A 72,089-nucleotide genomic window follows, 5' to 3' on the forward strand; every position below is an offset into this window, starting at 1 on the left:
TTAATCAATGGGGACAAAAAAATCTGGTCTCATTTAATGCTCAGAAAACTAAATACATTAATTTCTCCAATAGAAAGAATCCTTCAGACTCTCACATAATTTTATTTGATGTCAGTATTCCCATATCCACTACTATTGATATCCTATGTGTTACTCTAAACCCCAACCTAAGCTGGACAGCTTATGTTAAATCCCTTGCTAAAAATGCTTCTAAAAAACTGGGACTTATGTACAGAGTTCGTGAGTTCTTCACTGACGAGCAGATGGCCACAATATACGAAAGTCATGTGCGTTCTCAGATCGAATACTGTTCACCACTGTGGAGTGGATGTGGAGCGATTGCATTGAGGCAGATGGACAAAATTTAAAAGAAAGCCATTAGATTAATCAATAATCCTGCCATAACGCAGGACTTTCCTCCATTATCAGTACATAGAGTTGTTGCTTCTTTAGCACTATTTTATCGATATTTTTACCGTAAGTGCTCTAACGAACTGGCTTCAATTGTGCCTCTCCTTCACATTTTCTCCCGAAATACTCGGGCAGCTGGGAGCGCCCATGAACTCACACTCTCTCCCCCACAATGCAGAACCTCTGCTTATCAAAATTCATTTATCCCCAGAACTACTACTCTCTGGAATTCATTTCCTGGGAGTTGCTTCCAACATACATTTAATCCTCTCAATTTTAAATCCAATTGTTATAAATATTTTATGAATGGAGGATGCCTTTAGGCACATGGACTTATTTTTTTCCTTTGTTTTTCCTTCCTCCATTCATTATCAAAAACAAAAAAAATGGATCAGTGGGTATGTGGTAGTAGGTTGGGGGATATGTGGCTTCCCAGATGACAAGGCAGTAGAGGGATTTATACGTCTAGTAATCATATAACATGTCTCTCTTACTTGGATTTTAGTATATCGTTTAGAAGACGATGGATAAGCATTTGAAAATATACACTTGGGTCATTTTACAGAAACCTGCTAAAACTTCTAAACAATCTCTTCACATAGAACTGAAGGCGGATCTGTGCACGTAATAATACACCTGATAGGATAAATGAAACTGATATCTAATGCAGCATGAGAGAGAGAGAGAGAGAGAGAGAGAGAGAGAGAGAGAGAGAGAGAGAGAGATCTGATTCATCTACTTTGCAAATCAATGCTTTGGTGGGGATAAGGAGGGTGTTTGTGTGTCTTAAGGGGTGGGGTGGGGTGGACGTGTGCGATTAACCTGCCCCCTACTGGCAGACGATTGCAGTCTCCCCGTGCCTTTATTAGTATTCATGAGTGTACACTACAGATTTTAAGCTTACTGGACGGTCATTGTCCTTACTAGATGTGGGATTGTCTAATCATTCAATCACCACTAAGGATTTTTATACCCAAGATGATTCATTTCAACGAAGTCTCATATAGTACTTCATTTTAACAACTATGGATTTTCATACACAAGGAGATCTGCTTTATTAAGCCCCATGTAATGTTTTAGTGTACCTCCCTAAGGATGTATCACACAAGATTTTAACTTCTGAGAATCCCTACATAGTACTTGACTTTAGCAAAATCCCGTATAGTCCATACGTTTACTATATTTGTACTTGTCCAGTACTGTAGGTAAGTTTCCTCATGTTCGTCGTGAGGCACAGTGAAACTAGTTACTTCGAAGTCTAAGAGTTGAATTAAAGATTCTTAAGTGATTGATGAGTTTATCTGAACAATATACATGAAGTTAATACGAAGTTACTGAATGCCGTGAACAGTATGTATGAGGGGGCTAAAGCTGCAGTGTGTGTAGATAGTGAACTGGGTGAATTTTTCTATTTGAATATTGGACTGAAACAGGGATGTGTCATGTTTCCATGTTGTTGTATGGATGAGGTTATAAAACGGATACAAGGTAGGGCAGTGAATACTGGAGCGGCTTTAATGAGAGAGTGCAACGTTTGGACACTTCCAGTAATGTTGTTTGTAGGTGATACTGTATTAAATTAAGACGAAGGGGAACTGCAAGGCTTGGTGAATGAGTTTGGGAGAGTGCGTAACAAACGGAATCAAAATATGAATGTAGGGAAGCGTAAAATTATGGTCTTCGAGATAAATGAAGTCACTGAATATTCAGTGAGGTCGGATGATCAGGATATGGAAAATGTGAGTGCATTTAAATACTTGGGTATTGTGATGAGTAAGGATGGAAGTTTGGAGGGTGAAGTGCTTAAAAGGGTGCATAAAGAAAGAAAAGTTGCTGGTTCTTTGAAAGGAGTGCTAAACAGGGAAGTGAGCATGAAAGCAACAACGTTGTTGCATGACAGCATTGTGATACCAACTCTAACGAATGGATGTGTATCTTGGACCTTGTTGGAAGGACACAAGTCAACAGTGAGAGTAGTGGAAATGAGTTATTTGAAAGAGGCATGTGGAGTTACATGAAGAGTGAGACTGACAAATGAGGAAGTGAAGGAGCATTGTGGTGTAGATATGGATGTGATTGACAGTGTGATGAGAAATACACTGAGGTGGTTCGGCCATGTGGAGAGGATGGAGAAGAAAAGACTGATGATGAGAATGTATGTGAGTGAGGTGGAAGGGGGGAGAGGGATGGGGAGGCCAAGGATGAAGTCAAGGGATGGAGTAAAAAGGTATATGAGAGAAGGGGGTGTTAGTTGGGAGCAGGGCAGTGAAATGGCAGGGGACCGGGTGACATGGAGGCGTTTTTTTTTTTTTTTTGCCACCCCTTATGGGATTAATGCGCCTGGCAATAGATAGATAGATAGACTGGTCTAAGCCATGTGCTTCAGTACTACTGTTGTTCTTGTTGTTTTTTGGTGGTAGTGGTGGTTTGCGTTGATGGTGGTGGTGATGATTTTGATGCTGTTACTGTTTTTGTTGCCGCAGGTTCATGTGAATATGAACTCAGTAGACTACATTTTAACCCGCCGCGTGCTGGCTATTTTTAGCCCTATGGGTCACCCCAGTGCCGGCCATTTTTCGATCTTTTTTTTTTTTTGGCTAAAATGATAGAGTTTGATGTGGAAACAACGAATTTTGCCGTTAAAATGCTGACTGAGGCTCGGAAATGGGTTTTATTAAGTCCGGCACACTCGTCTACAGGTATAGCCACTCTGTCACGCTCACTACGTACGTAAGAGAAAGCCGTTTTGGTAAGGTATACTCAGGTATTTATGCTGGGAAGGAATAGCAATGTTCAGTACACTATTCTCATTACTTATTACTTCAGCACCTATCACAGTTTGCGTGTCTTTCTCACTGCGAATGCATTATCTTACACTTACTTGAAAATAGGTACAACCTGACTTCATTATGTACAGTCCTGGCACTTACAAGAAGATATTTACAACTTGACTTCACTATATAGTCCTTACACTTACAAGAAAATATTTACAACTTACACTTACATGAAAATATTTACAAAATGCCTTCACTATGTACAGAACTGGGTGAGGCACACAGGCAGAGTGAGGCAGAGCGAGCATGAGGGGGGGAGCAAGTGAGTGTATGGCCTTGACAGCCTGGTGGATGGTAGAGGAGCAGTTACCTTACATGCCTGCCAATTTTTACCTGCAAATCTTGAAAAACGTGGTCGTCAGGCATAAAATGATCCACAGGTGTACATGGCGAGTGATGAGAAGGGTGGGTGGTGAACTGAATGAAAGGAAGGCAATGATTGATTATGTGTGTGTGGATGAAAGGATGCGAAGATGTGTAATGGATGCAAGAGTGTATAGAGGTTGGGGGAGTGGACTTTCTGACCACTACTTGGTGGTGGCCAGAATTAGGATTCAAGTAAGATGGAGGAATAGAAGAAGGGAAAGACGAGAGGAAGGAGTAGCTGCAAGGAGAGTGGAAAGGTTACAAGAGGATGAGAAAAAGGCAGAGTATAAGAGAAAAGTGGAGGAACGATTGGGCAAATATGAATTGGAGCAGATGGGAGACGTGGAAGGTGTGTGTAGGATATTTACAGAAGAAGTGTGTGCAGCATGTGATGTGGTGTGTGGAAGGAAGAGAAGATGGAGAGGGGTGCAAGGAACAGCGTGGTGGACTGAAGAGGTGAGACAGGCTGTGGCACAAAAGAAGAAAGCATACAATGAATGGATGAGAAATAGGGGCGTGGAAAAAGTTGAGAGGCGGAAGAGAGAGTTATATGTAGAAAGAAAGAGAGGTGAAAAGATAGTAAGAGAGAGTAAGAAGAAAGTGGATGAGGAATTTGAAAGGAATTTGAGTGTAAAGTGGAGGGACTGTAAGAAAATGTTCTGGAAAGAGGTGAAAAGAGTAAGACAGGGAGGAAGTGAAGTTAGCAGGGAAGTGAAAGATAAAAATGGTAGATTACTAGTGGAGAAGGGAGAAAAAGTGAGCAGATGGAGAGAACACTTTAAGGAATTGTTGAACATAGAGGATGGAAGTAATGCGCGTATAAGTGGCTGGGGAATGGCTGTGAGAAGGAGGGAGGTGGGAAGCCCCAGGAATTGATGGAGTGCGTGATGAAATGCTGAAGCATGGGGGAGAGATAGTAGTAGAATGGATGTGCAAGATGTGCAGATTGGCCTGGGAGGAAGGTAGAGTCCTGGAGGATTGGAAGTCAGGTATAATTATTCCTTTGTACAAAGGAAAAGGGGAAAAAGAAGTGTGTGGTAATCATAGGGGCATTTGTCTTCCTAGTATAATAGGAAAAGTGTATGGTAGGATACTTATTGACAGAGTTAGAGAAAGAACAGAGAAATTAGTTGGAGAAGAACAGGGAGGCTTTAGGAAGGGAAGAGGTTGTGTAGATCAGATATTAATTTTTAGATCTTTAGTGGAAAAGTTTCTAGAGAAGGGAAAGAAGTTCTATGCGGCTTTCATGGATTTGGAGAAAGCATATGACAGGGTGGATAGACAAGGATTGTGGAAAGTGTTAAGAATATATGGAGTAGATGGGAAGTTGTTGAATGCTGTGAAGAGTATGTACGATGGTGCGAAGGCTGCAGTGCGTGTGGATGGTGAACTAAGTGAATTTTCCTCTTTGGAGGCTGGGTTGAAACAGGGATGTGTCATGTCTCCATGGTTGTTCAATCTGTACATGGATGGGGTAATAAAAGAGGTACAAGGTAGGGTAGTGGATGTTGGAGTGGCCCTGGTGAGAGAGGATAGTGTTTGGAAACTCCCTGTACTGTTGTTTGCAGATGATACTGTGTTGTTGAGTGAAGACGAAGGGGAGCTGCAAGGCTTGGTGGATGAGTTTGGGAGAGTGTGTAAGAAACGGAATCTAAAGGTGAATGTAGGGAAAAGTAAAGTGATGGTCTTTGGGAGGGGTGAAGTCTGTGAATGTACAGCGAGGTTCGATGGTGAGGAATTGGAAAATGTGAGTACTTTTAAGTACTTGGGTAGTGTGATGAGTAAGGATGGAGGTTTGGAGGGTGAAGTGCTTGAAAGGGTACAACAAGGAAGAAAGGTTGCTGGTTCTTTGAAAGCAGTGATAAGAAACAGGGAAGTGAGCATGGAAGTGAAAAAGTTACTACATGACGGTATTGTGATACCAACTCTAACGTATGGAAGTGAAGCTTGGACGTTGTTGGAAGGACACAAGTCAAGAGTGAGAGCAGTGGAAATGAGTTATTTAAGAGGAGCCTGTGGAGTCACATGGAGAGACAGGCTGACGAATGAGGATATAAAGGAGCGTTGTGGTGTGGATGTTGATGTGATAGGAAGCGTTATGAGGAACACACTGAGGTGGTTTGGCTATGTGGAGAGGATGGAGGGTGAAAGGCTGACGAAGAGAGTGTATGTGAGTGAGGTGGAGGGGGAAAGAGAGAGGGGGAGGCCGAGGATGAGATGGAGGGATGTGGTGGAGAGGTATATGAGAGAGGGAGGTGTGAGTTGGAAGCAGGGCAGTGAAATAGCGGGGGACAGGGTGACTTGGAGGCGATTTGTTTGTGGCCACCCCATGCGGGATTGAGGCGTCTGGCAATAGATAGATAGATAGACAGTGAAGTTTTATATTTTAGACCATTTTAAAACGGCACTGACACTGAGCACACAATTACATCAGACTATTTTAAAAAGGCACTGGCATGGGGCGGGTTAAAGCTGTCCTTTTCTTGAGATCCAGCATTGTCATTTCGGGGGACAGGGTGTTAAGGGACGTTTATAGGAAGGCAATGAAACTGCCCAATTATATCGATGCCACCTCTCTTGATAATTGGCTTGTGAAATGTCAACAACACATTTATTTCTTGCTGTACTGTCACAATTTCAATGCATGAAGGGTGAAGAAAAAAACGCATTTGTATTCTCTGCTATAAATATAATGGTAAAAAGTGCGTTATTGGGGCCATATAACTTTCACTTTATAGTACATATATTGCCGAAGAGTAGCAAGAATACTTAATGTTAACATTTTTTCTGTTAGAAACTGTTACAGACTTGAAAAAAAAAAAAATGTGATAAGGACTTGTGAACTAGTTTTTTTTTTTTTTTTTCTTAGCACCCAAAATACAGTATTATTACACTGTGTAGGCTACCCCTGGACGCCTTTTCTACATTATTCATGTTTCCTCCTGATGATTACTATTGTAGTATGAAGGCCACAGTTATGATGCCCTAAGGATGAGGTGGTCAGTTACTAAATTACGTTATGGGTCTGTTTTATATAATTTTTTTTTTTAATTTACTTCTGGGAATCGTATTGAAAATTAATCAATCTAATGTTAGTCTCGTAGGTCCTGGTGTAGGTGAAGGGTGAGGCTCCGACACCACCAGCCTCTCCACTACAAAGGCCACACTGCCCAGGGTGATGCCCACCAGGAGAAGCAGCAGAGGTCCCTGTATATGGATAATAGACAGATTCCTGAAATTAGTGTGGCTGTGTTCTGTGCCATCCTGTCCCTGCTGTTTTATTTCTTCCCTCTGTTTCTTTCGACTTTCACGTGCAGCGGCTTCCAGTTTTTCATTTTTCCACTGCTCATACAGACCAGCCTGAAACAGAAAGTTGTAGTGGTGAGTCATGGAAGAACCTAAAACAGACTTTGGCTGGTCCCAATGTAGTAAATGTTCTAGTTTTTATGTAAATTGTTTAGGAATCTGTTAACGAATAGTCTTGTAATATTTATATTTATTCTTTTGTCTTCTGATGCACTGGACATACTGAATTTAAGAGTAGTTACCCAATATACCCATAGTGCTACATGCAGTTTTTAATGACATTACAGTATGTTAAGAATAGATTTAACTATCCGTTCTACAACTCTTATAAAGCAATACATTAAGTATAATGCATCAGTCTATGCTGGTCACTCCTGTCTCTCATTCAGGCTAAAGTGTCTTGTTAGGCTATAGTTCATGCAACAGCTAAGAATGCTATACTGTCCTCTCATACTCAGTGTTGTGACTCTTTGGTCTTGTAATATGTAAGTCTTGAGTTTTGATTGAAGTTATTGTGCTAATCGAAGAGCAGGAGGAGTTAACCCACCCCATCCCAACCACTTTTCCACCACTGACTCCCCCCAATCCTGACCATTTTTGGATTTTTTTTTTTTTTGGCTCAAACCTCCACTTTTGGTGAGAAACATCGAAAAATCATAGAGAAATGGCTCACCTGAGGTTTAAAATACTCGATACAGGTAGCAGTACCTCCTCACCTTACTGTGTTTTCTATCAGGCTGGCTCCAAAGAAAACGAGTTCTACGAGAGGGTAACCATTCCACACCACTCATAAACGGTATTTATTTATCTATTTGGTATGAATTTATGTGTAGTATGAGAGAATATTGGTTTTCACACAGTAATATAAGCAATATAAGCATTGTTTCACTCATGAAACACATCAACATACCTGACCTTTTTTGGCGACATTACCTGATCATCATTTCTGACTGTTTCTTCCTCTAATGCTATGTAAAGTTTGTCCTCCACATTGTCCTCGATTGGGGAATCACTCTGGCCCTGAATTTCATACCGTGGCATGATATGGCTTTACTGGCCAGGTCACTGGTAACAGGTGAATTGCTGAGACAATGGCGTGCAAGGGGGGGGGAGGTCATGCTGGGTAAGGCATTGTCCCTGCCCGGCCTCTTGTAGAGGAAGGTGTCCCGTGTATAAGTACCAAAAAAACACTCGAGAAAATTGAAAATTGTGCAAATTAGGGACTTTGCAATTGATTCGCGTTTATGTACGTCGACGGGATTGGCAGTGACAAAACGTGTGGACGTTAATTCACGTCGACAGGATGCCGTGGGTTAAAGATGAATACAGAGAGTTGATCTTGATTTATTATCTTCAAAGAAAGTCTAAGTTCAGCAGAGTATGTAGTACACAGGGACGTAATTTATTAACTGTCGTCAGACCCCTCTTCTTATTTCTTCTCTCCACTACCTGTCGGTTATATGACTAGCCCCGTTCTCATCTCTGATTCCTACATTCTCGTTTAGCAGGAGTCGTGTCACATGGGCTATACTGTCGTGGAAGCTTTTAGAACTCTGTATGTCTGTGTGTATGTACTGCTTCCAGTGCATTTCTAGCATTCCTTCACTTAACCCTCTCAGTGTCAGTCACGCGATTCACGTTTCATGTGGATTGTTCAAAAGATGTTCAGTCACGCGAATGGCGTTTATAAGCACCAAAAAATTCGCCAAAAATTAAGTTTCTGGCGGATTTGTGTCAAATTTTGGCGCATCGTAGCGATTCCAGCGCTTCCCAATGGTAAGGCATTGGCAACACTGAGCTGCCTCATGGGGCCCAGCACATAGCGATAAACCTCAGTCTCTTCCAAGCAGCCAGGCAGTGAGATTGCGTCGCGTGTACTGTCCCTTTAAACTCCTACTAATTCTCCCCCTCCTGCTCGAGCCGAAGCCCCAGTGGATTCACTGTGATAATTCAATATTTGTAAGCATATTTGTATGTGATATTGTCGATGGAACATAGATATATGTCACGAAAAAGAATTGTTTCCATTATCAATCGTTAGACTTAGAGATGATATGCATGTTCACTGCTGTAGGGTTTCGCCTCTTGCCCTCCTCAAGGCCCTATGGCATGAATACAAATACATATATAATGAAGCCAATGCCTAAACTGTTTTATGTGTGAAAGATATTGTGGCTGGCTTGGTGAAATTATGGAACTAATTAGCATTGTGGACGCCATGAACCACAGTGTGGAATGGGGCAGGCATCACATACAGTTTTAAAGTAGGGAAGGGAGGATCAGAGGTGTTTAGGGATGGAATTATTGTGATTCTGATAGTGAAAATGCGTATGGAATTGTGTGAAATATACGTCTAACATGCTACGGGTGTTCGTGAAGGAGTGTGGTGTGTGCCAATACAATAGAGTTGCTCTGTATTCTCCCGGCGAAGGATGCTGCATCACAGTCACGTTGAACTGTAGTAAGGAAGGGAGTAATTGCGGAGGTTAGGGTGGAATCATTGTGGTAGTCATGTATTTGTGTGTGATATTGTGTCAAGTGTAAGTGAAATGTGCCATGTTTCCTCATGACGGCATAAATTATGGTGCGTACTGTAGCTGAGTGGTACCTTAGCAGCAGGTGTGCTGTGAAAGGTAACGATGGCAAAGAACGAGGGACGTCATTGAACAGGTACTGTACCTTGGTCAGACATTTAGTGATAAATTATACTTTATGTAAAATATACGTGACCTGTGCCGCGAGTTTTAGTTTAGGTGCGTGGCATAGGTGAGCGGTACTTTAGCAGCAGGTGTGCCGTGAAAGGTAACGATGCCAAGGAACGAGGGACATCATTGAACAGGTACTGTATCTTGCAATGCAGGGCAACCACGGACGTCAGTGGACAGGTAGTATACCTTTCAAAAACAATTGTTTAAATTTATGATTCTTATCTAAAATGTTTGTGATATGTGCCACGAGTCTTCGTGGAAAATATTGTATCATGTTTTGGGGGAACGTTTGGGGAAGGAGGGGAAAATGTGTCTGTATATATATATATATATATATATATATATATATATATATATATATATATATATATATATATATGTGTATATATATACATGTATATATGTATATATATACATGTATATATGTTTATATATACATGTATATATGTATATATATATACATATATATGTATATATGTATATATGCAAGGAACAGCATGGTGGACTGAAGAGGTGAGACAGGCTGTGGCACAAAACAAGAAAGCATACAATAAATGGATGAGAAATAGGGGCGTGGAAGAAGCTGAGAGGCAGAAGAGAGAGTTATATGTAGAAAGAAAGAGAGAGGTGAAAAGATTAGTAAGAGAGAGTAAGAAGAGAGTGGATAAGGAATTTGGAAGGAATTTGAGTGTAAAGTGGAGGAACTGTAAGAAAATGTTCTGGAAAGAGATGAAAAGAGAAAGACAGGGTGGAAGTGAAGTTAGCAGGGGAGTGAAAGATAAAAATGGTAGATTACTAGTGGAGAAGGGAGAAAAAGTGAGCAGATGGAAAGAACACTTTGAGGAATTGTTGAACATAGAGGATGGAAGTAATGCGAGTGTAAGTGGCTGGGGAATGGCTGTGAGAAGGAGGGTGGTGAGAAGACAGGAAGAAATCAGTAGGATAGAAGTTGTGGAAGCAATGAAGAAAGTTAAATCGGGGAAAGCTCCAGGAATTGACGGAGTGTGTGGTGAAATGCTGAAGCATGGAGGAAAGATAGTAGTAGAATGGATGTGGAAGATGTGCAGATTGGCCTGGGAGGAAGGTAGAGTCCCGGAGGATTGGAAATCAGGTATAATTATTCCCTTGTACAAAGGAAAAGGGGAAAAAGAAGTGTGTTGTAATCATAGGGGTATTTGTCTTCTTAGTATAATAGGAAAAGTGTATGATAGGATACTTATTGACAGAGTTAGAGAAAGAACAGAGAAATTAGTTGGAGAAGAACAGGGAGGCATTAGGAAGGGAAGAGGTTGTGTAGATCAGATATTAATTTTTAGATCTTTTGTGGAAAAGTTTCTAGAGAAGGGAAAGAAGTTGTATGCGGCTTTCATGGATTTGGAGAAAGCATATGACAGGGTGGATAGACAAGGATTGAGGAAAGTGTTAAGAATATATGGAGTAGATGGGAAGTTGTTGAATGCTGTGAAGAGTATGTACGATGGTGCGAAGGCTGCAGTGCGTGTGGATGGTGAACTAAGTGAATTTTTCTCTTTGAAAGTTGGGTTGAAACAGGGATGTGTCATGTCTCCATGGTTGTTCAATCTGTACATGGATGGGGTAATAAAAGAGGTACAAGGTAGTGTAGTGGATGTTGGAGTGGCCCTAGTGAGAGAGGATAGTGTTTGGAAACTCCCTGTACTGTTGTTTGCAGATGATACTGTGTTGTTGAGCGAAGACGAAGGGGAGCTGCAAGGCTTGGTGGATGAGTTTGGGAGTGTGTAAGAAACGGAATCTAAAGGTGAATGTAGGGAAGAGTAAAGTGATGGTCTTTGAGAGAGGTGAAGTCAGTGAATTTACAGTGAGGTTGGATGGTGAGGAATTGGAAAATGTGAGGACGTTTAAGTACTTGGGTAGTGTGATGAGTAAGGATGGAGGGTTGGAGGGTGAAGTGCTTGAAAGGGTACAGCAGGGAAGAAAGGTTGCTGGTTCTTTGAAAGTAGTGATAAGAAACAGGGAAGTGAGCATGGAAGTGAAAAGTTACTACATGACAGTATTGTGATACCAACTCTAACGTATGGAAGTGAAGCTTGGACGTTGTTGGAAGGACACAAGTCAAGAGTGAGAGCAGTGGAAATGAGTTATTTAAGAGGAGCCTGTGGAGTCACATGGAGAGACAGGCTGACAAATGAGGATATAAAGGAGCGTTGTGGTGTGGATGTTGATGTGATAGGAAGCGTTATGAGGAACACACTGAGGTGGTTCGGCCATGTGGAGAGGATGGAGGGTGAAAGACTGACGAAGAGAGTGTATGTGAGTGAGGTGGAGGGGGGAAGAGGGAGGGGGAGGCCGAGGATGAGATGGAGGGATGGGATGGAGACGTATATGAGAGAGGGGGGTGTGAGTTGGGAGCAGGGCAATGAAATGGCGGGAGACAGGGCCACTTGGAGGCGATTTGCTTGTGGCCACCCCATACGGGATTGAGGCGTCTGGCAATAGATAGATATATACAAATATATATATATATATATATATATATATATATATATATATATATATATATATATATATATATGAGGGATTATATCATGTGTGGGGGGAAACCTTCAGATATTGCGAGGGAGTATATGTGTCGTGAAACTTTGGGGAAGGAGGGCTGAAAAATATAAAATAAATTACACACACACACACACACACACACACACACAAATATATATATATATATATATATATATATATATAAATATATATATATATATATATATATATATATATATATATATATATATATATATATATGGCACACACCCACGGATGTCAGTGAACAGTTATGTGACCGTGAAAAAACGCTGAAAAGTTATCCTTTATGTGAACTGTTTGTAAAAGGTGCAGCGATTTCCTGTACAGAAAGATATAACATGACGTGTGTAGTGCTACTCTCAATGGAAGGGTTTTGCGTGACAGTGAATAATATCTCTTCCTTTTCAGCAGAGAACCTAAAAAGCTCAGACTTGACTTTCTGTATCAGTGATTGCCAGGATGGAGAAGAAACGTCTGTCTTCTGACCAGTGCCTAAAGGTTCTGTTTGAGGAGGAGACCGAAAGCAAAGTAAAGGACGAGCTGAGAGATGTTCCAAGTGAGGAGGAATGGGTCGAGGTCCAGGAGGATTCCCCTCGGGCGGCATTGCCTGTGCTACAAGAACGACAGGAGCAGACACCACCACCATCAGTGTCAGGACTATCGGCCCAATCATCGTCTTCACTTGGACGACAGACATCGCCTTTGCTTGGACCTCTCGCTCCTACAGCCATCATGGTCTCTCCACCTCAAGCCTCTAGTTCCCCTTGGCCGAGCCTATGTCACCGGAAGCTGGTCCAAGTTACACAACACCGGCACCTGCACGCCGTGCACTGTCTGTGGCGCAACTGGTGCAGGTAGTGACTGTGTCGTCATCCCCTGCCCGGTCGACAAGGGCGCTGTCTCCAACAGCGATCATCCCCCCCGACGTTTTCCAGCAGCAGGAGACAGTCTTGTCCTCCTTATTGTTGGAACCCTCACCACCTCGACGAGGCCGGCATGGTCCACGTCCCGGCTATGGGGGACGGCCAAGGGGTGTCAGAAGAGGAACAAGGGTGTCGGTACGCCGACCCACTGCAACCACTGCGGGAGGTGTTGCCGCAACGGATCAAGGATGGAGCAGGGGCCCTTTCACACCAGCTAGTGGGCCCTTAACAGGATCCCCAGGAATGAAGTGGATCCGCCAACAACTCCTCCAGTTCTTCCAGCTGTTCTTCACGAGGGAGTTGTTGACGTATTTAACCCACGAGACCAACAGCTACGTGTCATTCCTGGGGACTGCGTTGGATGCATGGTTCATCTGCAATGAAGAGGAGATGGCCAAGTTCCTGGGGCTTTACTTTTTCATGGGGGTGATGAATCTCCCAAGCATCCGGCACTACCGGATGAGATCCCGCCTCCACAACTACCCCCTTTTTATGCAAGTGATGAGTGGAAGGCGTTTCAGGGCGATCCTGAAACACTTCCATGCATTCAATTCGCTTGCGATACCCCAGGACAATGAAGACCGGCTCATCAGGGTTCGCACGGTGATGGAGTACCTCCTTCAGTGGTTCCAGAACACCTACTTACCCGAGGAGCACCCTGGAAGAGGGCTCACTGCCGTGGAAAGGGCGCATAAGCTTCCGCGTGTACAACCCGATGAAGCCCTCAAAGTATTCCATCAAGCTGTATATCCTGGCTGAGGCTTCCTCAGGTTATATCTGGAATTTTGAGGTGTATGCGGGGCAGAAGAGGATGTTGGAGACCACCGTGTGGAGCCTCGTAGAACCAGAGAAGGATCAGGGATACAGAGTTTACATGGACAACTATTATAACTCTGTATCCCTGTGCAAACGCCTCTTCAGTGCAGAAACCTACGTGTCTGGGACCGTACGCCTGGCAAGAGGAGCACCAAAGCAGCTGCAGGACATTGCCAGGACCACGAACTTGCCAGTTGGGGGCATGACAGCGATGCACAAGGACACCATGATGGTGTTGCTGTAGAGGGATAAGCGCATTGTCAACATGGTCTCCACCTTCCACAGCACAGGCACCATCCAGAAGCAGGTTCGAAGGAAGACAAGGGCTCCTGACAGGAGGACAACCTACGTCCAGAAGACCGTGGACAAGCCCGTCGTGGTGGATGACTATAATCGACACATGGGTGGGGTGGACCACTTCGACCAGATGGTCCCCTTCCAGCGGCGGACCGTGAAATGGACCAAGAAGATCGCCTTCTACTTCATTCACATGGCCATTATCAAAGTGTTCGCCCTGTACAAGAAGTGCTCAAGTGGGTCAGTCAGTCTGCTTGAATTCGTGGAGGAGATAGTGGACAAGTTCCTCTACTTTGATGAAGCAGAGTGGCCCACATCAGGGCACGTCATCCACCATGCCCCTGACCTTCCAACCCGACGGCCAGCAGGACATCCAGCACCTGTGGCACCTGCTGCAGCGCAAGCACAGGTGCCATCACCATCGTCTCCTGCACCAACACCACAATCTCCAGGAGGAGGGCCAGGACAGGAGTCAGCACCACCATCACCTGCAGGACCAGCACAGGTGCTGAGAGAACCTTCACCAGTTCCTGGTCCGTCGGGAGAACCTGCTGCCGCTGCCATGCCCGGGCCTGCAGCCACACCTCCAGGACAACAGGACCGGGGAAAGCCAGGAGGACATCCAGCCAAGCATCGTCGTTTCATCGATGACAGAGTGCAGCTGGATATGACACTGGGCCACCGACGGGAGAAGATCCCCAACCGGAGGAGGCTGTGGTGCACCCTGTGTTCCCTGGTGAAGATGAGGAGGGACACAAGTCACATGTGTCCTGTTTGTGATGTGGCACTGTGCGTGGTTTGATTGCTTCGAACGGTTCCATGCTGAGCAAAGTATTCCCTAGTGCAGTGTACACACACACACACACACACACACACACACACACACACACACACACACACACACACACACACACACACACTAACACAGACACTCACACACACACTACCACACTTACACACACACTAACACAGACACACACATGTAACTTGCAATACTTTTGTGATAGAAACTCCGTGTACAAACAGCTAGTTAAGGAGTTTATTACGAGCTCACAACAAAATAGTCTGCCCTTCTTGAGTGTCTGCTCTGAACTGACGCAGTAGCGCCTTCTCCCAGGCTTGGACTCTGGGAAAGAGTGCTAGGTCAGCAAGTTTAGTGGGGTCATGTATGCACTGGGGGGGATATATATACATCAGGGGTAGACATATTGTAGGGGGGGGTACACTACTTCCCCGGGTAGTTGAGATGGTGTCTCCTGACACCAGGAGTTATATGGTGTTTGATTATATTACTAAGGCAGGGTCGGGGAGGTTTGTACAAGGGATAAGTATGATACAGGGGCAGTAGGGGAGACATGGCCATGTTTAGGGGATGTAATTAGAAGGATATATATATATTTATATATATATATATATATATATATATATATATATATATATAAGATATACAAGGATTAATAGGTATGTGTCCAGTAAGGGTCGAAGGTATACATAGACATAATGGGGATTACACAATAATATCTTGATACATGATAAACAAGGAGTAGATATGAGAGTTCTTTTGTTGTTCTTCGTTCATTTTTTTTTTTTTTTTTTTTTTGCTAGTTGCTGTAGGATACACTGTCACTCAATAATGCTTTAAAGAAATACCATCATTTTCTAGTAGGAAGAGTTCTGTTCACACAGTTTGGTTAATTGTCAGATGGCATTGGTAGTCACGGAATGTGAGGGCAGTAAGTACGGGGAGTTTCTACGTCGTGTGTAGGGCGTACTATGCCTGTAGTGACTCTGATTTCTTGGAGTCGGCGTTCCATTTTCCTGACACAACAATGCACTACACATATGATGAGTAGAAAACCTATGAAAGCGATAACCACAGAGGGAAATACAACTGTTGGATGAAACCATGAACGGATGAAGGCCAGAGAAAATTGATCCATAATGAAGTCACTGTCATTGAGGAATGTTAGCACACGCAAGTTAGGGGAGGTGATGGTTATGTTGGCAGATGGTAGGGTTGAAGGCATGTCAATTGGTTGAATGATGTCACAGGAGTGTTTACGGACAGCTTGGTGATAGCGAGTGGTGTAAGTGATGACGGACTCTGATTTGATGGTACAATAGTCTGCTGCTTTGTAGAGACCACTAGCGGGGACGGATCGAACCGAATAACCAGGACACATGATTGTGACAGAGATGGGAACAGCAAAGGAAAAGTACTGGACATGGTCGAGGTGAGCATGGTGGACCGGGAGTTCAGGAGCTGGTACAAAGGAACAGGCTGAGTAGATGGAATGGTTGTGAACTAAAGCAGACTCACAGGGTGTAGCGCTGCTAGGGAAGATAGTGAAAAGGTGTCAGCACAGAGATGAGAGGTCGGAGTAAGAGAGGAACATTTCTGGAGGTCTGTGGAAGAAAGGAAGGCAACTGAAAGATGATCATGGGAGAGGAGGAAATATTCTGAAAGAACAGATACCTGTAACAAGTAGTCGTTGAGGCGGAAAGGGAATGGAATGATGTGGAAAAGGTTAAAGGTTATGGCAGAATGGAGAGGAATATGGACAAAGACGTATTTGGTGAGAAGAGTGGCTTCGAGAAGAGGATAATAATATTCGAGGGAGGAGTAGGGGAGGACCTGGGATTGACCGAAGGTGGAGTGAGCCCATTCCAGGACAGAACGGAGAGCTGAGACAGGTACTAAGTCGGCAGTGACACGTCCATTTATAGCATCGACCAGGATACGAACCAAGGTAGAGACTTGAGGCAGTAGAGAGTCAATGGCCAGTTGGAGATTATCCATGTTGAGTTTGAGGTAGAAGAACTGAGAGATAACATTGAGATCTGAAAAGTGTTGTCATAAGATATCGCTGAAGTTGTTTAGAGTGGACGTTACTTCATATAGGTGGGCCGTAATCTTCTGTAACATAGTGTGTTGGATTTTGATGATTCGGCGTTGGGATTCTAGGGCTGAAGCTAAATGAGCGAGATCAGATTTGAAGCCAGAAATGTCACGGGCTGTAGCAACGCCAAACAAGCCACTTAGAATCTCACCTCCGAAGTCGAAGAGACCTCGTTTCACATGTTACGACCAACGGGTGTCTGAATGGAAAATGTGTCACTGAGCTCAGTGAATTTGTTACTTCTGTATTGCCATTGCCAGGAGAGTGGTAGGAAAAGGTTATAGAGATACTGATTTGGGTTGTGTGTCCCCATGATGGCCGTGAGATGGGTCTTGATTCCGTGGAGCTGGTGCGCGTAGGCAAGTAGGGTAATGGCTATGTCAGCCAGGGGCGCAAGATCGTAGCGCAGGGAGACTACCTCGCCTCCTGAGCCGACCAAGACCCCGGGACGTACTCCACCATCGTCCTGACCCGACCCAGACCCCAGGAGGGTCAGCACTGCCAGCAGGGAGATCGCTAACATCGTACCTAGAAAATCAAGGTTGAGTTAATGGGAGAGGTCCTGAAGAGGTTGATGGGTAGAGTGCAGTTTGGACCGATATTGATTGGTTGATGAATGAGCAGGTGGAGGTGGAGAGGAAAGAGACTGAGGGATAGGTGGAGACAAGGTAGACTGAGGGATGTGAGGAGGGGAAGAGGGGGCAGGAGGTTGTGTAAGTGACTCTTCCAACACGAGGCCATGGGGTGCTCGCTTTAAGTCATCGATGTGGACCCATTTGGTGTCCTTAGTGGACAGGTCCTGGAGGTGAAATTTGTTGCCTTGTTGAGTGAGGACGCGGTGGGGCCTTGTAAATTTGTCATCCAACTTATAGGAACGCGTATGGGAATGAGCAAAGAGAAGATCGCCTACACTGATAGTGATAGAAGAGGCGAATTTATGTTGGCGCTGCAGCATGTCCTCCTGAGAGGAAGCCAAAGTGCGTTGGACATACTGGTGGATTGCCTGGAAGTTGGCCAATTTTAGTTTAACATAATCATCCATGTTGTAGATGGGTTCTGGCTTTGAGGATAAGAGAGAGTATGGGAGGTCCTTGTCAAAACCAAAGAGGACAAAGAAGGGAGATTCGGCAACGGATGCATTGATGGAGTTATTGATTGAAGATGCCACTTGGGGAATCCAGTCATCCCAGGATGAACTATGGGAGCCTAGATGTCTAAGGCACTCTAAGATTTTGCAATTGTGGCGTTCTACAAGGCCATTTGAAGCCGGATAGTTAGGCACGACATTGCACTTACTGATATGAAAGGGGCGACAGATCTCATCTAGAAGGCTATTGTTGAACTCTTACCGTTGTCAGTAAGAATGGTATGAGGGGTACTGAACGGGCAAATTACGTGATCTACAAAGGCACGTGCAACGCTCTTCGTGGTCTTGTCGGAGAGGGGTACAAGGACACAGTAGCGGGAGAAGTGGTCGACCGCTACAAACAAGTACTCAGCGCCAGATTCCATGAGAGGTAGTTTTAAGAGATCAATTGAGACAGTTTCCCATGGTCGTGACGGGATTGGGTATTGTAAGAGCGGTGCAGGTAAGCCGGTTGATCCTTTGTGGCGGTGGCAGGAGAGGCAAGAGTCACAGTGGGCATTGATATCACGGCGCATGGTTGGCCAATAGTATTTGAGATGTGCTTGGCGCAAGCATCGGTCTTTACCTGGATGGGAAGCTTGAGGGGTATTATGAACAATGTGAAGAACTATTGATATCAGGGCAGTAGGGACAACAAGTTGGCGTACTTCGTGATTGGGCATGTCTTTTCCTGTTAGTAGTGTTTTCCTGTACAAGAGATCATCATCTAGCATGGACTCATCTAGTGATACTGGCAGAGTAGGTAAGGTCGAGGCATCGCCAGATTCCAGGAAATAAATGACTTTGGACCATATTGGGTCTTGGCGCTGAAAGTTTTGAACAACTTCTGACGTTAGTGTAGTGTTTTCAGTTACTTCTGGCTGCAGTGATGTTGTAGCTGCTGATACGTGACGTGATAGTGCGTCTGCGACTACATTCAACTTGCCTGGTACATATTGAAAAGTGGGATTGAAGTCCTGGATGATGACGGACCATCTAGCTAGCCTACCTGTTAGGTTGCAGTTCTTGAACAAATCACATAGTGGAAGGTGGTCTGTTTGGATATGCACTGGATAACCATAGACTATATCTCTGAAATGTTTCAAAGACCAGACTACCGCTAGCACTTTGAGATCTGTGACACTGTAGTTACATTCAGCGGTTGTAAGGGTGTGACTAGCATACGCTATTACGCGCTTCCTTGATGCTTCATCCAGTTGCATCATAACGGCACCAAGTCCAGTGCCTGAGGCGTCTGTGCAGAGAAGGAAGGGTTTGGTATAATCAGGGAATGCTAGAACAAGGGCATATACAACAGCTGTCTTTAGCTTTTGGAAAGCCTGTGACTGGTCGTTAGTCCAAACAAAGGGCACAGTCTGCTTGAGTAAGTAGGTCAGAGGAGCGGCGATCTTTGCCTAGTCTTTAATGAATCTACGATAATAACCACTGAGGCCCATGAAACTTCATACAGCTTCGGTAATGGTAGATTCTGGGAAGTTAATAATCACTTTAGTTTTATCTTCATTAGTACGAATGCCTTGTGCATCTACGACATGGCTAGGGAATTTGATTTTCTTTCGCAGGAAGTCACATTTACTGAGATTGATTTTCAGGCCTGCAAGCTGGAGGCGTTCAAAGACTTGCTGGAGCTTGGTAAAATGGTCAGGGATGGATTTACTCACAACAATGATATCATCTAGGTAAGCAAAAAGAGAGTGTCCCATCATACCGCTGAAGACTGAATGGATAAGTCGCATGAACATGGAAGGAGCATTTCTCAGACCAAAAGGGAGTCTCTTAAACTGATAATGTCCGGAAAGGGTGCTGAAGGCTGTAACTGGGCGAGAGGACTCTTCCATTTCGACCTGCCAGTACCTGCTGAGGAGATCTAAAGATGAAAAGACTACGTTATTTTCACCAAGGGATTCTAGCAAATCAGTGAGGACGGGTAACGGGAAACGGTCTGGAACGGTGACAGAATTGACCTTACGATAGTCGACTACTGGTCTAAAGTTGCCGTCCTTCTTTGGTACTAAGAAAAGTGGGCTATTCCATGGACTGACGGAGGGTTCAATAATGTCCTGGTCTAACACGTTCTGCACCATTTGATCTGTTTGCTTTCTCTGGCTGTGAGGAAATCGATACGCTGGTATGTAAATCGGCTGAGTTCCTGGAAGTAGTTCAATCATATGTTTGACAAGGTCTGTTCTGCCCATCGGTTCACCGGGTAAGGCAACCACGTTTCGGTACGAGGTCAGAAGGTCGAGGAGTTGAGGCGTATTTTCTGGGAAATCCGTGCAAGTGATATGTGAGAGCATATCGGGTGAATATGTCGGCGCAGATCCCGTAGAGTTAATAGTACATACACCGATTGGCGTACTATCATCAGTCTGAATAGTAGGAATTGAGGAATCCTGGCACACCTTTATGGCCGCTGGGTATACTAGGAAGTCTCCAATCTTTACACCACTTTTAAGTTTTAGTGGAGCATTTGTGACATTGAGCAAGTACAGGTAGCATAAACTGTCCTCTAAGACTGTACACCACGCTGACTCATAAGTCAAGCCATTCACACAACACGTCTCAGGTAGTGTTAGTACATCCACTCCTTCTTTCGCACCGGTAACACAAACAGAGACTTTGGTGAACTCATGCAGTAACAAATTTGTGCACGTATTTGTTACTGCACGTTTCGTCTCTGCATGTTGGAGAAGATCATTCACACTGTGTGAGGTAGGTAACTGAGACATGTCTGAGTCAGTGATAGTGTTGTCGGGAGAGGAGGTAAGAGCCATTTCCGAAGGCTGAGAGGATGTACCATTAGACATTGAGGAATTTATGTCCTTGCTTGCAGTCAGTAAAGGAATGATCTCTGTATTCTCAGATGATGATAGTGGTGGTTTGGGCTGGTCTGGACTTTTTGGTAGTGATCGGGACAGAGGTAACTGAAGGACTGATTTGATCGTAAGAACAGGACGGGGACATTCCATACTGTATACTGGGAATCCAGAAATGTCTATACTACCACAGGCAGGTAATAATGCAATGGAGTGTTGTGCCATGGTAGAGAAACCAATAAGGGCATCTGCGGGATACTGCAAGTCATTAGTGACATGAAAGTCAATTTGGATAGGGGACAAATCTCTGTGTAGTTTGACTTCTAGGGTGACTCTTCCCTTAACCTTAAACTCTGAGCCTTCGACACCACATAGGCGAATGTCTGGTTGCTCTAGGAAACTGACGTGGTTGTGATGTCGTTGAATAAGATGTAAGGAATTGTCGGAGATCAGATTTACTATAGATCCTGTGTTGAAGAAGAATGACGTTGGTATGTCATGACTGCATCCGAGAATGACTAAACCCGAGGATGTTATGGGACCAACATGGCGGATGGGGAGTTGGGTTTCTGGTTCTACGTGATATTGGGCCGATACGGGTGAGGTGCTTCCCCCGACTGGTGGCGGTTGAGGTAACGACAATCCTCAGTGGTGTGAATCACGCTGGATTTGTGGTATTTGCATTTTGGATGATGGGAGCGGAAAGGCGTACACTGTCTGGTTTGGGAGTGAGAACGTCTGTATTTACGGTCGCAACTGGATTCTTGATGTCCAGGATGACCATAGTGCCAGCAAAGAATCGAAGATTGTCTGTTCCATCGGATGCTAGATTGATCACGAGCTGCAAGAGGAGAACGATGCGTGGCAGGTCTGCCGCGTGTGGTGGGACGGGAGCGAGAGTGGTCTGGGGAAGTGGAGGTGTGACAGACTGAGGAGGCCAAGGGTTGGGTGGTGCCCTGACGCGTGTAGTTCGAACCTGTTCTTTCATTAATGGCTTTAGTGACCTGAATAATTTTATCTCCTGGATTGAAACCTATTTCCAAGGCTAGCTCTTGCTGTGTAGGAGTAAGCCAGTGAAGGAATCTCAGGTAACCGATTAAGTCAGCAAAGTTGGTGAGTGAAACCACTGGAACGCCATTTTTGTGTTCTAACCATTTTGTGCTTACCAGTAATTGGAGCATCTCGCTACTAGTTGCTTTCATGGCGGTGGCAGCTTCGCGAAGCTTGGCATGTTGTGCTGGGAACCTCAAGTCCTCATCCATTTGGTTTAGGAGATTAATGAATCCCATGAGAGACGCGGTATTTGAATGCTGGCAACAAAGGCTGAGGAGTTTCATACGAAAATCAGCAAAGGTAGTAATGCTATCGAAATGGCCTGCACGGATCGTGGATCCGATGTCCGATTTGCCGTGGTGTAAGTGACCCATGAGGTAAGCTACTTTGAGCGATTCATCAATAATCTGCCGATTGCGGATGTCGGTTTCGATTTCTCTGAGGAAATCATAGACAGATCAAGTTGGGTCCTGGCCGGTAAATTTGGGACGATTGGCATCGTCGAGATAGATAGACTGTGGAGGGGTGGCCATGGCTAGAAGTGTGGAAGTGGCAGAAGGAGAGGAGTGGGAGAGAGAGAAGGCAGTGGCAGTTAAGCGAGAGCAAGACGGGGTATGAAGTGAGGCAGGAGAGTGAAACGATAGGGGAAGGAGTAGAGGAAGAAGAAGGGAGTGTAGAGGTAGGGGTAGAGGAAGAGGTATCTGGATTTACGAGTGTAGGATGGGTAGGAAGTGGTTCTGTGGGAAGTGAAACGGGAGTCTGAGGTACAGGCCGGTGGTACTCATTGCCACTTCTTAAGTGAGTGATCGTGTTAGAGTCGGCAGGTGATGTTTCCAGGTCGAGAGGGCTGGTGTTAAGTGGTTAAGTGGTTCATGACATTTAATGCGGCAATGGAAGATGAGATGAAGGATGAAGATGGATATGTAGGTGGAAATGTATAATATAAAGATGAGAGAATGTAATACATGAGTAGGCGTGAAAACGAATGAAGGTGAGGGGATGGAGGGTTTAAATAAAAGGCGAAGGATGAGATGGATAATAAGTAACGTAGGTGAAGACGAAAACGGGGTAATGGAAGTGAGCTGGAATATTTACAAAATATCCAATCTGTAGAGAAAATCGAGGATAATCTCTATAGAAAGGTAAGGTATACTATAGTTACACAGTAGAGACGGGATTGACAAGATGTATGACGTGCAGGTGTGGCTGGGCGTAGCGGGGCTGGGGCGGGGCGGGGCGGGGGCGGTGGTGGAGGGACAGCTGGTCGGAGATGAGAGTGGCTGGGGATGAGACTGGAGCGATATGTTGGATGAGTCTTAGAAGAGGCGGAACTTCTCACTGGGCTTAAGTCGAGACGGGAAGAGACGCTCCGATGAGTCACCGGCAGGGAGTTGCGGTCCTAGGAGGCTCACTTAATGCAGATTACATGTGAGGGCAGGGTGTCGGGGCCGGTGGTGGGGGTGAGGACAGATGTTGGTACAGTGCAGGTGTAGAGCTGTTGAGTCACAAATTCAGAGAATGGCGGTGGGCAGACAGTGATAAGTGGCACCGTGTGGGCAGGATTTATGATGAGTTCGGAAGAGGTGCTGGGAACAGGTGAAACAGGTGCGTAGGTCGGCGATGGTGACACTTGCGGTCAGGAACAAGGTGTGTGGGTGGGGTTGTTTGAGAGGTGAGCACTGGCGAGAGAAATTGTACACCGGAAGCACAGCCGGTTACTCGTATTACACCACGAGAGGCACTGAGGAGGGGTGAGGCTGTGAGATGTGAGACGTCGTGTATCTGTTGGTGGCACTAAATAGTGTAGGAGGCGGTCAGAATCTGATGGTCCGAAACACCGCTGTTACCAAATGTAACTTGCAATACTTTGGTGATAGAAACTCCATGTACAAACAGCTAGTTAAGGAGTTTATTACGAGCTCACAACAAAATAGTCTGCCCTTCTTGAATGTCTGCTCTGAACTGACGCAGTAGCGCCTTCTCCCAGGCTTGGACTCTGGGAAAGCGTGCTAGGTCAGCAAGTTTAGTGGGGGCATGTATGCATTGGGGTGGGGGCATATATACATCGGGGGTAGACATATTGTAGGGGGGGTACACACACACACTCACACATACACTAACACACTTACACACACACTAACAGACACACACACACACACACACACACACACACACACACTACATATCTCCTCATCTTCCAATCCCACAAGGTCCTACAACTCAAGCAACACCCCTGGAGGAAGTGAGTTCTCCAAATTTTGTTGATATGTATATTGACCAATTATCATTATCCCTATAATCTTCAGGCAAATAACCGTCTTCTCCTACACATTACACATATGACAGAAAGTAAAGCTTCATTAGCAGTAACATGGAAAAACTAGTGTTCATGTGTAGTAGGTTACAACCATAAAAAAACAACCTTGGAAGATTTTACAGTCTGTACATTAAAAAAAAAAAAAAAAAAAAAAAAAAAATGGGAGCATAGTCTTTAGGCAAAGGAGGAGAAAACATTTTTTTTTTTTTTCGCTTGCGGTAAAAGTAAGTAACGACCGGAAGAGTATTCTACCTTTGTCGTCCTATTACTCGAAAACTATTGGGCGTATCGACTTCCTGTAAGAACCATGATAAAGAGCAGTAAATTCTACGTATGTTCATTTGCAGAATATAAGTCTTTGGGAGCATTTTCTGTTGGAAAAGTTGAGTGAACAGCTTTGTTTTTTTTCCTCGCTAGTGGTAAACTCGGAAGCGCTCAGAAGAGTAATCGCACTTTGTTGGCCAATTACGCAAAAACTATTGGACATATCGATTTCCTGTACGAACCATGATAAAGAGCAGTAAATTCTACGTATGTTCCTTTGCAGAATATAAGCCTTTGGGAGCATTTTCTGTTGGAAAAGTTTGGGGAACAGCCTTTGTTTTTTTTCCTCGCTAGCGGTAAACTCGGAAGAGCTCGGAAGAATAATCTCACTTTGTCGGCCAATACTCGAAAACTATTGGACGTATCTATTTTCTGTACGAACCATAATAAAGAGCAGTAAATTCTACGTATATTCAAGACAACAATGTAATATGTATGATAAGAATTTGTTGTTACGTAAGTGGGAATACTGCATATGCAATGCGCACATCACGAAAGTGACGTCCGGACGTGAGTTCCCAGTTGTTTTGGGCGATTTACTTGAAAACTATGAGGCATATCGAAATAATTTTTAGGTCATTAGAAAGCTGATGAAACTCTGCATAATATTATGAAATAAAAACATAATATGTGCAAGAAATTTTCAGAGTTTGAACTCCTTGATTTTTTTCAAAGAATGGCTTAAAATTTTTGGCTATTTTCTCGAAAACTACAAATCATATCACAACTGGATTTGTCTCTTTAGAAAGCTGATGAAATTCTCTATAATAACTCTTAATAACATTTTCCTGTGTGATGGAAAATATTCGAATGGTGATGTTGGGAAGTGAACATGACATAGCAAAATGTTTATTCACAGCTGCCTAATGTTGTTTTATTTGGGTTTTCCTGTTTTTTTTTTTTTTTTTTTGTGGTGCTTATCAGGTAGAACAAAAATCGACGAATAAGATGATATAGGTTTCATGGCAGTATATTGATGTTTGGGTGGTGAGAATAAGGAGAGAATACGTGTTATTTGCCGCACATGGGCAGCTGGGCCGGGCGGCTTCGCAGACAAAGTCCTGCGCCGAAACACTTACTGAAACTTACCATGCGCAAGAGGGTTAAGAGTTGCAAGCTAATTTCCTTTTGGTTGATTCTCGCTGACATACTTCCATCTCACACCCTGGCTTGGTGCTTCTCTCTCTCTCTCTCTATCTATCTATTTATCTGAGTTGTATTATTATAATATGAAGTCCTGACATCGCTCGGTCACGCAAGCTGGCGGTCCTCCAACGGCAGTCATCATTGACATATGCTAATCTATTAATACATAACATTGATTATAATACTGCACAGATATACTATTCATGTTAATATTGCAATGATCCAGTAATATTACATTTTAAACAAGTTGCACGCATAATTGAACAAATGCAATATGGTTAAATTGGTTATTGTATGACATATTGTAAGATGTGTATGTATAACAGTCATATGCATATATGCAAAAAATATATAGTTCAAAGTTAAGATTATGGTATGAGCTGTTAATATTTCATATAAAGATGATGATACTGGTATACTTCCATATCATGTGTCATTCTTTCTATTTTTTGGTAAAATTGATACTATATTCATAATATGGTCAGTTCGTTCAGGGGGGTTTACTTGAATTCGCACTTTACCCCCACTAAATACTGACTCCAAGTTTGCAGTTCTTGAATGCATTCCGTGCATTGCAAACAGCACTACTGCAAATACAATACACATAATATGGGTTGAACATACTCAAACTCAAATCTTCCAAGGGCTTCATTGTTTCACTGATCAGTTGCATAGTTTCGAACTGAGGTGAAGTCAACTTAATACCTGTGCTCATGTTTAAGTCCATATTAGGTAATGGGTGGAAATGTTTGTGTGTATGATTGAGGATGGTGTAGTGATTGATGGTGGATAAAGCGGACATGAATGGTGTAGATACCGCACAGTAGTGTGGTGCTATGTATAATCCTGATGCTGAAGTATGAAATGGTGATCTGGACAGACTATGTAAACTGATGTGTTATGAGTGAAATAAAAAAAAAAACTGTGAGTGTCCGATGCGTTGATGGTGTACAAGCTTATTTGGGACAAAAGTGAAGTTGCAGTGATTATGAATGTCGTTATTTCTTATGATAGCCATTTCACAAGAAACTGTTTCAGTAGGCTGAAGCGTGAAAATTTACGCAGGACAAAGGTGAACAGCATGTAAGGATGTACTGAACTTTCGTTCAATCGTTGATTCACTGGCGAAAGTGACAGTGTTCCGTCTCTTGGAGACCATGATGAGTTCGGTGTCTGTGTTGATGTTGATGAAGACCAAAGTGTTATTATTCCTAGAAGGGAAGAGGTGTATTTGGTATACTGTGAACAGGTCATCAGTTATGAATGGTACAACTACTACTACTGATAGTGTAAGTGTTGCTTCTAAATATGGATAATATTGCATGAAATCCCTACTTTGGAATAAAGACTTCAATTTATGTTTATGTATGGCTTGACTAATTATCTGATGTAGCTCTTGCCATTACCGGGGTTCGAAATTCCTTGCATAAGTGCCCTGTAACGAAATCTAGTGTTGTCTAATTGGAGTAGAATTGTGTCAATGTGTTCCGTGATGATGGAGAAGTGTTGGAAAAGTGTTATGTTCCCTTCCATGGCAGTAACATATGAGCTTTAATTGCTAAGTTTTCAACGATTTAAACAAATGCAGAGACTGGTCTTGTAGTCTCTGTGATGTTTAACATATAGAGTTCTAGAAGCTTCCACGACAGTATAGCCTATGTGACACGACTCCTGCAAAATGAGAATGTAGGAATCAGAGATGAGAAAGGGGCTAGCCATAGAACCGACAGGTAGTGAAGAGAGGAAATAAGAAGAGTGGTCCGACGACACTTAGTTAATAAATTACGTCCCTGTGTACTACATACTCTGCTCAACTTAGATTTTCTTTGAAGATCAACTCTCTGTATTCATCTTTAAATCCTCCTGCTCTTTGATTAGCGCATTAACTTTAACCAAAACTCAAGACTTACATATTGCAAGACCAAAGAGTCACATATAATAAATAGTCGCAGTAACGATCGATCTAAGCCTACGAACCATCATTTCTGCAATCAATGAAACACAATCAAGCATATAGTAGCAAACGACGAGTTATGAGTGAAGATCAACAAGCTCTATGATTAATTACGAATAACAAGTCTACAAGCCAACTCTATAATCTTCATCACACAACTTCAAGTATCAGCAAGAAAAATAAAAAACAAAACAAGTAAACAAAGAGCAAGAACAAAGCAACAAGCACTAGATCCCCAATGCTCTCTCCTACCGCCCCTGTACCTCCACCACTGACGCAGGTTCACAAAGGTCAAACCGATGCAGCAAATACCAGAGCTACATTTATAACGCATCCTACTCACCTTTCCTCACTTAGGTTACTCATCGATACTAATTTACTCACCACAGCTACCAGTGTGGAAAGCCGACGTCACCATGTGTATCTGCTGAAACGACGTCACCATGCATGTTTGCTGAGACAACGCCACACCAATCAACGTGGACTGACACCAGGCACTTTGCACCCACTGCTCGTTACTCATTCTTATTCACATAGCTCCTACTCATGCTCATTTGTTTCGAACAGTACTGAGTGGGAATTCGACGTTCTATAGTGAGGTTCGCCTATGCCTACAGCTGTTAACCACTACAATCAACACTAAAATCATCAGGTCATGGAATTTCCGGAGTAATATCGTCCATCAACACAGCCCTAGAATTATTGAGAGGGGGATTTTCCATAAACTCTGAATTTATCTTCTGAGATCGACATCTGCTGTCAACAGACCTCCGTATCAAGTGGGTGTAATTATACTTACTCATTTCTTTAAATTAGGTACAATCACTTCCTTTACTTATTTTTATATATACACTTATATACTCACTATCTGTCATTCATTACAACTCATTTAGTCATCTATTTAGTTAGGACATAAACAAAAGATGTATTTCATAACACCATACTTTAGCAACATGAATTCTTTCTAGCTGAGTGATATGACGAATATTTTCACATCCACCTCTGTTAGTAACACATGATACACAGTTAGCGTCCACTGCAGATACACAAATAGGAGAGCACAATGGCAACACATCCACCCTACAAAATTCACTGCAAACTAAAGACAAAGAAACAAATACCTCAATTCTAGATAATAATGATGATGATTGGCAAACCTCCTCTGATGTAGCAAGTGAAGACTTTGTCTCTGCCTTGCATACCTATGAAAATATACTTAACAGAGTTCATCGTTCAGGAAAACCTATTCCACTATTACCTCACACAACGATAAACAAGTTCAAGTAACATTAACTGTTAAGATGTGTATTAAACTGTATTAGTAAACTCAAGTAAGCTACGGGTTATTATTATTTAGGTATTACAGGATTATTGAATATGAAATTTAGTATTATTATTATAATTGTTTCTTAGGACTTTGGTAAAGAAATAAGTCATTATTGAGTGATATAAATTTAAGTTTAACCCATGTCTCTCTTAATATTTTTGTTTGTGTTGCCGCCTGCCCCCTGTCGGTATTCGTGTGTACTTGTAGCTTGCTGAATAAACGGTTGACGGAGGAAGACCACGTTTTTCCCTCTTCCCCGCACCTTGTACTTGTTATCCACCATTATGACGGACCTCGACTCAACAGGTTATGGGCCCAGGAATCGCCTACTCTTCGATGGTGATGAGGAAAAGTACGAGTTGTGGGAAGTTAAGTTTATGGGCCACCTAAGGTTACGGAAGCTCCACGATGTCCTGACGGCCACAACTCCAGACGCCGAGAAAAACGCCAGAGTGTACGCTGAATTAGTTCAACTCCTAGATGACACAAGCCTTTCTTTGGTAATGAGAGAAGCCAAGGATAATGGGAAGAAGGCGATGAAGATCCTTCGTGAGTATTACATGGGGACAAGCAAGCCTAGGATAAAATCTTTGTACACTGAACTGACGTCACTGAAGATGGAAGGAAACGAGAGTGTGACTGACTACCTAATTAGGGCAGAGAAAGCAGCGACCTCCCTGAAGAATGCTAATGAGGTTATTAGTGACAGTTTACTTGTGGCAATGGTACTAAAAGGTCTACCCCCTAGTTATAAGACGTTTGCAACAGTTGTTACACAAAGGGATAAAGAGTGGACTTTTGTGGATTTCAAGGTGCAACTGAGAAGCTTTGAGGAATCAGAAAAAGCCTGTAGGCCACATAAGACAAGTGAAAATAATGATCATACTGTCAAGAAAGCAAATTTTAGGGAGAGCACCAGTAACCTAAAATGTTTTGTGTGTGGAAGACCAGGTCATAAAGCTTTCCAGTGTAATGAGAAGAAGAAGAAAGACAGTGAACCTAAATTTAGTAGAAAACGAAGACCTAACCGTTGGTGTGATATTTGTAGATCCCATACACATGACACTAATAGTTGTAGGAAGAAAAATCATGCAAAAGTTGTGAGTCAGTCAGATGAAGCAGTAACAGAGGATGTAAATTTTAATCATAGTTTTGCATTTAAGGTAACTTGCACTAAGCCTAACCTAGGTATTAATGATGACTGTGGTAAGTTATTGGTTGACTGTGGTGCAACATCCCACATTATCATTGACAAATCCAAATTTGTAAAATTTGATGAGGAATTTGAAGCTATGAACCATACTATTGAACTTGCTGATGGTAGTAGAACTTCAGGTGTAGTGTTAGGCAGAGGTGTAGCAAGTGTTAAGCTATGTGACACTAATGGCAATGATCATAATGTTGAGGAATGCATTATACATACCTACATATAAACAGGATATTTTTTCTGTCAAAGCAGCTACAAAGAGGGGTGCATCTGTCACATTTACCCCAAAGAATGCAGAGTTGTTATCCCCAGATGGTACAAAATTTGATATCGAGACACATCAGAAGTTATATTTCCTAAATAATGTAAATGTGAAAGGTAATACAGGTACCCACAATGTTGAGGAATGGCATAAGATTCTAGGTCATTGTAACTTAAAGGATGTCATTAGGTTGGAGAATGTTGTAGAAGGGATGAAAATTTCTGGTAGAAAGACATTTGATTGTGAAGCATGCACAATGGGGAAGATGACACAATGCAGGAACAGAGAGCCAGATAAGAAAGCAACTATGAAACTTGAATTACGGTAATTCATTGTGATTTAGCTGGCCCCATTGACCCCCCTGCCAAAGAAGGATTTAAGTACGCAATCTCTTTTGTAGATGACTGCTCAGGTGTTATTATGGTGTATTTTTTGAAGCATAAGAGTGACACAGTAGCGGCCACTGAGAGATTTTTGGCTGACAGCGCCCCGTATGGTCGTGTTGAGAAAATGAGAACTGACAATGGTACAGAATTTACCTCAGCTGAGTTTAGGTCTCTTTTGGTGAAGAACAGTATCAAGCATGAGTTTTCCGCACCATATTCCCCCCATCAGAATGGTACTGCAGAACGCTCCTGGAGAACCCTATTTGAGATGGCCAGATGCATATTATTTGAAGCCAAATTACCAAAGAAGCTGTGGACATATGCGCTGAAGACTGTCGCATATATCAGAAATCGGTGTTACAACCCTCGGACAGGAAAGACGCCATTTGAGATGATGACTGGAGAGAAACCCAACCTTAAGAATATGAAAATTTTTGGGAGTCTATGTTATGCTTATGTTCAAGAAAAGAAGAAACTGGATGCAAGATGTGAACGAGGAATATTTGTTGGATATGATACTCAGAGTCCAGCCTACCTTGTATATCTCCCAGAACAAGACAACATAAAGCGAGTAAGATGTGTTAAATTCAATCAAGAACAGGGAGTGAAGAATGATGCTGTAGAAGAGTATGCAAGGCCAGTACCTAAGATAGAAGAAGGTGAACATGCTCAAAAAGATGAAGACCAAGACATTAAAGAAGAAAGAAGAGGAAATCAAGATATTAAGCAAGAAAGAGATTCAAAAGAAGAAAGAGAAGAGAGAAGATACCCTGAAAGACTTCGGACCAAACCCAGGCATTTAGAAGACTACATCTTGGACGACAAAGACGAAGTAAATGCAGCAAAATACTCGGTTGATTACTGCTATCGCGTTGCTGACATTCCAAGGACATATGAGGAAGCTATTTCATCATCCGGGCATCAACTATGGCAAGGAGCAATGAAGGAAGAAATGGACGCTTTGCATGAGAATGACACTTTTGATCTGGTACCATTACCTGAGGGGAGAACAGTAGTTGGTGGAAAATGGGTATATGCTGTCAAGTTAGGCCCGAACAACACAGAAAAACATAAGGCGAGGTATTTAGCTAAAGGTTATTCCCAAGTTAAGGATGTAGATTATGGAGAAACATTTTCACCAACCGCTCGTCATACTTCTATTCGAATGTTAATGCAATTAGCAGCCCAAGAAGGAATGAAGGTACACCAAATGGATGTAAAGACAGCCTATCTAAATGCAGAGATAGATTATGAGATATATTTAGAGCAGCCAGAAGGTTTTGTCAAGAAGAATGAAAAGGGTGAACATTTAGTTTGTAAACTTAAGAAATCATTGTATGGACTGAAACAGAGTGGTAGAAATTGGAACAGTATGTTGCAGGAATTTCTTAATGATCAGAAGTTTAACCAGTCTGCAGCTGATAATTGCTTGTATACTAAATTTGAAGGTGACAATGTAACAATGATACTAGTTTGGGTAGATGACCTAATAGTAGCAGCGAGCAATGATGGTGCACTCCAGTCCATAAAGAAAACTCTCAAGGATAGATTTAAGATGAAAGATCTAGGACAACTTTCATGGTACCTGGGAATAGAATTTACATTTAATCCAGATGGTAGTGTCAGTATGAATCAAAGGAAATACTGTGAGAGTATTCTTGAGAGGTTTCATATGGAGGACTGTAACCCAAAATCTATCCCATGTGATATGAGTGTGAACAATATAATTTCTAGTGACTCCACTGAGTTAGAGGATCCCAAACTGTACAGGAAAATTGTTGGAAGTTTAATATATATCGTGATTGGGACAAGACCAGATTTAAGTTATGCTGTAACAAAATTGTCACAGTCAATGGCTAAACCTACTAAGGCTCACTTAAATTTATCTAAACATGTATTGAAGTATATCAAGGGTACTTTGAATTATTGCTTGAGATACTCTAAGTCTGAAAACCCATTGAAATTAATTGGTTATTGTGATGCAGACTGGGGAGGATCGGAAGATAGACGAAGTACTTCAGGTTATTGTTTCCAGTTAAGTAACCAAGGTTCATTAATTTCATGGAAGAGCAAAAAGCAAAGGGTAGTAGCATTATCATCATGTGAAGCTGAGTATGTAGCAATAACTCATGCAATGCAAGAAGCAAATTTCCTAAGACAACTGTACTCTGATATGACAGATTGTGAAAGGGACACTGTAATACTGCATGTTGACAACAAAGGTGCCATAGCCTTATCCAAGAACCCTGTACACCATCAAAGATCTAAACATATAGATAGTAAGTTTCATTTTATTAGGTCAGAAATTGAAGATAAAATTGTTGATTTGACATATGTACCTTCTGACCAGAATATTGCTGATTTATTTACTAAACGTGTATCAAGGAGGAAACTAAAGGATTTTAGTGTTATCAGAGGAGTACCAGTATAGTAGCTATTGGAACAGTACTGTACAGTACAGTAACTTGAGTTTAAGAGGGGGTGTTAAGATGTGTATTAAACTGTATTAGTAAACTCAAGTAAGCTACGGGTTATTATTATTTAGGTATTACAGGATTATTGAATATGAAATTTAGTATTATTATTATAATTGTTTCTTAGGACTTTGGTAAAGAAATAAGTCATTATTGAGTGATATAAATTTAAGTTTAACCCATGTCTCTCTTAATATTTTTGTTTGTGTTGCCGCCTGCCCCCTGTCGGTATTCGTGTGTACTTGTAGCTTGCTGAATAAACGGTTGACGGAGGAAGACCACGTTTTTCCCTCTTCCCCGCACCTTGTACTTGTTATCCACCATTATGACGGACCTCGACTCAACATTAACAAAGCAACCAGTGAAAATGAATAACGCAACCAATACCATAGATCAAGCATCCCCACCTCATGTTTACGTTTATCATGAGGATAAAACTGCCCCTAAATTCTCTGGCACAGAAAAAGATCGTATTGATGTTATTTCATTGATCAGTCAGAGTGAACAGATCTTCGTAAAAAGGCAAATAACAGATGAACAGGAGAAAATTGCTCTTACTTCTTCTTGGATTAATCAGGAAAGGTGCCCAGCAGGAGACTTGCTTAAGTCTGACAAGCTTCATTGAGCGAAGACATATGATGAGTTGAAAACTGAATTTTTGTAGAAATTTTCTGGAGGTATAAACTTTTTCCAGGTATAATCACAGAATTACATAGGATTGTAGATCTTGCAAGGGAGCACACTACAAATCATGTGCTCAGTGAAATAACTGCTGATGTCTTCAGCATCAAAAGAACATTATTAGCTACCTTAGAAAACTCAGACTAGATAACAGGAGATGGAAAGATGTCCCCAGACCTTGTCGTAGACATCACTGGTTATGTAGCTGCCTTGTGTAAGTTACCTGATAGGACCCTCAAGATCGCCAAGACGATCGCATACATCCCAGGTATGTACTTACCAAACTTAATGAACGAGGTAAAGATGCAGTGTAGCAAAGCAGAGGTGATCGAAACACAATCACATTCTAGTAGAATGATAGTGCCTGAGACAGTATCAGGTGTGAAAACAGCTACAACTACCCCGAACAGAGAACAAAATTGATCGCGACCTGAAAGCAGACAGAGCAAACAACCAAACGCGTTGAGGCAACGATCTCAAACGCCAGGCCACAGACAGTCTCATAAATTTCCGCGCAGTCCTGACAGTGTTACCATCACCACATTTCTTCGGTCTGTTTGGACTATTTCGATATGCCATACCGTGGACTACAATAATATGGCCGCTACTTGCCCCTATGTAGTATAGTTTTGAGTAGTCAGGCCGTACAGTCAGTAATTACTTCTTTATTTTATAATTAGGGAACATAATCTTCGTCCCTAATTCATCCTTTCAGTACTCGAGGAAAATCGTTAAGGTGCATATGAATCGTACAAATACGATAATTAGCGCAGTATTTCGCAAAACCAAAATGGATATTCTGGCGCAATGAAGTGATGGTCAATACTTTGTGATGCTGGAAAATTATTCATATTATATACTGTAAAAGAACCTTAAATAATATTAACTACAGTACTTTGTTGCAGGGTGAAAATATAAATAAACACTTAAAAAATACGAATGCTGACATATTTTCAAGTTACATTCAGTAAAAATATGCAAAACTCTGGTGTTTAATCACTGTCCGGAGTCTTCTGTAGAACAGATTATCTCATTAAGCTTTGGCTCAAGCATGAACCGTATATCACATTACCTGCATAGGCTACAAGTAAATGGTTACCATCCTCAAAATTCTTAATACTCTTTTAATTTAAAGCATTCTTTTCATGCTTTGATCTTTTGATGATATTTCTTCGGTACATAGGCCTATATAGGACTAACGTGATTTATAGAGCCGTCTGATATATTCCTATGTATCTCCACTGTTACTTGGGGGATACAGGTATAAATTTCAATGCATAACAAGTTGGGGCTACATTTGAAATGTATGTCACGTTTCCAAGGGCCACCTGCCACGGATTGACAAACCTGTCTGTTTATAAACCTGCACCTACGGGCACATGAACAGCCACTGGAACAAGATCCGTTAACACCTGCAAATCCGCCATTTACTAATTTATGCTTATAAAATGATATGAAGCAAGATTTCATAGCATCGTTTTTTATTCTTGAGTAATTTTCTTACAGGCTTTTACTGTGCATTACAAATGCATATTTTAGTCATCAGAGAAAATTCCTCACCTGTTATGCCTCCCAAATATAGTCAACGTATAGACAGACTTCACCGATTGTAGCCTACAGTATAAGATCCTTTGATTACACATTATAGGAAATGTTTCTTAAACAGTCACAGAAAGAGAGAGAGGGGGGGGAGGGTTTCCAAGGAGAAATAATATCTCGGGTCTTATGACCTATACCTCAGAGGTACCGTGAGTGAATTTACCAGGTATTAGTTGTTACTCATTTAGGCTAATCGGAGGGAAGTATAGCGGAGAAAAAGCCTCTCTCCACTCACCTCTCCCACTTGCGAAACGGGCACGGAAAAAAAAGTACACTTAACCCGGGGGAAAATGGGTAGGCTAGGAAATATTCAATCTACTACAATGTCAGGTCTGGCTTAACCCTGAACTGCTCTGTCGACGAAGTGTGAACTGCCTATGCTGGCAGATGCTTCCAGATACACCAGATCTTATACATGAATAAAACTGCCTAATGTTTCATTTGGAATCGTCTCTGCAGGGGTATCAACAATGGGTTCAGATGGAGTAACAAGGCTATTATAACAAAAGTAATTTAATCACTAGGCAGTGTTGAGAGGAAATTAACAAAACAAAATAAAATAGGTCAGTTATATATCCGTGTTACAATATGGTTTTCTTTTGCATGATGGTTATTTAACTTAATTCTGGTATTAGAGTTTGATATTCATACTTCCTCAAACCACACACTGTTACCAGACCCATAAACAGAGCTGAGATGCTACAGACAAGTAATGATTTTTATTGTCCGCTTTTAGCAACGCGAGGCGATAGTTTGTGTGTGTGTGTATGTAATTCACCGGGTCGGTCAGGATCACTTGATGGTCGTGATCGTGTGTGTGTGTGTGTGTGTGTGTGTGTTCCCGAAATACCTCGAAAAGTTGTGGAAGAATTTTCATCGAAAAAGCACTTATGTGAATGAGCAGAAGTGTTTAACTCTTTTTCAGGATTTGATCAAAGGCGACCGAATACCAGTCGCCATATATCAAGTTGCATTATGACGAATGTCTCAGCAATGGAAAGAGATATTTTTTAAAAGTAGGTTTGTAGGTAGCTTGTACCTTAGCCAAGATATTTTGCTGATGATTAGCATTTGGCCCCCCCAATACTTTCGTTTTTCATTTACTAAAAGTCTGAACAGACTTCACAACAAGATTTCTTGAGTCCTTAGTTTAACCCAGAAGAAACCATTGTCACCCTGGGGTGATGGTTCAGCGCATTTTCAGATCATAAATAAGGAGGGAATCCCAGGTTGTGCCCTAAGATCTTTGGTGCTATGACCTGATAGATGAATCATAGTATTCTAAGAACCTTACCCACAAAATCTCACCTGCAGCAACTCAGGGTTTTGGAGGGTTAAGAGCACCGGCAGTGTATGTAAAACCTTTCATGATATTCTTTAGAAGCTGCAGGAAAATTCTGTTATAATTTGTGTGAAGATAACTAGCCACGCTTCGCCCAGTAATAGTTGTTCTGCAGTGGAAGTGTCGAGGTGTTTGAGCAAATTGGGAGGAACTTCAACTGCTCGTGTCTGAGTTTCACCATATGGCTCTGTCTTCAGGAGACTATGGTCGGAAACAAGACTCTTCCTGCTCTAGGAGGGTACACATTTCTCCACACACCAGTGGTACTCGAGGTGGTACTGGAGGTGGCTGTCCTCACCTTTGTTGTACTGGTGTTACATTTACTTCTTTTTCTGTCTGGTCTCTCCTTCAGGCAGTGGCTGTTCAGTTACACCTGGGGAGGTGTTATATATTCTGTTGTAATTATTTACCCCACCCCCCCTCCAGGCCCATCTGTGCCTTGATCACTTTATTCGTCAGCTTCCAATGCCATTTGTTCATCTAGGTGACATAAATGGGCTCCATGTTTTGTGGAGTGAAACCATATGAAACACCTGTCGTGATCTCCAAGCATCTTTGGCTGAGGATTTGGATTTTGTTCCTATGAGCAAGGGAGACCTGACACATTTCATGTTCAAACTAGTACTCTATCTGCTATTGATTTTACAATGCTCTCCCGCGATTCTTCGTTGAATGTTTAATGTGGTATTTTGCCAGGCATGAATGATGTAGATCATTGCCCTACTGTAGTCAATCCATGCAACTCTGTGTCAGTGAAGTGTGTCCCTCACTGGTGTTTGGGTACGACTGATCGGGCAGGGTTGGCAGAACACTGCAGTCTTGACTGTAGTGCTCCAGTCTTTCAGTGCTGATGATGCAGAACAGTAGTCACATCTACTGTTTATCAGGCTGGCCTTTCTTCTATTCCACAGATGTCTCGAAAGCTTTGCAGGAGACCTGTACCTTGGTGGGATGAGGATTGTGCTTTCGTTAATTGTGTCCATTAAATTTAGGACGAATAAATAAGTCATCTTTTTAATTTAGTTAAAGCTCATGCCCGTTATCGGTGGGTTCTGAGAAATTTGCGTCACATCATGTGGAGAACCTATATTTCGTCTGTCACCTCATCCACTCCTTTACAACTGGTCTGTAAGGCGATGAAAATAACGGGTAAGCATTCACCTTCTCCTTCCCTGTTACTTAACCCTTCACGTCCCGAGCTATCTCGCACCTCCGACACCCCCCAATCCCATTATATTTTCGAAAATTTTTTTTTGGCTAAAACCTCCGCTTTCGGCGAGAAACATAGAAAATTCATAGAGAAATCGCTCACCTAAGGTTTAAAATACTCGATCCAGGTAGCAATACCTCCTTACCTTACTGGGTTTTCTAACAGGCTGGCACCAAAGAAAATGAGGTCTATGGGAGGGTAACTATTTCACACCACTAATAAACGGTATTTATTTATTTACTTGGTACGAATTTATATGTAGTATGAGAGTATACTGGTTTTCAAACAGCAATAGAGGCATTTTAAGCATTGTTTCACTCACTAACTCATCACCATACCTGACCTTTTTTTGCCACATTACCTGATCATCATTTCTGACTGTTTCTTCCTCTAATGCTATGTAAACTTTGTCCTCCACATTGTCATCGATTGGGGAATCACTGGCCCTGAATGTCTTTATTGGCCAGGTCACTGGTAACAGGTGAATTGCAAAGACAATGGCGCACAGGGTGGGGGGGGAGGTTATGCGGTGTAAGACATTGTCCCTGCTTGGCATCCTGTAGAGGAATAGAGGAAGGTGTCCCGTGTATACATACGAAAAATCACCCGCAAAAATTGAAAATTGTGCAAATTATGAACCTTGCAATTGCGCAACGTACCAGTATGTCATCGGGACTGGCAAATGCAAAATGTTGCAACATATCTATATGTCGACGGGACGTCTCGGGTTAAAACTAAGGGATCTTCTGTACCCATCTCCTATGAAGTAGTTTTAGCCCTGATGGAGTACATTTACAATGTTTTTTTTTTTTTTTCAGATCCATCCAAGCCATATAGCTTTTTCCGGTGACAACAGGAAAGTTTGGGTATTTAATTTCTGAATACTGAACAGGAACCTTATGCTTTCTTTGCCAGGCTACTCTCCAGCAAAGTAGTGACTCTGTTCTTGGACCTAATGACATTCGTCATGCTATGATTTGCCATTTGCTGCACCATTGTCTATTGTTTTTATTAAAAAACTGACAACAGGATAAGGGATGAAGATAAAGTATAAACTAACTGGATGGGCATACTTATTCATTTCTTAAGCCAAAGGTTATTCTAATATGGCTAACTATCATCCCATTTGTTTGCCATCTTGCGTATGCAAACTGTTTGAAATGATTAGCGTGAGACTAGTTCTGTTAATAAACAAGAGATTACTTTTCTTCATTACAAAACGAGTTTCATAGGATGAGATGTACATTGAACTACCTAATGCGATTTGAGTCAGCAGTCTGTGAGGCTTTTGCATCTGGACAACATCTTGTAGCTTTGGTTGTTGACCTGGAAGAGGAATATGATAAGGCATGGCACCATGGCATTCTGAATCAACATCACAGTTTAGAGCTGAACAGCCACCTGCCATTGTTTCTTAGTGACTTCTTGTTGGACAGAAGGTTTCAGGTCCATGTGCTGTCCTCACTCTGTCCCACGAGTTCAGGGAGAAGGTGTTGCACAGAGGATGTGCTAAGTGTTCCTTACATGCTGTTGCCATCATTAACAATATGGATTCCCTACCAAGGCGGGTGTCTTCTTCCCTTTACGTGGACGACCTTGTGATATAGTTTGTTGGCACCCAAATGTGTGGTGTGGAGAGGAGGATGCAGCTGGTGCTGGAAAGGGTTGCTAGCTGAAGAGACTGGAGAGATTTCCACTTTTCTTCAAACAAGAATATAGCTATCCACTGTTATAGATTAAAGGGGTTGGCACCTGCTACAGTGCATGGAGAAGACTGTTTCTTGGTTTAACGTTTGACTGTCAGGTTACTTGAGTTTTACATTTGAATTTTCTACGACTGTCTTGTATGTAAGCATCGAATTTGTTGAAGGTACTATTTCAGTACCTCATCTTCGTCAGGCGCTGATCAGAAAACACTCCTACATCTGTACCAAGCCTTAGTGGAATCCAGCCTCGCCTATGGCTGCGAGGTGTACTCCTTTTATCGTACATTGGCTAAGTGTTTCAGTCCAGTGCATCATGTAGTTTTGCACCTCACTACTGGTGCTTTCAGATCCTACCCGATTCCTAACTTATGGAGGCTGGTGTTCCTTTTTTTTTCTACAGAGCAAGTTGGTAATCATTCGTTGCTGGAACTGCGTGAGGCATATTTCAGACTCATTTTCTACTGCTGTTCGTGTATCACAGTCATTTTTTTTCAGTATCATGATTTTCATCCTCGCACTCCACAGTCCTTAGGGTACGAGGTCAACATGATTATGGGGGATTTAGGTTTCTGCATAGCCTTCCTGTTCCGATCGGCTACAAAAATTTGCACCACTGTGCCTTACAGAGGTGCAAGTGTGCAGGGATTTTGAGATTACTAAGTCTTCTGTCTCTTCTCTGGCTCTTGATCATTCATCAGCTATTTTGGAAAATTCGTTCACCTACAGAGGCACCCCTCCCTTTATATAAACATAGTTCAAAATAACTGCAAGGAGAAAATATCAGCTTCCTCCTGAACCATCGTTACTTCATTGATCTGAGTGCTCGAGTCCATGGGTCAAGCAGACAGAGTCGGTGGCAGGCAAGCTGCTTCACTGACGGGGAAGCAGATTGGGACAGAAAGCAGCAGGGCCCATACTTATAAAAAACTAAGACTGCATCATAAGGTGGAAGTCTGTCCCAAGTTCACAGGAGCGAGTCATAATTCCTTATGTACGACCTAACATGAGTCATAGCTAAAGACACCTCATGAGTTGGTATAGTGCTTAGGACGCGGCTTATAACTCGATCACAACGGTAAACATGGCCGCCGCATGACAGCAAGAACCTAGAAACTTCTTGTGACAGGAAAGATGTGCTTAATGAGCTAAGTGAGGCAGAACTGGTAAAGAGATACTGCTTGGACAGTACAGACATAATTTTTGTGATAGATTTGGTGCGGGAGACCCTATCAAGACCAACGGCAAGAAACAAAGCTCTCACGCCAGAAATGAAAGTTATTTTTCGTTACCATCCAACTGGAATAGTGCAACTCTGTAGTGGTGACCACCACTTGTGCATTTCTTTATCGTACTGCTCGAGTTCTCCATGCTGCTGGTGGCTGTGGTGTGGTTTGTTTACAGGATGGTGTGGTAAGGCAACATGTCCTAACAGAGTCGACCTAACAATCTCTTGACTTTGTTATGGTGAACTGCTCCTTAAGTCTCACATTTTTTACTTTCACCTAAGTATGATATATGTTTTATAAGTGTGGCACTAGGATCTTGCCCACACCACACACTTGCTCGACTGTCCCCAGCTTATTAACCCTTTAACCGCGGGTGTCATTCCAGAATGACATTGCAAAAACTGGACCAAATCGCGGGTGTCATTCTCGAATGTTTGTGAATATTTTGAATACCCCGCGTTTTTTCCGTGCGCCAATTGATTCAAGGGAGAGTAGCTATTAAGTTCTTTCACTCCAGCCGACCTCCACCTCCCTCCTCCCACCCCCCGGGCCCCCCACCCCACCCCTGACCAACACACATCAGTATCTGTCCAGCTGTGTGAGTGACAATATCGCTGATGTGGTAGTGAAGTGAGGGCAATTACAGTGCCTTTTACCTGCCTCAGTGAACACAGAGTGGGTGTTTATCGTATGTGCAGTGTTCATATATGTTTATAGTATTATTATCAGAATGAGGTTGGCATTTGGTAATGGTTTGTGAGCGAAAAATAGTGATTACAACACTGCTGATGTGGCAGTGAAGTGCGGGCAATTACAGTGCCTTTTACCTGCCTCAGTGAACACAGAGTGGGTGTTCATCGTATGTGCAGTGTTCATATATGTTTATAGTATTATTACAGAATGAGGTTGGCATTTGGTAATGGTGTGTGAGCGAAAAATAGTGATTACAACACCGCTGATGTGGCAGTGAAGTGCGGGCAATTACAGTGCCTTTTACCTGCCTCAGTGAACACAGAGTGGGTGTTCATCGTATGTGCAGTGTTCATATATGTTTATAGTATTATTACAGAATGAAGTTGGCATTTGGTAATGGTGTGTGAGCGAAAAATAGTGATTACAACACCGCTGATGTGGCAGTGAAGTGCGGGCAATTACAGTGCCTTTTACCTGCCTCAGTGAAAACAGAGTGGGTGTTTATCGTATGTGCAGTGTTCATATATGTTTATAGTATTATTATCAGAATGAGGTTGGCATTTGGTAATGGTTTGTGAGCGAAAAATAGTGATTACAACACCGCTGATGTGGCAGTGAAGTGCGGGAAATTACAGTGCCTTTTATCTGCCTCAGTGAACACAGAGTGGGTGTTCATCGTATGTGCAGTGTTCATATATGTTTATAGTATTATTACAGAATGAGGTTGGCATTTGGTAATGGTTTGTGAGCGAAAAATAGTGATTACAACACCGCTGATGTGGCAGTGAAGTGCGGGCAATTACAGTGCCTTTTACCTGCCTCAGTGAACACAGAGTGGGTGTTTATCGTATGTGCAGTGTTCATATATGTTTATAGTATTATTATCAGAATGAGGTTGGGATTTGGTAATAGTGTGTGAGCGAAGGTAATGGTGTGTGAGCGAAAAATAGTGATTTTAGATCGCTCACTTCTAACGGCACTGCCCATCCAGTGATAGTCAACGAAATCATGAAACCTACATCAGTGCAAAGCCGAAGGTTAGTACTTTCTAATGGTACCTTATTTTTCGCTCTAGATTTATTCTGTGCAGAGTTATAAAGGTTTAAAGTTTGTTTACATTTTGGCTGGAACCCCCGCGGGAGAGGCCAGTCAGGGCAAAACAATGCCCGCAGTTAAAGGGTTAATGTAGAGGGAATATGGGCTGATTTTCCTTTCCCCCTCTTATCAAGTGGAGGCCATCTCCACTGTTATTTGTTAACAATCCTCTTGCCCTGCCGTACTTGTTGTAAATACTGTAAATATTGGATAAACCCATTTATTTTTCTGGGTTTCCTGTTACTAACCTGGAGCTGAGCACGGCAGACCTAGTATCTTGGGAAGCAGTGTCAGTAGCCACACTTCTCATCACATCGTGGTGACCTTTGCCAGGATTATAATGCTCTATGTATATCCGGTTGGTGGAGTTGTTTTTACACTGCAGAGAAAATTGGTTAAGTGATAAGTTGCTTCGGCGCCACCTATCATCCGCTTCGGCGCCACCTATCATCCAGGGCATGGAAATAGGTGTTTGTGTTTCACACTCTAGTAACTTGATTTGTTTGCGTTGTCATTAGTGGGTTACTTGGCTGAAGTTGCGCTGCTGTGTGCCAAGGGATGTCTAGGTGCTGAAGTGAGTCCTAGCAGGCACTGTCGCAAGTGAGATTAGTGCGTACCACTAAGCATGTGGCTTTTAGTAAGAGTTGCCTAAGAAGCGATTGTTGTTAAGTGGTGTGGGTCAGAGACCATCCATTGGTCATAACTGGTTACTACCTGCCCAGTGTTAATGCCTGGCCATTACTTCTTGAACTGTTTGTCCCGAACATAACTATTTTAGTATATTTTGCATCTATCAAGATTTCATTGTCTTACCTCTGTGTTTTCCCACAGAGGTAGTCAACAGTGTATTTGCTGTGTTGGTTTTGGTCTTTTGTTTTTGGGTTTTGGTTTCTTCATTGGGTTGTTTAGTTTTGGCTTATGGTCTGAACTTAGTTGTTATTTCAGTAGATACCAAGGATATTACCTCACATGTGGTTTAAATACTTTACAATGTCTAAGCTTACCACAGAAGAAGAACTGAAAGCTCAAGTCGAATCCATCGGACTGATGGGAATGGACATAGGCCAGTACATCCTTCGACAACAGGCATTTGAACGTGAGGATCGTGCAAAGGAACGAGAAGAACGGGAGTGAGAAAGAAGAATGCGAGAAGGAAATAGAGGAATGTGAGGGGGAAATGGAGCTTGAATTCGCCAAGATAGCAAGTGAAGAGCATATCCAGCTGGCTAAGTTGAATGCAAAAGGTAAACCACCAGTCGCGATCCTAGTGATGACTTCAGCAAGCCTAAAATACCCAGATATCAAGATGGGGAAGACATGACTACTTACCTCTGCCGTTACAAGAAGGTGGCAAATCTTGGGTTAGACAAAGCAAGTTACACCTTAAGGATGGGTGGTTTGCTTTCAGGTAAGATGGCCGAAACGTATGCCGGTTTTGCGACAATTAGTCACTACCCCTCACTAAAAAAGGGTCTTTTGACACGCTTTGATAAGACCCCAGACCGTTGTAGATTGCATTTCAGGCAAGCCAGGATTCAGGCTAAAGAGAGCTTCCAACATATCATCTCCATCCTTAAACGTCTGTTCAACTTTTGGTATAAATCGGCAGGCCAGAGCAAGTCATTTATGAAATTATAATCCTTGATCAGTTTCTCTTCTCTTTAGCTTCAGAATTACGCCACATCCTCGAAGATCAACTAGCTGAGACTATCAAGGAGGCAGGAGAATAGGCCGATGTGTGGGAAGCCAATCGGAACACTAACTCCCACCATTGGTATTCGTCTGAAACCAGCATGAACAGGTCCTCCTCTCACCAAGACAGAGCAACGTGCTTCATCTACTTCTTCCGCTCCTCATAGTCCGAGCAGAAACTTAACAGTGAGGAAGTACCACAACCGTTGAGAAGAAGGAAATTTTAGGTCCCAGTGCCTTCAGAACCTGCGAGCTTTTAAGGACGTGAGAGAAGTCCAACCAAGCAACAAGGTAGGATTCTATTTAAGTGACAAGAGTGTCCCCAACTTCTCTGTTACAAGCACTGCAATGGCTCCTGGACCTCACTGATCATCAGGGACACGGGCTGCTCCTGTGTGTTAGTATCAGAGGAAGTACTACAGTACCTGATATCGACATGACTGCCTGCTATAAGTTAGAGGTTGCTGATTATATGGGCAGAGTTAATTACCTCCAGCCTGTCCACTGTTATCATCGGTGTCCCTATTATACCAGGTGGGTGAATGCTTTTTGTGTGCCAATTAAATTTGCTTGGGTCATGGTAGGGAAAATACTTCGTACCAGGTGTGGTAAACCCTCAACAACCTGAACACCCCTTTCCAACATTTAATGAGTCTTCCTTACCAGCAGAACTACTACTTCTCCTAATGTTCAACCGCACTGTCCAACAACCCCGACTGCTGAAAGTAGCATCGTGACCCCTCAAGCTTCATCTCCCATTTTGGAACCAGTCCAGACATCTAGCTGTTCAACTTCTGCTATTAACACCGTCCAGACACACGCCAGCCATATGATGAGGGTCCATCCCTTGTTCTACCCGCCATAGTACTACTAAAGATCACGCCAGAGGAATTTAAGCAGTTACAAGTTTCATGCCCGTCTCTGGCTAGGATACGGGACACGGCTACCTCAGGTGAGATTGAAGTGGCAAGAAATGAGTCTACGATCAAATACCTTCGTCAAGATGGGCTACTTTACCAAAAGTGCTTGTCATCCAAGATACCTGATAAAGTCGGTACCCAATTTCAAGTTGCTCATTCTGATTGCCGTCAAGTAATTGAGGTGCACGCAATAGTAAGGGCACAAGCGCCACCGCACCTAAATCCGAGTTGCCAGTATTGCATTTTTTCTCATGGTTTCCTCTATCCAACAGTAGGTCGTATATGCCCTTCTGATTATTTTTCATATAGTCTAGTAAGCCCTGAAACACCCGCGATTATTCAGCTGTGTATACCTTACTACAGCTCTGCCACAACGCGCCGGAGTAGGGACACAAGCACCACTTTCCCTTTAAACCAGGAGTACTCTGGTGTTTGTGGGCGGCCGTGCTTCCTTCTCACACTCACATCTCTCCCACGCACCACGCTGGTGGATCTCAGCAGCCAATGAAAATTTGCTTTGACTGAGCTAACGTTGTTATTGGGTGACTGATGCCACCATCCAGTATAAACGCAATCAAAACACCAGTCTCTTCCCCGCGCCTTTTTTTAACAGAACACTTTGAATGCTTCATTATTTTTGTTGATTTTGCGAGTGTTTCCGTTGTGTTGTTGCACTGTGGTAGCCATGGGTGATAAGAATGATAACAGTGAGCACCAGGAGGCTGTTTTAGTGAAAATGAGTCTGTGTTAGTAAGAATAGTCAGTGTATTGAGCTGGGCTCTTCCCGTGGCCGTAAACGCAAACCAAAGCCAGACACGTGGAAAGCCAGTGTGGTGAAAAAACTTCGTAATGAAGGTAAGGCTTACACCAGCCGTATGACTAAGAAACTGGTGGAAGCACGAAAGATAGGACCTCCATGTGCTGATAGTTGTTTCAATAAATTGACTAGGAAGCAGAGAATAGTCGGGAGGGTTTATGAGCACTGCATTAGTGTTGCACTCCCCTTCCTTTTGATCTTCAGTCTCTGTCTGTCTGTCTGTCGGTCTGTCTCTGTCTTTGTCTGTCTGTCTGTCTGTCTGTCTCTGTCTCTGTCTCTGTCTCTCTCTCTCTCTCCTTTTTTATGCATGCCTGCCACCCTATTATGCCTATTCTACTCCTATTATTATGACATTGTGATATTGTTCTGAGGATTGTTGAAAAATGTTTTTTTTTTTATTATTTACCATTATTATATGAATGATTATCATGTGTATGCTACTATTATGGCATTATTATAACATCTATTCTGATGTGATCTCACTGGTTAGGAGATGGAAAAAAAATGATTTCAGCAGTAAAAGAGATATGATTTTGCAAATTATCAGAGCCACATTACCAGACGTTATATGTTGCAGCAAAGGCATAAAGCTTAATAATAACATTGGGATACATAATAGAGGGATAAATTTTCTTTAAATTGGTGCAATGTAGATTGAATTCGTATGGTTGGTTTGGAAGATCTTCCTGTTTCAAAACTTTAAATGCGTTTTCCTCCTTTTTTTTTTTTTTTTTTTTTTCATGGCGCTTGTGCCCTTACTACAGCGTGTACCTCAATTCTCTTTGTCAGTCATGAAAGTCCCACAGCTGGCATTTTTTTACACACAGGAAGACTGAGCAAAAGATTGCTGAACACTTTTCCTGGCCAGGAATGAGCAGTAACATTAGGGATTACTTTCGATTTGTGACAAGTGTCAGTGCATGGCACCTAAGGGACGTATTCGTCCCGTCCCACTCAGTCCACTGGTCACAGTCACAGAACCATTTTTACATGTAACCATTGACCTGTTTGCACCTTCATCTCCTCCATCCTCAGAAGGCCCTCAATACAGCTTTATCAGTCTTGTAACTGATTATATAGCTGTCGTAGCCGAGCTGTAGTTAAATAGTGAATAGATATGTGAGGAGATAACCTCAGTTCACTTGTAGTCGGTGACAAGAGAAGATAAAGATGAGTACTGAGGTTTGATTGTAGTTTTTTATTCTCTTCAAAAGATAAAGCTCAAGATTAACACAGAGTGTATCACACAAGAGCGTTTTGTGCTAGTTAACTTCTCTCCCAGCTTCTCTCACTAGACCCCCTTTCTCATTCTCTCCGCTCCAGTCTCCTAATTCCTTCTGACCTCTCCTCCTTCTTTCCGTATATAAGAACTTCCATCACGTGGGCTACACTGTCGTCGAAATGTTCTAGAAGCATGTGCGTGTGTGTGTGTGTGTGTGTGTGTGTGTGTGTGTGTGTGTGTGTGTGTGTGTGTGTGTGTGCGTGTTATGAGGGTATTAGTAGGCAGCTTTTTACCCTCCCGCAAGAGAGCTGAGAGCTCATATAGTCCGATCTATGGGCAAGGCTGTTACCTTCTCACTAGCACAAACCCATCCCCTTGATCAAGGGGGACAGTACCCACCCGCTTCGTCAGTGAAATCTACGCAACCTGAGCTGGGTGCGAACGAATCCCCGTCTGTCAGATGGCAGGCGAGAGCGTTACCACTGTGCCTGAGAGCGGTGTGTGTGTGTGTGTGTGTGTGTGTGTGTGTGTGTGTGTGTGTGTGTGTGTGTGTGTGTTTGGTAACTTTCCGGCCAAGTGTCACGAGGTGATGAATATAGCATTCCTCAGAGGGAATTCACAAACACCATTTACTCCAGGGCCAGCATATGAATTTCATTTAACTTCTAAAATACCCATGTATGTTTAATGATACTCTTGGGTCCTGACATCACTCGGTCATGCCCTTCTGGCGAACCTACGACAGCATGTGATAGAGGTCTATTATTCATGACTATTGTAGATATAATATTTTGATAATATTGTACAGACATAATAATTTTGTAGAAACATAACATTTATTGTAGAAATACCTTGTATGGAGTAAATATTTAACATACTGTAGTAATACACCATATGGAGTAAATGCGTAACATACTGTGGTAATACATTGTAAGTATAAGTGTAGTAAAGTTGGATACAGAATAACATATTGTAGTAAGAAAGTGGCACAGATGTGCATGTACAACAGATACTGTATATAATTATACCTATCTATATACCTAGGCTGCTTCCCCCAAGGAAAGGAGGTAGCCGAGACAGGACAACACACTCCCAATTTACTCACCCATTCAAACACATTCATTCGCATCTTAGCCCCAAAGGGGAGAAGGGACAGATCCTCACCGCACGACATCGCACGATGGCCAACTGTGCAGTGCAATCAGTGACATCCACAGCAGGGTCCGACAGCAAAGCTGGTTTACCCCTGCCACATCACAATAGACCCATCCCCTTACCCGCACCTGATCTGATTAGTTGATCAGACAAATGCGGGAGAAGATCCCCTCACGGCTGCGTCATCATTTATTCATTCACAATATCTCTCCATTTATTTCTGTCACGCACAGCCACTCTTCCTTGCTGAACAGACATCCCTCTCGCATCCAACGCTCTCTTCACACTGTCCATCCGTCATATTCGTGGTCTCCCTCTCAGCCTTACACCTCTCACATCGGATCTGGTTATCTTTTTCCCCAGTCGCTCATTATCCATTCTCTCCATATGCCCAAACCATCACAACACCGTCTGCCCAACTCTACCAGCCATCTCCCGAACAACTCCAGTTCTCCTTCGCACCTCATTTCTCACTCAATCCATATGCGTCACTCCACACATACTCCTCAGACACCTCATTTCCATTACATTCAAACTTTTCCTCAGTGCTACACCCATATTCCATGTTTCAGCCCTATATAATGCAGTCAGTACTACAACACCCTCAAACAGCCTTCTTTTTACATCCATTCTAAGCGAACGACATCTAACCACTTTTTTCATTCCTCCCAGCACCTTTCCTACTTCATTCATTTTAAACTTCACTTCTGCATCTATTCTTCCATCCACAGCAACATCTATCTATCTATCTATATACCTAGGTTGCTTCCCCCAAGGAAAGGGAGGTAGCCGAGACAGGACGACACACTCTCCATTTACTCATCCATTCAAACACATTCATTTACATCTTAGCCCCCAAAGGGGAGAACAGACAGATCCTCACCGCACCACACCACACAAGGGTCAACTGCGCAATGCAATCAGTGACATCCGCAGCAGGGCCCGACAACAGAACTGGTTTACCCCTGCCACATCATAACAGACCCATCCCCTTACCCGCACCTGACCTGACTAGCTGATCAGACCAAATGCAGGAGAATATCCCCTCAGGGCTGGGTCATCACTTATTCATTCACAATTTCTCTCCATTTATTTCTGTCATGCGCAGCAACATGTGACCCTAAATAATTAAAACACTGTACCTCCTCAAGCAACTCACCATTCAAAACTATATTCATCTTCCTACCATCTACTGACCTCGAACACGTCATCACTTTACTCTTATTCTCATTTACTTTCAATTTCCTCCTTTCACACACCCTTCCAAACTCCTCTACCAACTGTCTCAGTCTCTCCTCTGAATCAGCCACCAGTGCAGTATCATCTGCAAACTGCAGCTGCTTCAGATTACACTCTCTACCATCAACATTTACCAGACTCAGACCTCCACCTAAAACTCTTGCATTCACCTCCTTTACAACACCATCCATATAAATATTAAACAACCAAGGCGACATCACACATCCCTGTCGCAGCCCCACTCTCATGGGAAACCAATCACTCAGTATTTCCCACTCTTACACACGCCCTACTATTTACACAAAAACTTTTCACCCCTTTTAGTAACCTACTGTCAAGTCCATACAATCTTAAAACAGTCCACAAAGCCTCCCTATCTATTCTATCATAAGCTTTCTCTAAATCCATGAATACCCAAAACATATCCTTGCCTTTCGCTAAATACTTTTCACACACTTGTCTCACAGCAAACACCTAATCCGTGCATCCCATCCCTCTCCTAAAGCCACACTGCTCATCACCCATCACTCCCTCTATACCCTCTCTAACTCTCTTAATTAACACTCTACCATACACCTTACCTACAACACTCAACAGATTTATACCCCTAAAGCTAGTACATTCATACTTATCACCTTTGTATTTATACAACGGGACCACACAAGCACTCGCCCAGTCAAATGGCACCATACCTTTCACAAAGCACATATTCAACAATCTTACTAACCAGTTAACAATAGTTGTTCCACCACCCTTCAGGCATTCCACAGCACACCCATCCATTTCCCCCTTTGTGATCAAAGAATCATTCAGCTCTCCCAACACATTTATTCTTTGCACCCTTCCATCTGCCACAATCTCAGCCACACTTTTTTCCTTCTACATTTAACAATCTTTCAAAATACTCTGCCCATCTCTTCCTTACTGCATCCATCTCAATTAACATCCTTCCATCCTCTGCTTTTACTCGTTCTTCCTTCCCAGACTCTCCCTTTTGCACCCTTTTCACCTCCTTCCAGAACATTTTCTTATTGTTAAATATTCTCAGTCAACCACCTACCCCACCTCTCATCTGCTGCCACTTCAGCATCACACACAGCCCTTCTCGCCCTATTCCTCTTTTCCTTATAACTCTCATATGACAAGTCATCCTTCCTCTGCAGCCACATTTCATATGCACGTCTCTTCTCAGCCATGGCCATACTTACTTCCTCGGACCACCATTCACTTCCTTTTCTTACACCACCACCCACACGTCTCACACCACACACCTCTTCCGCATGCCCCACCACAGCACTCTTAAACAACTGCCATTCTTTCTCCACACTGCCATTTTCCTGATCTTTCACTGTGTTCCACTCATCTTTCAATTTCTCCTGATACTCTATCATTTTCTCTCTTTTATCCAACTCACTCACTTTCAAAACCTCCCTGCCACACCTAACACTCCCAGCTCTCACCCATCTCTGACCTAGTCTTAACTTTCCTTGCACCAGGTAGTGGTCAAACATACCTCCACCCTTCCCTCTCAGAACTCTCACATCTAACACTCTTCCTATTACATTCCTGGACATAACCACATAGTCCATCAAAGCTCTATCAACAACCCTTCCACCCTCTGTCTAACCCATGTATACTTATAAATATCTTTCTTCTCAAACAGGGTATATCCAATCACCATCTCTCGCTCAGTGCACATCTCTATCATTCGTTCCCCATTTTCATTTCTTTCAGGCACACCATGCATACCAACTACACCTTCAACTGCTACATTTCCCACTCTAGCATTCAGATCTCCCATCATTACCACATTCACATTCGCTCCAAAACTCTGCAGACACTCATCAACATCATTCCAGAAAGACTCCCTCTCTTTTTCATCCCTTTCACTACCAGGCCCATAAGCACTCACAAACACCCACAACTCACATTCAAATTTCGCTTTCACCCACATCAGTCCCGATGACACCTCCTTCCATTCAGTCACACACTGCTGTACTTCCGGACTCACTAACAAGGCCACACCTTCTCTTGCCCTTCCTCTATCAACACCTGACAATCTTCCATTCGCACTTTCAGACATAGACCCACCGTTTCCTTTCATCTTCGTTTCACTCAAAGCTAACACATCCAACTTTCTTCTCACATATTGTGCAATGGTAATACTGCCAGGTCATTTCATTACATATGGAGTTATGCCTATAGTACTGCCTTATATTACACTTAACTTGTATGATGATTTTGGTAATACAGAATTGTAGTAACAATGTAAGAATTGTTACATAACTGTACTGTTACATAATTGTATTGTATTGTGCATAATTGTATTTTATTCTAATTAATTGTAGCAACTGCAATAATATCGTAGGTAATGTTGTAACTGCAGTAAAATTGTAGTTAACTGTAGTAACTGCATTACTATCGTTGGTAATGTAACTGCAGTAATATTGTGGTTAATTGCAGTAACTGCAGTACTATCGTAGGTATTGTAACTGGAGCAATATTGTAGTTAATTGCAGTAACTGCAGTACTATAGTAGGCACTGTAACTGCAGCAATATTGTAGTCATTTATAGTATCTGTAGTAATATTGTACAATTACACTGAAAGTTACATTGTAAGTTGCGACATAATTGTGTGTACTTGCATATAATTACACAATAGCAACACAAAAGAAGCAATCAACTGTATTATGAATAAGTCATCCGTAACACTTGTTGTAGTAATATTACAAAATATGCATGTTCCCTCATCGTTTCCTACTAAAAAAAAAAAAAAAAAGTTAACTAGCTAATCCGCTCATGCAGCGGTCGATGATAATGATGATGCGCATACAACAGGCTCTTGAAGAACAATAGCTTTGATCATTGTTTCACTTATAGAAAGAGTTTATGGTGTATTGAGGCATTTGTAGCAACAGTTGAACTAATTTTTGTTTGTTTATTATGCGATCTTTATTTTTTGTATGTATTGATTTTTTTCTTTGTTTTCATCGTTTGTTTCGCTTTTTCGGTGGTGTCCGAGGTTGCATAATTGCTGGCTAATCCTTGGGACCCTTTTTAAGGCTTAGTTATGTTACAGTTTATTGAGATATTATGTAACCCCATATTTTATTTTATATAAAAATATACATTTACACTATGTGCAACAGTAACTATATACACTCACTTGTTGTTCATTTGTAAATCTAGTGAACAATTTATGTGTCAGCACTGTGTGGAAATCTATGTCAGCACGATTGTGTGAATGAGGATGTTCGTTCTTGCTAACTTTACTAGTGTTGGCCATTGTTTTCTCTCTCTTTTCCTGGTTTTCCTTGTAATTTAATTTGTCTGTTTCCCTAAGTAGCTTTAATTAATAACTTTTTATTACATTTCATTTAATCGCTCACTGGGTTAATGTGTTAGTATATTTCATTTATTACTTTGCGGATGGATCATTGCTTAGTTCAACGTATGAAACATGTAGTTTACATATGTATAAATGGTAACACACGTTGGGAAGAAATGCATGCTATAATAAATGAATGAATATATACAGTATATAATTATATAATAGTTAGTGTTTGGTGCAAGTATTTAGTGACTGACTTATGTAGATAACTAAGTAGGTATATGTACGTTAAGTTGTAACTATAAAGCAAGTTTTATGTGGTTGTTCAGAGTTTGTCTATTCCTGTGTATTGTATAATGAAGTAACTATGTAACTCACTAATTTTTACCGTGGCTGGAATGGTGTTAGTGATGGTGCATGTGGCGATAATGTTGTCAGACACGAGTTGATTGACGTATTATAGTGGTGTTGTCAGCTTCTCAGCAAAACACTAGCACAGCGACTTCTCACTCTGGCAGCTGTGGTGAGTAAATGAGTAACGGAAAATAATGATGAGTGAGTAACGATGAGTAACGGTGAGTGGTGAGTGAGGGCTCTGGTATTTGATGCTGTCGTCTTTTTTATGCGAGGAAGAAGGAACAAACGGCTGAGCCCACAAAACATTCCTTCCAAGAAAAAAACAAAAACAATATAAAGAGAGCCGAATTCAAGATCCATTCATTTCGAGATGCCTGGACACACTGAGTTTGAAAGACTTGAGATCATAGGAAGTAGGAAATACAGATAGAGGGAGACAGTTCCAGAGCTGACCTGTTGCATAAATGAAGGACTGGGAGTGGCGGTTAACTCTTGCAACAGAAAGCTGGAGAGAAAAGGGATGAGAGTTTGTTGCTAGACGGGTGCTACTCGCCCGTCGTAGAGGTGGAGGGATGCAAGCAGACAGTTCAGAGGAGCAGTGACCATTGAAATATCGAGAGAAAAGAGATAAAGAGAAACAGGGCGGCCAAGAGACAGAGGTTGAAGGGAGCCAGTAAGAGGAGGAGGGTCGATGAGATGAATAGCATATGACTCCACCCTATTCCAAGAAGAGCTGTATGTGGGAAGCCTCCCCACACATGAGAGTTGTCTGATCTGTTCACCCCTGCGTCAACGTGGCGGTGGTGGAGATGGAGGGTGGGTTGGAGAGGAAGGTGGGGTCAGATGGTGGATGCTGTGGTTGTGGGTTGTGAATCTTCTCTCGCTCCTCATTTGCTTGTTTTGTTTTTCTTTCTCAGTTTATTCTCGATTTCTTTTTGTGATTTACTTGTTGTTGGATGAAGACTGCCGCTGCTTCTAGGTGTGTGTAGAAGATTATGGAGATGTAGACTTGTTACGTTTAGTTAATCATAGCGCTTGTTTTTCCTCACATGTAACTCGTTCTTTTTATTGTTTACCCGATTGCGGTTAGTTGATCATAGAATTGTAGTGTCTTGAGATGCTTGTGGTTTCTTTTACAGTGCTGAATTGTAGTTTAATTGTAGTTTCTTGATAATGTACACTTGTAGATTCATTGGTTCGTTGACTTGTTGATTATATAGTAGTCGTAGCCGAACCGTAATTAATTAGTGAGTAGATATGTGAGGAGTTAGCCTTAGTTCATTTGTAGGATAGGAGAAGATAAAGATGAGTACTGGGGTTTGCTTGTAGTTTTTAATCTCTTCAAAACGTAAAGTTAAAGATTAACACAGTGTGTATTTTGTGCTAGTTAACTTCTCTCCCAGCTTCTCTCGCTAGACCCCCCTTCTCTCTCTCTCTGATCCAGTCTCCTAATTCCTTCTGACCTCTCCTCCTCTTTCTTTCCGAATGTAAGAACTTCCATCACGTGGGCTACACTGTCGTCGAAATGTTCTAGAAGCATGTGCGTGTGTGTGTGTGTGTGTGTGTGTGTGTGTGTGTGTGTGTGTGTGTGTGTGTGTGCGTGTTATGAGGGTATTAGTAGGCAGCTTTTTACCCTCCCGCAAGAGAGCTGAGAGCTCATATAGTCCGATCTATGGGCAAGGCTGTTACCTTCTCACTAGCACAAACCCATCCCCTTGATCAAGGGGGACAGTACCCACCCGCTTCGTCAGTGAAATCTACGCAACCTGAGCTGGGTGCGAACGAATCCCCGTCTGTCAGATGGCAGGCGAGAGCGTTACCACTGTGCCTGAGAGCGGTGTGTGTGTGTGTGTGTGTGTGTGTGTGTGTGTGTGTGTGTGTGTGTGTGTGTGTTTGGTAACTTTCCGGCCAAGTGTCACGAGGTGATGAATATAGCATTCCTCAGAGGGAATTCACAAACACCATTTACTCCAGGGCCAGCATATGAATTTCATTTAACTTCTAAAATACCCATGTATGTTTAATGATACTCTTGGGTCCTGACATCACTCGGTCATGCCCTTCTGGCGAACCTACGACAGCATGTGATAGAGGTCTATTATTCATGACTATTGTAGATATAATATTTTGATAATATTGTACAGACATAATAATTTTGTAGAAACATAACATTTATTGTAGAAATACCTTGTATGGAGTAAATATTTAACATACTGTAGTAATACACCATATGGAGTAAATGCGTAACATACTGTGGTAATACATTGTAAGTATAAGTGTAGTAAAGTTGGATACAGAATAACATATTGTAGTAAGAAAGTGGCACAGATGTGCATGTACAACAGATACTGTATATAATTATACCTATCTATATACCTAGGCTGCTTCCCCCAAGGAAAGGAGGTAGCCGAGACAGGACAACACACTCCCAATTTACTCACCCATTCAAACACATTCATTCGCATCTTAGCCCCAAAGGGGAGAAGGGACAGATCCTCACCGCACGACATCGCACGATGGCCAACTGTGCAGTGCAATCAGTGACATCCACAGCAGGGTCCGACAGCAAAGCTGGTTTACCCCTGCCACATCACAATAGACCCATCCCCTTACCCGCACCTGATCTGATTAGTTGATCAGACAAATGCGGGAGAAGATCCCTCACGGCTGCGTCATCATTTATTCATTCACAATATCTCTCCATTTATTTCTGTCACGCACAGCCACTCTTCCTTGCTGAACAGACATCCCTCTCGCATCCAACGCTCTCTTCACACTGTCCATCCGTCATATTCGTGGTCTCCCTCTCAGCCTTACACCTCTCACATCGGATCTGGTTATCTTTTTCCCCAGTCGCTCATTATCCATTCTCTCCATATGCCCAAACCATCACAACACCGTCTGCCCAACTCTACCAGCCATCTCCCGAACAACTCCAGTTCTCCTTCGCACCTCATTTCTCACTCAATCCATATGCGTCACTCCACACATACTCCTCAGACACCTCATTTCCATTACATTCAAACTTTTCCTCAGTGCTACACCCATATTCCATGTTTCAGCCCTATATAATGCAGTCAGTACTACAACACCCTCAAACAGCCTTCTTTTTACATCCATTCTAAGCGAACGACATCTAACCACTTTTTTCATTCCTCCCAGCACCTTTCCTACTTCATTCATTTTAAACTTCACTTCTGCATCTATTCTTCCATCCACAGCAACATCTATCTATCTATCTATATACCTAGGTTGCTTCCCCCAAGGAAAGGGAGGTAGCCGAGACAGGACGACACACTCTCCATTTACTCATCCATTCAAACACATTCATTTACATCTTAGCCCCAAAGGGGAGAACAGACAGATCCTCACCGCACCACACCACACAAGGGTCAACTGCGCAATGCAATCAGTGACATCCGCAGCAGGGCCCGACAACAGAACTGGTTTACCCCTGCCACATCATAACAGACCCATCCCCTTACCCGCACCTGACCTGACTAGCTGATCAGACCAAATGCAGGAGAATATCCCCTCAGGGCTGGGTCATCACTTATTCATTCACAATTTCTCTCCATTTATTTCTGTCATGCGCAGCAACATGTGACCCTAAATAATTAAAACACTGTACCTCCTCAAGCAACTCACCATTCAAAACTATATTCATCTTCCTACCATCTACTGACCTCGAACACGTCATCACTTTACTCTTATTCTCATTTACTTTCAATTTCCTCCTTTCACACACCCTTCCAAACTCCTCTACCAACTGTCTCAGTCTCTCCTCTGAATCAGCCACCAGTGCAGTATCATCTGCAAACTGCAGCTGCTTCAGATTACACTCTCTACCATCAACATTTACCAGACTCAGACCTCCACCTAAAACTCTTGCATTCACCTCCTTTACAACACCATCCATATAAATATTAAACAACCAAGGCGACATCACACATCCCTGTCGCAGCCCCACTCTCATGGGAAACCAATCACTCAGTATTTCCCACTCTTACACACGCCCTACTATTTACACAAAAACTTTTCACCCCTTTTAGTAACCTACTGTCAAGTCCATACAATCTTAAAACAGTCCACAAAGACTCCTATCTATTCTATCATAAGCTTTCTCTAAATCCATGAATACCCAAAACATATCCTTGCCTTTCGCTAAATACTTTTCACACACTTGTCTCACAGCAAACACCTAATCCGTGCATCCCATCCCTCTCCTAAAGCCACACTGCTCATCACCCATCACTCCCTCTATACCCTCTCTAACTCTCTTAATTAACACTCTACCATACACCTTACCTACAACACTCAACAGATTTATACCCCTAAAGCTAGTACATTCATACTTATCACCTTTGTATTTATACAACGGGACCACACAAGCACTCGCCCAGTCAAATGGCACCATACCTTTCACAAAGCACATATTCAACAATCTTACTAACCAGTTAACAATAGTTGTTCCACCACCCTTCAGGCATTCCACAGCACACCCATCCATTTCCCCCTTTGTGATCAAAGAATCATTCAGCTCTCCCAACACATTTATTCTTTGCACCCTTCCATCTGCCACAATCTCAGCCACACTTTTTTCCTTCTACATTTAACAATCTTTCAAAATACTCTGCCCATCTCTTCCTTACTGCATCCATCTCAATTAACATCCTTCCATCCTCTGCTTTTACTCGTTCTTCCTTCCCAGACTCTCCCTTTTGCACCCTTTTCACCTCCTTCCAGAACATTTTCTTATTGTTAAATATTCTCAGTCAACCACCTACCCCACCTCTCATCTGCTGCCACTTCAGCATCACACACAGCCCTTCTCGCCCTATTCCTCTTTTCCTTATAACTCTCATATGACAAGTCATCCTTCCTCTGCAGCCACATTTCATATGCACGTCTCTTCTCAGCCATGGCCATACTTACTTCCTCGGACCACCATTCACTTCCTTTTCTTACACCACCACCCACACGTCTCACACCACACACCTCTTCCGCATGCCCCACCACAGCACTCTTAAACAACTGCCATTCTTTCTCCACACTGCCATTTTCCTGATCTTTCACTGTGTTCCACTCATCTTTCAATTTCTCCTGATACTCTATCATTTTCTCTCTTTTATCCAACTCACTCACTTTCAAAACCTCCCTGCCACACCTAACACTCCCAGCTCTCACCCATCTCTGACCTAGTCTTAACTTTCCTTGCACCAGGTAGTGGTCAAACATACCTCCACCCTTCCCTCTCAGAACTCTCACATCTAACACTCTTCCTATTACATTCCTGGACATAACCACATAGTCCATCAAAGCTCTATCAACAACCCTTCCACCCTCTGTCTAACCCATGTATACTTATAAATATCTTTCTTCTCAAACAGGGTATATCCAATCACCATCTCTCGCTCAGTGCACATCTCTATCATTCGTTCCCCATTTTCATTTCTTTCAGGCACACCATGCATACCAACTACACCTTCAACTGCTACATTTCCCACTCTAGCATTCAGATCTCCCATCATTACCACATTCACATTCGCTCCAAAACTCTGCAGACACTCATCAACATCATTCCAGAAAGACTCCCTCTCTTTTTCATCCCTTTCACTACCAGGCCCATAAGCACTCACAAACACCCACAACTCACATTCAAATTTCGCTTTCACCCACATCAGTCCCGATGACACCTCCTTCCATTCAGTCACACACTGCTGTACTTCCGGACTCACTAACAAGGCCACACCTTCTCTTGCCCTTCCTCTATCAACACCTGACAATCTTCCATTCGCACTTTCAGACATAGACCCACCGTTTCCTTTCATCTTCGTTTCACTCAAAGCTAACACATCCAACTTTCTTCTCACATATTGTGCAATGGTAATACTGCCAGGTCATTTCATTACATATGGAGTTATGCCTATAGTACTGCCTTATATTACACTTAACTTGTATGATGATTTTGGTAATACAGAATTGTAGTAACAATGTAAGAATTGTTACATAACTGTACTGTTACATAATTGTATTGTATTGTGCATAATTGTATTTTATTCTAATTAATTGTAGCAACTGCAATAATATCGTAGGTAATGTTGTAACTGCAGTAAAATTGTAGTTAACTGTAGTAACTGCATTACTATCGTTGGTAATGTAACTGCAGTAATATTGTGGTTAATTGCAGTAACTGCAGTACTATCGTAGGTATTGTAACTGGAGCAATATTGTAGTTAATTGCAGTAACTGCAGTACTATAGTAGGCACTGTAACTGCAGCAATATTGTAGTCATTTATAGTATCTGTAGTAATATTGTACAATTACACTGAAAGTTACATTGTAAGTTGCGACATAATTGTGTGTACTTGCATATAATTACACAATAGCAACACAAAAGAAGCAATCAACTGTATTATGAATAAGTCATCCGTAACACTTGTTGTAGTAATATTACAAAATATGCATGTTCCCTCATCGTTTCCTACTAAAAAAAAAAAAAAAAAAAAAAAAAACAGTTAACTAGCTAATCCGCTCATGCAGCGGTCGATGATAATGATGATGCGCATACAACAGGCTCTTGAAGAACAATAGCTTTGATCATTGTTTCACTTATAGAAAGAGTTTATGGTGTATTGAGGCATTTGTAGCAACAGTTGAACTAATTTTTGTTTGTTTATTATGCGATCTTTATTTTTTGTATGTATTGATTTTTTTTTCTTTGTTTTCATCGTTTGTTTCGCTTTTTCGGTGGTGTCCGAGGTTGCATAATTGCTGGCTAATCCTTGGGACCCTTTTTAAGGCTTAGTTATGTTACAGTTTATTGAGATATTATGTAACCCCATATTTTATTTTATATAAAAATATACATTTACACTATGTGCAACAGTAACTATATACACTCACTTGTTGTTCATTTGTAAATCTAGTGAACAATTTATGTGTCAGCACTGTGTGGAAATCTATGTCAGCACGATTGTGTGAATGAGGATGTTCGTTCTTGCTAACTTTACTAGTGTTGGCCATTGTTTTCTCTCTCTTTTCCTGGTTTTCCTTGTAATTTAATTTGTCTGTTTCCCCTAAGTAGCTTTAATTAATAACTTTTTATTACATTTCATTTAATCGCTCACTGGGTTAATGTGTTAGTATATTTCATTTATTACTTTGCGGATGGATCATTGCTTAGTTCAACGTATGAAACATGTAGTTTACATATGTATAAATGGTAACACACGTTGGGAAGAAATGCATGCTATAATAAATGAATGAATATATACAGTATATAATTATATAATAGTTAGTGTTTGGTGCAAGTATTTAGTGACTGACTTATGTAGATAACTAAGTAGGTATATGTACGTTAAGTTGTAACTATAAAGCAAGTTTTATGTGGTTGTTCAGAGTTTGTCTATTCCTGTGTATTGTATAATGAAGTAACTATGTAACTCACTAATTTTTACCGTGGCTGGAATGGTGTTAGTGATGGTGCATGTGGCGATAATGTTGTCAGACACGAGTTGATTGACGTATTATAGTGGTGTTGTCAGCTTCTCAGCAAAACACTAGCACAGCGACTTCTCACTCTGGCAGCTGTGGTGAGTAAATGAGTAACGGAAAATAATGATGAGTGAGTAACGATGAGTAACGGTGAGTGGTGAGTGAGGGCTCTGGTATTTGATGCTGTCGTCTTTTTTATGCGAGGAAGAAGGAACAAACGGCTGAGCCCACAAAACATTCCTTCCAAGAAAAAAACAAAAACAATATAAAGAGAGCCGAATTCAAGATCCATTCATTTCGAGATGCCTGGACACACTGAGTTTGAAAGACTTGAGATCATAGGAAGTAGGAAATACAGATAGAGGGAGACAGTTCCAGAGCTGACCTGTTGCATAAATGAAGGACTGGGAGTGGCGGTTAACTCTTGCAACAGAAAGCTGGAGAGAAAAGGGATGAGAGTTTGTTGCTAGACGGGTGCTACTCGCCCGTCGTAGAGGTGGAGGGATGCAAGCAGACAGTTCAGAGGAGCAGTGACCATTGAAATATCGAGAGAAAAGAGATAAAGAGAAACAGGGCGGCCAAGAGACAGAGGTTGAAGGGAGCCAGTAAGAGGAGGAGGGTCGATGAGATGAATAGCATATGACTCCACCCTATTCAGAAGAGCTGTATGTGGGAAGCCTCCCCACACATGAGAGTTGTCTGATCTGTTCACCCCTGCGTCAACGTGGCGGTGGTGGAGATGGAGGGTGGGTTGGAGAGGAAGGTGGGGTCAGATGGTGGATGCTGTGGTTGTGGGTTGTGAATCTTCTCTCGCTCCTCATTTGCTTGTTTTGTTTTTCTTTCTCAGTTTATTCTCGATTTCTTTTTGTGATTTACTTGTTGTTGGATGAAGACTGCCGCTGCTTCTAGGTGTGTGTAGAAGATTATGGAGATGTAGACTTGTTACGTTTAGTTAATCATAGCGCTTGTTTTTCCTCACATGTAACTCGTTCTTTTTATTGTTTACCCGATTGCGGTTAGTTGATCATAGAATTGTAGTGTCTTGAGATGCTTGTGGTTTCTTTTACAGTGCTGAATTGTAGTTTAATTGTAGTTTCTTGATAATGTACACTTGTAGATTCATTGGTTCGTTGACTTGTTGATTATATAGTAGTCGTAGCCGAACCGTAATTAATTAGTGAGTAGATATGTGAGGAGTTAGCCTTAGTTCATTTGTAGGATAGGAGAAGATAAAGATGAGTACTGGGGTTTGCTTGTAGTTTTTAATCTCTTCAAAACGTAAAGTTAAAGATTAACACAGTGTGTATTTTGTGCTAGTTAACTTCTCTCCCAGCTTCTCTCGCTAGACCCCCCTTCTCTCTCTCTCTGATCCAGTCTCCTAATTCCTTCTGACCTCTCCTCCTCTTTCTTTCCGAATGTAAGAACTTCCATCACGTGGGCTACACTGTCGTCGAAATGTTCTAAAAGCGTGTGTGTGTGTGTGTGTGTGTGTGTGTGTGTGTGTGTGTGTGTGTGTGTGTGTGTGTGTGTGTGTGTCTGTGTGTGTGTGTCTGTGTGTCTGTGTATGTGTGTGTGTGTGTGTGTGTGTGTGTGTGTGTGTGTGTGTGTATGTGTGTGTGTGTGTGTGTGTCACTAGGTGCTGAATATAGAATTCCATTCCTCAGAGGGAATTTGCAAACACCTTTTCCTCCAGGGCCTAGCATATGACTTTCATTTAACCTCTAAAATACCCATGTGTGTTTTGTGATACTGTAAAGTCCTGACATCTTCACTCTCACAGACTTTGCTACAGGATTTCCCGAAGCAGTGCCTCTGAAAGACATCGATTCTAACTCCAATACTGAAGCACTCATTGGCATCTTCTCACGAGTTGACAACCCCAAGGAAATCCTCTCAGACCGTGGCACACATTTCACGTTTCATTGAACTTCACAAGTTCTTGGTGTGAAACCAATTTTTACTACATCCTTCCACCCCAGCAGAAATGGGAGAAGTGAACACCTCCACGGACCTCTCAAAGCCGGCCTTCACTTGTTGTGTGCTGACAAGCCCCGGGAATGGCACAGTTATCTAATTCCTCTTCTTTTTCCCCTCAGAGAAAGTCCTATGGACAGAACTGGATTTTCCTCATTTGAACCGCTCTTCAGAAGAATGGTACGAGGACCTCTTGCTCTGTTACGTCATCTGTGGGAAGATCGGACTGTTCAGGAGGACGACCGGCCAAGCTTCCAGTATGTCCTTAAGTTCAGGGACAAGCTAGCTGAGTGCACCAAAATCGCCACCAAGAACGCTGATGTAAGTGTGACGAAGTACAAGTTGTACTTTAATATCCAACCACAGAACCGTCAATTCCATCCTGGTGATGAAGTCATAGATTTACTCCCTAGCAAAAGAAGCAAACTTCTCATTGCCTGGAAGGGACCATACAAGGTTCTTGAACGACAGGGAAAGGTTGACTAACTCATCGAAGAGCCACGAACACTTAAACTCTGGCACCCCAATCTCCTGAAAAAGTATCATCATCGAGCCCAGGCAAACTCCTGCCTTATCACAGACAAGGTACTGAGATTAGGAGAGGTGGATTTTCCCTATAGGGACGGAGATATGGCGTGTGTCGAGGAGGACATTAGTAAGTCAGCATCAAGCTCCTCGTCTCCAGTCAGCTCAACTATCAAGTCCACCGTCTGTCAACCAACTCTCCATCATTCCTTAGACGAGAACCAACAGGCCAGTCTCCAGGAACTGTTAAACAACTTTAGCTCTTTATTTTTTGACATCCCAGGTTGTACCACCACCATCAAACAAGATATCTTCCTTACCACCACTGAGAAATTCCACGCCAAACTCTACCATGGCCTATTCACCTCAAGCCCTAATATGAGCCGGAAGTCGAGCAGTTATACCAGCAAGGGATACTCCAGAGATCTTCCTCCCAATACTGTTCTCAAGTCATAATGGTCCACATGCAAGATGTTACCTACCACATGGCGATTGACTATCAACACTTCAACTCTATAACTATTTTTCAAGCTGAACCATCCTGCTCCATCGAATATGACATATGTATTTTTCAGAATGACCTAAGCAAGGCATACTACCATGTGCCTTTGACAGAAAGGGCCAAGCCATTAACAGCTTTCCCAACCCATTTGGGATTGGTGGAATTCTACCATTTACCACTTGGAATAGTCACAGTCTGTGCTACATACATACAGCTCATGCTTACTGTTTTGGCAGGATTACCTAATGTATCCTTTTAGTTTGATAACATCTCTGTTTACTCCACAGGCTGAGACAAGCACCTCAAAGATCTACGACTAGTCTTCGAGAGATTAAAAGAACATCACCAATGCTCAAGATCTCCAAGTGCCGGTCTGGTGTACCATCCATCCATTACCTTGGTTTCATTCTCGGTGGAAATCATCTCCAGCATCGGCCTGACAAGATCGGCGCCCTCTTACAACTGGGGCCATCTTCGACAAAGAAGCTGCTCCGAGATTTTCTTGGTATGGTCTCCTTTTACAGGATGTTCATTCCTCGGGCATCTGACTACACCGGACCACTCTCAGACTTGCTGATGAAAGGAGTGCCAGAACCTCTTGCCTGGACGGAAGACAACCTGACGAACTTCGAGCAACTGAAGGTTTCCCTCTCCTCGTATCCCATTCTGAAGTTGCATGACATAATCTAACCTTTAAGAGCTGATGCTTCTAATCATGGTCTTGGAGCCATACTACTTCAATATTATAATGCTCGTCCACACCCCAAAACTTATGCTTGTAGAAAATTGATAGAAAGAGAAAAGATGTTTACTATAGAATGGGAATGCCTTACAAAGTTCCAGTATACTAAAATTTGATAACTACCTCAGAGGAAAGGTGTTATGCTGACCATTAACCTCTCGTTTTCCTAACCAACTTCAAGGGACGGAACGATTACATCCTATGGTGGTCATTCAGCCTCCAGCCTTACAAGTTCAAGGTCATCCACATCGCCGGTGTCGACAACATCGATGCGGAACCACTGAGTCAGTCACCAGGGGTTCACCACTGATGATCGTCCCTGAAGCCTCCCTGGTATTTTTTCAGAGGCTACTCTTGAGCAGCATTTTTGGGGGGATCTGTGTAAGGGGGAAAATACCAGCTTCCTCCCAAACCATTGTTACTGCATTAATTCGAGTGCTGGAGTCAGTGGGTCGAGCAGGCGGAGTTGGAGGCAGATGAGCTGTTTCACAGACAGAGTAGCGGAGTGAGGCAGAAACTTCCAGATAGCACCAGGACACTGCCCACACCACTCACACTCGCTCGACTGTCCTCTGCCTTCTAATGTAGGGGGAATACGGGCCAATTTTCCTCTCCCCCTTTTATCAAGTGGAGGCCATCTCCACTATTACTTAACAGTCCTCTTGCCCTGCCATACTTGTTATAAATAGTGTAAATATTGGGTAAACCCTTTTTTTTCTGGGTTTCCCCTTATCTATCTGGGGGTGAACACGGTGGACCAGGTACCTTTGGGAGCAACGTCGATAGACTCACTTCTCATCAGAGTCACGTAATTATTGTTCCTCATCATCTCACTCCACATTCATTTGCGTACAGGATCAGGCAGATTATGGGAGATTTAGGTTTCTCTACAGTGTGTCTGCCCTGTCCGCCTCCCCCAAATCGCTCCTTGGTGTCTTCTTGAGGTGCAGTTGTGCAGCAATTCTGAGGTTACAGAGTCTTCTGCCTCTACTCTGGCTTTCCATTAGTTGTTCTGGAACGTTCGTCCGTTCACCAAGGAACCAGCCTTGTATATACAGATTGTTCAGAGTCAGACACTGGTGTCAGGTCTGGGGTGAATTTCCCAGATTTTGTATGGGCAGGAATTCTTCTTCTAAATTCCACCATTCTTACTGCAGAACTGAATTCAGCTCATCTCCTATCCTTGCCTTTCTCGAGTGGCTTTTCCTAATTAAGAGAAGCAAACTAGTCAGATGTTGTTGGGTTCATGCGCATGTCAGTGTGGTGGCCAAAGAGATGGCAGATACATTAGCACAATCCGCTTCTTCTAGATGACCCCTTCCAACTACCCCTTTCCTGCTTCCGATATGACACTTTGCTTGAAGCAGGTGATTCTTATTAGTTGGCAGAGCCTTTGGGATGCTGATCTTAATAATAAATTAAGGGTTGTTTTTTCAGAGAATGGTAGTGCCAAGGGTTCTCCCCTCCATGTCTTAGCAATTGGAGGTGGCTGTTTCCCATTTTTGCATTGGGCACTCATGGCTTAGTTACGAGTTCCAAATGTGTGGCGGGACTCACCTGTATTGTGATGACTGACTTGTTCCACTTACTGTCCGTCACTTGCCAGTACTGTGTCCGAGTCTGGGGGACCTGCGTTGGAGGTTTCTCCATAGGCATAGTGGGATGGATGGTGTCTACTCTCTGTCCTTCATGCTTGAAGGAACCTCTGTCTGTCTGATTGATATATTTTTCTTAAGGTAAATTGATAATTTATTTAATTTGGTGCCTGTTTTCCTTGACAGAGGTATCGATTTATTTTTTTTAGGACACAAGTTTTAACGTTAATTCAGTGTCATATAATCAAGCTGTTGCAGCGCCACTTTTTTTTTTCCAATAATTCAGTTCAATTCTCTTGTCACCTACAGATCATTCTTATTCATCTCGGGATATAACTCTTCGAAGGCTTGAAATTAGTGAAGACTTGTTCACTACTAAGGATTTATCAAAAATGGATCAAAGTGCATGGAGGTTGGAAAAATACAATATGTAAAACATCATCTTTGTGAAATAAATAACTGAACTTCTTTACTACAACGATATCTTTAACAATATTGCTATCTGCAGTCATTGTTACTCAGATAAAGAGTGATTTCTTATAAACAATGTATTAAGCTAAAAGATAAAATTCTCTTACCCACCTGTGATATAATCCTCAGACATTTATCAACCTGAGGAGTGTATGGGGCATCGTGAGGCACTGCCCAGGCTAACGAAAACCGTAGCAGATATTCCTTGCCTAGATAAAAGGGGGAAGTACCATCAAGCTTAGCAAAGTTTCTGGACGTTATCAGTTGTATGTTTACGGGGGCACCAATATGAGCACTCCTGAAATAAACACAAAAATAATAAAAAAAAAGTAATAATTCATCCAGACGCTTTCCTCACAAAGAAATAGCATAAGGTAGGATATATAAGGACGGAATATTAGACACTGGGAAAATTATGAATAGCATGCCCAACAGAATGGGCCACTTAATCATTCGTACATCATTCAGCCTTCTGGAATCTTGGCTCCTCGTCACATGCCGAACCATCTACACGTTTTGGCTTCTTCAAATTCAGCTACCAATTTGCTTTCCAATTGATTGTTTATTTAAAACAATAACTTATATATATATATATATATATATATATATATATATATATATATATATATATATATATATATATATATGAGCGAGCCTCAGTGGTAAAGTGTGCGTTTTTGTACACTGAAGAACGAGGGTTCGCGCCCCGCCAGGGTAATAACTTTGGGAGCGTTCTTCTGGCCACGTACTGCATTGGTGGACACAAGGGGTGCTGTGGTTGAACCAGTGTCACATACTATAAAGTATGTTTGCACCCAGTCGGCTTGTGCGGGCTGATTACACTTGGTTCACAGACTACACACACATCCAAAGCCACTCCAACACAACAGTTACATTTACAAGCACTTCTCACCCAACATACAATCTCTGGTAGACAGCCTAAGCCACTAGGTAGAGATACATAGGCCGTACCGTCCCCACTTCGGTAGGGATAGGGTGGTCCTGCAGTGGACACTCAAACGGCTAATCGATGAGATTATATATATATATATATATATATATATATATATATATATATATATATATATATATATATATATATATATATATATCATAAACAACTTCATACTCTTCACATGAGAGAACCACTCCTCGGAGTAAGGACGTTAATAAAATTACATTTAGGCTCATGCCAGGAAATATTTATTCAGTTGAGACAATTATGGGCGATGAAAGGATTAAATAACATTCGAAAAACACCTTTTTTTTTTTTTTTTTTCAAATCCTTCCCTTTCAAAGTCTCTCTTTAATTTCTTTGCTTGGAGAACACATTTCCTATTTAGTTCTATTTAAAGTCAGTTCATTGTATTCAGCCTGATAAGAAGGAATAATTGAAACCTGTATTGCTTTTCATGCTCAAAAGGTCTTCAATATAATCGTGTGGAGGATACTAAGATGATAACATTTTATAGTGAAGAGATGTAGTATGGAAACTAACTTGAACTCTGGCGATTTAGTCCACGGTTTCTTAGTTTTGACATTTCTGTCACTATAACACCGAAAATTTTAGTGCAAAGGGAAAAAAGACTATGATCAACATGTTCTATTTGCCCACTGAAAAATCTGATGGTACTCTGTGTTCACTCTGAATGATATGTAACAGACTTAGTTTATAAAACAGGGGTCACAGTTCAAATAGCCTATTTGCCCTCTGTAATATCTGATAGTACTCTGTGTTCTCTCTGAATGACATGTAACAGACTTGGTTTATAAAACAGGGGTCACAGTTCAAATAGCCATTGTTGCCCGTATTATTGTTGGTTAAGGAATTTCCTTAACATCTTTTCCTAAACGATTTATAATGCTTATTTAACCTTCCTGTCATACGGCCGTAATCTGCATAAATAACGTACTAGAGGATATTCGCCAGCCACATCTAAAAATAAATTGCTACGGATGAGGTGCTAGGGAGCCTTCTTACCCAACGAGAAAACGGGCCTGTGTCTAAAAGGGATGCATTGCTTTGGGGAAAAGACTAAACCTAAAACAAGTACGTTTTCATTATGCCGGAGAATCACTGCAGTGTGTTTACCTGCATTTTTTACTTTAACTCTCGGAACAGTATGTTAAAATTTCTGCAATTCAGTCATAAGGAAAAATGCATTTATAATATATATATACAGTGAAAAATTACAAGCATATAGAAAAAAATCTTCATAAGTTTTGCATAATTATAGCTATAAATTTGTCTTCCTCTAGCTTTATTTGTTCTGAAACTATTGCCAATACTCTTCGTGAGGTCATAAATACTGGACTAATTATCACCATACAGAATCATAGCTTGTCTTCTCCGCAGAATAAATAATTGTTGTAAGTAATTACATCACATGGAAGCACTTTAATAAATGGTCGAGAATAAATACAGTCGACAAAAGCACTAGCCAGACCCCTACGTTCTACTGTTACCTTCAGTCCGGTGACATTTGACTTTTCATCCATGCTGTCTCCAAGCAATGTCATTCAGGTCTGGAGAGATTTTTCAAACAGGTGAGGAAGGATCGTCATCCTTTTACCCCTTCATGACAAGAGATCTGCCTAAAGCCAAACAATGTCGTCTGAGGAAACATAATAAATGAAACAAATGCATTCAGGGGCCGAATGCTAATCGCCCGCCAAAATAGGTCGCTGGATAAGGTACAAATTACCTACAAAATAAATTTTAAGAAAATTCGCAAAACTCTTCGGAATTAAGCTACCGCCCTTCGCAAAAAGCCCGTCCATTATTAAAAAACATTTGGCGACTGGCATTCAGCCGTCATTGATCAAATCCACACCAAAAGTAAAAGCCTTCAGCACATGCACATACCTGCTAATTCCCAAAAGTTTAGTGAAAATTCGCCCGCAACTTTTCGAGATACGATGGGAGCAGACACACACACAGACACACAAACGCCGGCAAAAAAAAAAAAAAAAAAAAAAATATCGTTCCCCCTTGCTGAAGGCGGGCAATAATGAGGCTTAAGAAACGGACCCTGGATGATAATTATCGTTATCAATCGGTGGCCGAGTCGGTAGAAAAGTGTTCACGTATCTCAATGGATGAGGGTTCAGATCCCTGCTGGGGCAGAGAACAGTTTATGGATTTGAATTTCGTTAAAAGCAGACTTTACTGACCTACTATCAGACCTGCTAACATGTAACAACAACCTCGCTGATACCAGTAGACCAGTCCCGTGTGAGACAGAGCATGTTTTAAATATGGATGGCGGATGTTAGCGCAGAAGTGGTGCCTTGTGAAGGTGTATGGTACAGTGTGTAGAGGGACTGCTGGACTTCAAGGAAAGGGATCTGGTGCTTACACCGTGATTCGGACACATTATAAAAAATCATCATATTAAATAATCTTACTTTAATCAGTAACGTAGGATGATGTATAATATACGGTATGTAAAGTAGAACAAACAATAATCGTAAATAACTGAAAATGCCAATACATTTTTTCTTTTCTTTTTCTTTTCCATTTCTCAAAATCTGTACAACAGTTTTTTTTTTCTACTGCGAATGCATGTGACAAACGATTTACGAAAAAAAAAAAAAATCTAATTTATTCATCCAAGCTTCCCAATAACTTCGGTTATCTCATGTCAGTTAACGTATCCCTGAAATACCAGTAAATGATGTAACAGGTCATCGCCCACTTCCCCACTAAAATCTTCAGATGGTAACATTACAAATGACCCGTGTAGTAAAGTGAATATCCATGCCAGAATATTTGCCTTTTTTTTACAGGAAGTCAGCCAGAACATCCCAGTACTAGAACTTGATATTGCTTCACTTAAAATACAGACATGATACAAAAAAATCCATCCTAGACAATTTATCAACCAACAAAGCTATTCCTCCAATTGTTTGGAAAAAATGCTCCTCAGAACTTGCTTCAGTTCTAGTTAAATTATTCAGGCGATCCATACGTACCGTACTTCTTCACTCCCCAGTTTTTGGAAAGAAGCCAATATCCACCCTATTCCGAAGAAAGGAAGTTCCTCTGACCCCTCTGATTACAAACAAATAGCTATCACGTCCTCTTTTGGTAAAGTACTTGATACTGTAATGAATAAGCACATAGATAAACATCTTGAATCCAACATGTAATTAGTGCTATTATGGTTTTCGTCATGGAAGATCCATCATTAATGTACTCAGTCTCCTGACTCACACCATCCGTCAGTCAACAGACCAACATGGGGAAAATCATGCAGTAGCCCTTGATATTTCTAAAGCTTTTGACAGGGTATGACACCGTTCCCTGGTATCCACACTCCCTTGCTATAGACTAACGTATTTTGTTCCTCTGATTTCCCCATATCTCAGTGACAAGAAGAGAAAAGTAGATGATGTATATTAAAATTTCCACTCAGGTAATGCCGGCGTGCCACAAGTATCAGCTTTGGCTCCAACCCTATTCCTAATTCATATTAATGATCTCTTATCTGTCACCCAGAATCCTATCCATTCATATGCAGATGACTCAAGACTTCACAGAACATTCACATTTAAACACTCATTCACAAAGTTTATTATATCTTACAACTCAGTACAGCCATCTCCATAAATCAAGACTTATCTAAGATCACTGAATGGGGACAGAATAACCATGTCTAATTTAATGCCTGTAAAGCCAAATATATACAGTTTACTAATAGACAGATAATGCCAGATTCCTATAGTACCTTCAATGCTAAAAATATTCCTGTATACAAGAGTTTTGAAAATCTTGGCGTTTCATCTAACAATGAGCTCAGTGTCACTTTTCATGTCAGAGCACTTTGCTAAAACTGCCTCAAAGAAACTTGGATTATTGTACAGAGTTCTTAGCTTATTCACTGACGAGCAGTTAGTTATAGTTTATAAGTCATGCACACTTTCAGCTTGAATATTGCTCACCCTTGTGGAATGAATGTGGAAA

General features: G+C 42.1%; 1 protein-coding gene across 1 annotated transcript; it reads left to right on the forward strand.

Moving 5' to 3' along the window:
* The first annotated feature begins 29,578 nt into the window (after positions 1-29,578).
* On the forward strand, positions 29,579-44,216 carry LOC145395778 (uncharacterized). Its single transcript, XM_080269315.1, has 4 exons — positions 29,579-30,521; positions 31,014-32,150; positions 43,601-43,656; positions 44,082-44,216. Exons 1-4 carry the CDS (start codon positions 29,579-29,581, stop codon positions 44,214-44,216), a joined length of 2,271 nt encoding a protein of 756 aa, XP_080125441.1.
* The last annotated feature ends 27,873 nt before the right edge of the window (positions 44,217-72,089 follow it).

This window comes from Coenobita brevimanus, chromosome 33 (genome assembly GCF_032717465.1).
Source record: "Coenobita brevimanus isolate Jiangsu-jjx chromosome 33, ASM3271746v2, whole genome shotgun sequence".
Lineage (NCBI taxonomy): Eukaryota > Metazoa > Arthropoda > Malacostraca > Decapoda > Coenobitidae > Coenobita > Coenobita brevimanus.

Bases quoted from the DNA above. Each gene is read 5' to 3' on its own strand.
- LOC145395778 (XM_080269315.1), top strand. From the start codon at position 29,579: ATGGGCCACCTAAGGTTACGGAAGCTCCACGATGTCCTGACGGCCACA. The intron at 30,522-31,013 runs GTAGTAGAACTT...ATTGTGATTTAG, and splicing joins TACTATTGAACTTGCTGATG to CTGGCCCCATTGACCCCCCT. The intron at 32,151-43,600 runs GTTATTCCCAAG...CGTTGTCATTAG, and splicing joins GGCGAGGTATTTAGCTAAAG to TGGGTTACTTGGCTGAAGTT.